The 72089-nt window shown below is 42.6% G+C and overlaps 1 protein-coding gene across 1 annotated transcript; it reads left to right on the top strand.

The window, feature by feature from the left end:
• Nucleotides 1-14567: 14567 nt before the first annotated feature.
• Nucleotides 14568-49311, top strand: LOC147459901 (uncharacterized protein At3g49140-like). Its single transcript, XM_086511079.1, has 12 exons — nucleotides 14568-14736; nucleotides 14917-15037; nucleotides 27196-27442; nucleotides 28016-28109; nucleotides 28195-28262; nucleotides 28346-28471; nucleotides 28652-28804; nucleotides 29206-29467; nucleotides 46666-46769; nucleotides 47421-47573; nucleotides 48102-48197; nucleotides 48612-49311. The coding sequence occupies exons 1-12, from the start codon at nucleotides 14685-14687 to the stop codon at nucleotides 48729-48731; spliced, it is 1596 nt and encodes a 531-aa protein (XP_086367205.1). The 5' UTR covers nucleotides 14568-14684; the 3' UTR covers nucleotides 48732-49311.
• The last annotated feature ends 22778 nt before the right edge of the window (nucleotides 49312-72089 follow it).

The following is a 72089-nucleotide window of genomic DNA, read 5'->3' as shown; positions in this document are numbered from 1 at the left end:
TTCCTTTGGAATTCAATGGTGTAAAAACCATGGCAATCCTTGACAGTGGAGCTGGTGTGGCCATTGCAACCAAAGAGGTTTGGAAAAAGTGGGGAAAACTTGCCTTGATATCCACACGAATGACCTTGAAGCTTGCAGACGGACACAAGGAAAAGCCCCTAGGATTGCTAGAAAAAGTACTTGTTACTTCTTGTGGCATTGAATATGAACACACTTTTGTTGTTGTTGACTTTGGCAAGAAGAACAACTATGACATCATTCTGGGAAGACCATTCATGCGACAATTGAAAATGGTCCAAGATTGGGGTTATGACCATATATACCTGAGACATATGGAAACCATAACAAAGGTAAACTTGAGGGACCATAGCTATAGGGATGTGACGAGAACACCGGTTGAGGAGTTTGATTCCGCCACAGTAGGAGGATCAGAACTTCCAGCTTGGTTAGGAAAGCCTAAAGAACTGTGGATGTATGGAGCTTCACAATGTGGTAGCTTGAAACGTGAGGAATGTATCCTAGAGCGGGTTATAGAGGATATGGACTATATCCCAGAACCATTTCCTGAAGAAGAGTTAGAGCCTTTTGGATGGGAACACATCTTGGCTACTTTGGACGTGTGCGCCGTGGAGGATGCTCCCACAACAAAGTTTTGTGATGAAAATGGCTATGATGTTGTTCCTTATTTTGCAGTGAGTGTAATCCAGGAAAACGAAGAGAACCAGACATCAACAAGCTCTCGAAATAAGGAGGAAACAAAGAAATGTGGAGAATCAAAAGATGAAGAAGACGACGAGTTCTATGACTGTGTAGAACACTTCGAGCTTCCAGAAGATCAACGACCTGGGAATCAATGTCATCGCTACACGAATAAAGTGCATCAAAAGTGGATTACAAGTCCTTGGTGAAGACACAGCCGCCACAAGCATCCTCATACATGGCTCCTAATAAGGAGGCAAAGACTCAGCTGGGAGGAAGACGACCAGAGCAACGAGCTAACAATGCTCTAATCAATGGGCTAGAAAAGTCCTCCAAGAAACTACCACCCATGAGCAAACAGACAGTAACTTTCCACTACCAGCCAAAAAATCAAGGGAAAGTACAAGAAGTCAACCTTGCTGAGGATAGTAGCGATATTGATGAATCTTACGACATCCCCTATCATCAACTTAGGCCATCACTATCACCAACCCCTTCAGCAACAACCATGACAGGTCAAAAGAACAGTACAACAAGTCAAAGCCAAAAAGCTCGACAAATCTGGATACCAAAATCCAGATCGACCAAAAACAGATATGGATCAAGAATACAAAGATCTCTAATGACAAATCACAAGATCCAACACCAAAACAAAAACAAGGAAAGCGTGCACGAACGGGTAAGAATATCACAAAGTCGCAAGCTTTCACAACTCGGGTTTGGGCTCCAAAGAAGTTGATTCAAGCACAAAAAAATCAGGAATTCATTTGGATTCCAAAACAACCACAGTATCAACTTTCAAATCCTGAATCTCGTCACCAACCAAGCGTACAAGGGCTGAAGCAAAGACCACTGTTGACTCAAACAACAAAAAGGTGGATCCCAAAGAAGTCTCTTCAAACACAAACGAAGCACGGGCAAGTATGGGTTCCCAAACGAGAGCCAGCAACAAAACAACCAATAATCGCAAAGAAATGGGTCCCAAAGAAGAACAACAAAACTGCTGTCATTGCATCGCCGCTTGAATTCTTACAATTCTTCCTACGATTACAGTACAGTTAGAAGAGAGCAAGTCGCTTCAATCAAGCAACGATACAGGAGCTTCAAAGACCATTACATTGCTTAGAATAGGAAGCCTCGCCAACAAATGCCAATAAGCAAATTGCTTATACCCAAATCTTGCACAACATAAATCTTTTCCATGCATTGACTGTGTATGCATAATAGGGCTACATTACAAGGCCTGCATAGGCACAACTTTTAATTGCCCAAGCACAACACATACCCTTTGCGATACCCTGTCGTAAAGGATGACTCCAAATAGGAAGGGGGGAGGCATTCTGAATGCGGACCTAACATTATGACTATTAGAGGGCAATGTTTTGTGAGATGCATTGAATTTTTGCGTTTTATTGTGATAAATTTTTGGACGAAATTTAGAGTATATGCCCTCATAGTAGTGTTACAGAGGAGTATGGGGACAAAATCCATATATGAGCCCCTAGGGACATGTGTATAGTGTACATAGCATTTAGATTTCTATTTGAATGATTTTTCTTTTGTTGAGTTTTTTTTAGATTTTCTTTGTTTATTATTAAGAAAAAATAAATAAAATCCATAATCCACATGAAGAAAAGACTGACGAGGCCTGAGCACTACAAAGAGAAGAAGGTACAGGAAAACGATGAAACTTCACGAAGTATGTCTCAGCAGCCACTACAACAGCCGAAGAACTTGTCACAAAGCAATGTCAACATGCAACCGACAAGTCATAAAAGTCAGAGTCGAGTAGCTAAGCCACAAAATGAGTGAGGTGTTAGTCCCAAAGCTTCAAGTAATATTCTCTGTGGTCTAAGCGTCTTAGCTATTCTAGGTACTGTTCAAGCTGGAAGAGTTGAGCATATTTAAGTTGTGTCTCTCATGCTGGTATAGGTGAGCAAAAGAGTCGAAGTCTAAGTACTTAAGTCTGGTGAAGTGAAGGAGAAGGTCCAAAAGACACTCACGTACTGAGCACAGTGAGATATGAGTGGAGAAACTTCTACATCGAAAACCCTTCTTGGAAAGGTGGAAGCTATTGAGACATCTTTTGATGTCACATGTGCTACATTTATTTCTCGAAACACCCATCATCTCCTTCTTTCACATTGCATGCTTTTGTTGACAAATTTCTCATATGCATATAGAGTGTCCCATAATTGGCACTTGCATCAGGCACTCTTTCCGTGTTTCACCCAAGCACTCACCTTTCATGAACATGTACTTCACATTCAACTGCTCAACTCCAATAAGAGAGTATACCAAAGGAATTTTTTTCCCACCGGGTTTTTTTCCCTTTGGTCATCCAGGTTTTAGACCCTAATCTAAAGACACCTATCACCATCCTCTTGTACATATTCCTTCTACATCAACAATAAGGAAATTCTACTCAAATCAATTGACAAATGAATTGGAGCACCAATTTCAGATCATAGCATACTTCTCCTCAATGGCGAGTCGAAGAATGGCCTACAATGAGCAAAGCTGCAGACAACACTAACAACAAAATAACTCAGTAACAAAGAAGTCCCCAATGAAGAAGAGCAGACATAAGTGTAATCAGAGGATCACAAATTCTACAGATTGTAGAAGTTGTTTCTGAGAATCACAAATACTCCGAATTCACAGATTTGCTGGAGCAAATGATGGATGGAGCTTTATCTATCCATGATGATAAGAGTCAAGTTAAACGACATTGGGTTCTTTTTGAATTTAGATCTGGCAGTAGACCTATAGTGACAGAAACAGATGCTACAGCTCGGAGCGTGGATGTGAAAGACATAAAGTTCGTCATCAATTATGATTTTCCTGAATCATGTGAAGACTATGTACATCGGATTGGACGAACAAGACAAGCTACTGCAAAGGCTATAGTCTATACTTTCTTTCCAACAACAAAACGACAGCAAAGACCACATCGCCATCGACAATCAGGTCATGTCGGGGATGACATGAACGCGGAAGGGGGGAATGTTGACCGTTGGGTCAACAACACAACATAACTCAAGTTTCGTACCAAAGTCTTATCTTTTGCGAGTTATGAAATGCTGCGGATTATGGCTATAAACGTCATTTGTAATGAGTAGTTATCCTAGTTTCAGAAGCCGGGGTGCAATGGCACTTCCAGATTGTAAATACAAATCCATTTGACCCTTTCAACCCCATTTTTGGTTAAACCTAAGGTAGCCTTAGTATATAAGGTACCTAGGTCATTTTTGTAAAAAGACTTTTATCATAATCAAACTTTAGCGCTACCGTCTACTGTGAGAGAGAGAAAGAGAGTGAGCGTGAGCTTCATCCTCTCGCTACGCCCGGCTCGCTCAACACATTGGAGATCTGACTACACCATTGATGTAGGCTCGAGGAGAGCTACGCGACAACGCCAAGCATTCCACGCGAGACGAAGCGCACACGCCGACACATCTACGAGCTATTTGTGGCCGTAAGTGTATCAAACGATGTCTGTTTTCTGCGTGCTAGTAGTCTATAGAATCGTGGCAACATAAGCTACACATAGGTACTCGTAAATTTTAGTTTCGGGCACTTTCAAAATTTTGTTCGTCATCCTACGCGTTTTCCGCATATGGGTTTAGAGTGAGGGTTTTGAGTGTAGAAGCTTAGGGACAGGTGTATCCTAGTGAGGGGATGGTGTTCCTTAAGTTTCATATGAATCTGGCATGATTAGGTGAGTTACCTTCCGTATGTGTGTATGTGGCTAGGTGGTGTAGTTGAGAGAAGTGAGGTTCTTGATTGTGGTTTAGTTGGCCTTCCTGAGTGTTGTATGTGTAGGATGGTCTCAGCCTGACAAGCTAAAGAGATTTCCTCCGTGTGCCTATCGTGCCATCTGTGTCCTCGATTGACATTATGTTGATCTAGGTTGTGTTTGCATGCACTTCATGGGTGTGTGAGTCGCTCCCGTCCAACACAAGCATGAGAGGGGGGGTATACTCTCCCCACACACACACACACACACACACACACACACACACACATTCTCTCATTGTGTGGAGTGCAAATGCAAGAGCTCCATCTTCTTCTCCAAGCTTGTTTAGAAGCAAAGAGCCTACACCAACACTCTTGGCTATGGAATGCAAGTCCAACCAAGATCCATGCTTCAATGCTTAAGCTTGCCATCTTCTTCATCTTCAGTACTATGCTATTATGCTATGCTAAGCAAGAAGAGTGATGATAAGTGAGGAACTATTTCTTTCTTGTATGGAATGTTTCTGTTAGACAAGGGGAACTAGAACCTAGGAGTCCACCACCCAACCACCCACTATATAGCATGGCCCCTGGCCCTTTGCCCTAGTTGGACTCCCTTTCCACACTGCGTAGCCCGGCTTTGCCCTTGTCTAGTCCGGCCTTGCCGGTGTCCTAACATTACTCCCCCCTTAAGAAGAGTTTTCGTCCTGGAAAACTAGTGGGAAACTTCTTCTTCAGAACACTAATGTTTTCCCAAGTGGCACCTTCCTCAGGTTGATCTTTCCACTTAATTAGGCTTGTTGACGTACATGATGACGCGTACGTAGCTCATGGTAATCGAGAACATGTTCAGGTTCATGCGGTAAGGTAGGAGGTTAAATGAAATCTACCAAAATCTGTTGGTCAATGACATTGTCGTCCCCATGTAAACCAGTTACATAAACGGCTTACATGAAACACCGGATGAATACGAGAATGTGTAGGTAGCACGAATTTGTAGGCACGATCACCTACTCGCTTGAGTGTTTTGAAAGGCCCACAATATCGGGGAGATAATTTAGGTGTTGGCCCAGTTTTCACACTTTCTGAATGTTCTGGCATACGTAAAAATACTTCCTCCCCTTCCTCGAAGGTAACTTGCAGACGTTTCTCATCAACATACTTCTTATATCGATCCTGCGCTTGTCAAACATTTTGAGGAGCAAGTTTCAGCATATCCATGTGGTCTTGGAGAAAATCCTTAACGTGTTGGAGCTTTTCGGTTGCTAACCCCACCGTAACAGGTGACCTAGGTTGAAACCCATACATGAGCATGAAAGGACTAAATCCAGTTGTGACGTGCTTAGCACTGTTGTAGGCAAACTCGAGAATAAGTAAGTATTCTTCACAGTCTGACTGTTTTTTGATGACGTATGCTCGTAGCATATCCTCTAGCACTTGGTTAACTCGTTCAGTCTGACCATCTGTTTTTGGATGATCGAATGTACTGAGGTTCAGCTGTCTATCCAATCGTTTAAACACAGCTCTCCAAAAGTGGCTGTTAAACTTGGGATCACGATCACTGACAATGTTACTTGGCAAACCATACAACTTGTATAGATGGTCCACAAATAACTTGGCTAATTCTGGTGTCTTAACCATTGATTTGGTTGGAATAAACTTACATAGTTTAGTCAACCGATCTACGACCACCCATACCGAGTCATGACCTCGTACAGTGGTTGGTAAACCCACAATAAAGTCCATAGAGATACTTTCCCATTTTCCATTGGGAATCTCCAAAGGATGTAAGAGTCCTCCTGCTTTTAGGCGCTCTGCTTTGTTAACTTGACATTTTTGGCAATGCAAGACATAAGCTTGAACAAAGCCATGTATACCTGGCCAGTAAAATTGTTGTCGTACGAGAGCATACATTTTTCTAATACCCGAGTGCCCTGCACTTGGACTATCGTGACATTCATAAAGAATTTGGCGCCGAATGTCTGTGTCCGCCGGTACACAAACTCTCCCCTTATGGAGTAGGTACCCATTGTCGATGGTGAAATGCTTCCATCAATGTAGTTCATCACTCGATAGAGGAGAACTAGGTGTGGAGGTCAACGTTATACTACCATCATTGGAGTGAGAAGGATCCCTCATTTGAACATGGCTCCACACTTTGGAATATGCTTCATCATGCTCATATTTGCCTTTGAGAGAATCCAAAAATTCACTACGAAGTTCCCTGAACAAGAGAGAATTGATCTCTGGCATACGACTTAGAGTGTCAGCCACCACATTGTATCGACCTTTACGATACTTGAGCTTGGCGTCATATTCCTGAAGAATCTCGGCCCACCTGGCTTTCTGACCCTTCAAATCCATTTGTTGTGTAAACCATTTGATTCTTTCATGGTCAAACACAATCTCAAATTGAGCACCATACAGATAATGCCGCCATGTTTTTAAGGTAGACACTATTGCATAGAGTTCGCGCTCATAAGCAGAGTAGTTTTGCTGAGTGGCACCAAGATTCTTGCTTTCAAATGCAATTGGCCGTCCGTCTTGTAACATGACTGCTCCAATAGCATGGTCACTGGCATCTGTTTCCAAAACGAATGGTTTCAAAGGATCTACAATAGCTAGTATGGGAGCTGTATCTAATGCATCCTTGAGCGTATCGAAACTGTGCTGTTGAGCGGGTCCCCACTGAAAATCTTTGCCTTTGCCTTTTAGTTGATCCGTCATGGGAACAACAATATTAGCATAGTTTTTAACGAGCCTTCGGTAAAAACCTGCAAATCCCAAAAAAATCTGTAACTATTCCAAATTTTTAGGAGAAGGCCATTTTCGGATGGTATCCACTTTGGAGTGATCCATATATAGCCCATTAGCTGAAATAACATGCCCTAGATAGTGAATTTCTTCTTTCAAAAAATCACACTTAGATTCCTTGGCATATAATTTATTTGTTTGTAACAATTCAAACACCTGCCTGAGATGTTGTAAGTGTTCTTCTTCAGAAGCACTGTAGACTAGAATGTCATCGAGGAAAACGATCAATTTGTCCAAGTACGGCTTCAAGACACTATCCATAAGTGTCATGAATGTTACGGGCACATTGGTTAACCCGAAGGGCATCACCAAAAACTCGTAGTGTCCAAACCTTGTTCGGAATGCAGTTTTTGGTATATCAGCAAGTCGAATACGGACTTGGCGATAACTTGACTGCAAGTCTATTTCCGTAAAAATGCGAGCATGAGTGAGTTTATCGAACAACTCATCCACTCGTGGCAATGGGTACTTGTTCTTAACCATAACCGCATTTAAGCCACGATAGCCTACGCACATGCGCATACTGCCGTCTTTTTTCTTCACTAATAGGATAGGAGAAGCCCATGGTGAAGAACTGGGTTGTATAAACCCTCTTCTAAGGTAGTCAGCAAGCTAACATTCCACCTCAGCAGCTTCAGAATAACTCATACGGTAGGGTGGTTTACTGACAGGTTTACAGCCTGTAGCCACATCGATGCTATGTTGCACCGATCGTGTTGGCGGTAATCCTGGTGGCAAATCATTAGGAAAAACATCTTGAAATTCCTTTAATAATTTCTGTAACTCACTATCAACGTTTGCTTGTTTGGAAGTAGAGATGAGAGAGAAGCATGCGGCATTGATGAATGTTCAACATATTCAATATTAGAGAGAAAATGAAACAGTGAGTAACACAAGAAAACTTGATCTATTTCATTATCAAAAACGAGCTACATAAGCTCAGCTGCACAAATCAATGGTGAAGAAGGTACATCCTTATCTCCTAACAACAACACATGTGCGCCATGGGATTCAAACATCAAGTTGTTGTGCTCATAGCTACGCTTCAGTGATGGTCCTAGGCTATGCAACCACTCCCTACCAAGGATCACGTCTGCCCTTTCCATGTTCATAACCTGAAAATCCAAGCATGTGGAGTAACCTTGTACTTCCAACTGAATAGCTCGGCATTGAGTATCTCAAATTTCGGTATCATGTCCATTCATCATTGCTACCTTGTAGCGGTGGGTACTCGGAGTTTGAGGCAATTTGGGTTTTTTCACCAATCCGTAATTGATGAAATTGTGAGTAGCACTGTCATCTACCAAGATGCGCACCTTGTGCGCTTGCAGAGATCCGTGCATACGTACTAACCCATGTGGTCCAAAGGTTTGTTGCCACATGGAAGTTGTGAGACAGCATTCATACACCACCTCGGTGTGAGACAGCAGTTGCACCGTGTGCACTGCTTTCTCCTTGCATGAGCAGCAGATTTCCCCTTGGGACAATCCTTTTTGCCATGACTTCTTCTTAAACATTGAAAACATAATTTCTCTTTCTTAGCTTTATCAAAGTCCTCAGGAGAGAGAGTACCTCTGGACCCCTTGGGTGTTTTAGATACTTCTGAATTGGCTACTATAAATTTTCTTTTATTGTGTCCATATTGTGTGCGTGTATTACCATGTGTATTAGCAAGTACGTGAATATTATGTGCTTTCTTTTCATCTGGATCATCGTGAATATGTGCTTTCACTATGGCTTCCTCAAGTGTTTTAGGGTCTTGGGTCTTGACGTACTTCTTAAGTTCTGGTGTCACACCCCGTATAAACCCCCGTACTTGTTGAAAGTTATCTAAGCCTTCCAACTTGAGGATAACATCCCGAAAGTGAGATATATATTCAAGCAATGATAGGTATTGGCGCATGGAACACACATGTCCCAAGCCGTCCAGTTCCGATTTGCCTCATTTGTAGGCAAAAATTCTTTGTGAAACATAGCTTCAAAAGCTACCCAACTCTGTCGTATGATATTCTTCTCCTTGAGAGACATCCACCATTGGTAGGCCTTGCCTTCTAGAGTTAAGCTCGTTTACAGAGCTCTGACTGCGTCCGAAGTACGCCGTAAGGCGTGAATTCCATCCCACTTGCTGAGAAAGATATTCACTGCATCATTATTGTGATCTCGGTCTTCTTCCTTAAAAGTCAGTGGCTTGGTGTTTTTCAACAGCTCATCCACCTCTTTTGCAGTTAGAGTGTGCAAAGTATCAACAGTTGGGCCTTGCCCTTGTGTAGCAATGTGCTCATGCATGTGTGTGTCAGCAGGACCCTTGGACTGCTGTTGCATTAATTGAATCGCTAATGTGGATAGCTTAGTGACATTTGCATTTAAAGCTTTAAAATTTTCATCCATGACTGACATGCGTGTTTGAAGTGCACGACATTATTGAATGTTGAGCAATTCATAAGTGTCATCACCTGCCGTAGCGTCACGGGTACTCTCCTTGAGAGGATCCGGCCGTGGGCCATCATGGGCAGGATCGGGCGTACTTTACTCAATATCAAAAGTCATATTGATATCTGAATCCATGGCGACACATGCGGTGCAAGGAATAGTCAGAAAAATACCTAAGATTGGGAGCACTTGCAAAGTTTAATTAGCCTTGCTAATTCTGTCAAAGTTGATAGTATCCAGGTGGAAATCGATCCGAAATGTCTGCCGTATAGGGAATTCCTTAATTCCTTGGTAGCCAAATCAATTATGCGTGCAACCGTTAATTGATTTTGGAAGATAATGTTACTTTGAACTCCCGCTGAGATGCTTTGATTAAAATTTTGAGTTTTTGTCGATAATACGTAGAAAATATGTATGTCGAAGTGATTGCCGGCCGTGTTGATATGCCGAGCCTTACCGAGTCTGCACAAGAGGGAGGGGGGGTACCCCACTGTGGGTACCGTCCCTTGTGTTTGAAAAAAAAGCTTTGGCCACTAACCCCCAAGGGGTTGGGTGCCCGTCGAGTGTGTAGAGAGACTAGCTCACCGTCTATGGCCGCTTGTTGCAGACAACCCGAGGGTCGAGCCAAGCTCCCCCCGCCTCGTGCGTTGCTCATCTCCACCTGCTACTACAGGCACGGGAAACGCTCCCCCCGCCGACGCGATGCCGTAGAGCCCGCAAGGGTGCCGTTTGGTGCAGGTTCACCTCGGCGGCTTCTCCTTGCAAGGGTAGTTGCCCACAGCTTCGGCCTGTCGTCCTCCTCACAAGAGGTGTGTTCCACGCTCCCTTGACCCCGACATGCAAAAAAGCATGCAAGTTTGTGTGGCTCCCCTGCTCCACGGCTGTGCCTTTCCCAAAAAAAGAACCAAGCTCTTGATACCAATGTTAGACAAGGGGAACTAGAACCTAGGAGTCCACCACCCAACCACCCACTATATAGCATGGCCCCTGGCCCTTTGCCCTAGTTGGACTCCCTTTCCACACTGCCTAGCCCGGCCTTGCCCTTGTCTAGTCCGGCCTTGCCGGTGTCCTAACAGTTTCTTCTTCCTCTTACCTACCCTCATTCCCCGCTAGCTCTCTCCACCTTCGAAGGTGTTTGATGCCTTGGGACTGAGGCTTGGGATAGTTAATGATTTTTGCAAAGTTTATGTTAAGCTCGTGATGCATGAAGCTTTCCATCTTCATAGCATCACCAAGGTCACAAGGAACACAAAAATTGTATTGTAACAAAGTCTCTCTTGATGGGAGAATCTATAATACAAACGCCTTTTCGAGGGGGACCGGCTCCAAGTAAATCCGGTCCTCAACTATTGTCATGTTCTCTAATACACCCTCTCTTGCAAAAGTATTGTTCATGCCAAGTTAATTAAGTACCATGTTTATGTTGCTACCATCAATTAAGTTCACCCTCCATGTTCTCAAAGTAATCTCACAAAAATGCCCACTCTAATTCTCTTAATTCTGCTATTCTCAAAGTTCATAGGCCATTTCCATTACATAGTCAGATAATCTTACCATGCCATAGCAGCTTGTCCTCATGCTGCCAAAGGATAGCTTCGGGTTGTAGCACCTTTCAATTTTTGGGGAGTCTTCAATAATTGGGTTTGTCGTGTGTATGACCCATGGTTGGGCAACTTGAGTTGATAAGCCATGTCATTGATTGGCTTCAAGATTTGAAAGGGACCATAGTATCTTTTTGCTAGTTTAGCATAATACTTTTGATGGCCCGTAGGATTTTTGCCCGTTGTTTGCCTCAATCGAGCCTTGGGAAACTCGAGTAAGACCCATCATTTTCTTTGAACATTAAGGCCCTTCTGTGCTTATCAAAAGCAGTTTTTTTGCCTTTGCTGAGAGATGGATATAGCCTCCTTAATCTTTTGGAAAGATTCTTGTAGGTCACGGCTATACTCATCGGGATCAAAGATCTCCCATGTACTTTAAGTAGAAAGGGACTTTTTGGTCTTCCCTCTATGATCTCAAAAGGTGCCTTTTCCTAGTAGTATGGACAATATTGTTGTACACATTACAAGGGGTAAGTAGTTCTCCCATTGAGAGCGTTGATCTACTTCTGTAACATAAGTCTTTAGTAGATCGAGAATCGTAAGATTGGCTATCTCACTTTGTCCATCGGTTTGTGGGTGATAGGCCGAAGAGAAATTCAATCTTGTACCTAGATTTTCAAAGAGACCCTTCCAGAAGTTATTGGTCATTCTAGGATCTAGATCTATCTGACATGATGAATGTTGGCAATCCATGGTGTTTGAAAATCTATGATATGAAGAGGGTGGCCATTTGGTGTGCCTTAATAGTCTTTTTGACACGAATAAAGTGTGCTTGCTTGCTAAACCTGTTGATTATTGTCCATATTCCCGTATTCCCATGGATAGACTTGGGTATCCAAATATAAAATCCATGGATGTACTTTCCTATGGTGAATTAGGGATGGGCAATGTGGCTGGAGTAATCTAGGTTGCTCCCCTCTATCATACTTGGTCTTTTGGCATACCACAAATCTTGAAACATACTCTTGTATGTCCACTTTCATGGTAGGCCAATAAAAGTACATTTCCACTCCTCGAAGATCGAAGAGTATGTTGAATCCCTCGATGCCCGGCGTAGGGAGGAGCATGGGATTCATACATGAATTTCTCACGAAGGGACTGAATAACACATAGTATGTTGCCATGGAGATGACAACCATCCTGCAAGGTGAATGGTTCCACTTTCTTCCCTAAGGCAAGGGCTGACATTATGTCTTTAAAATCAAGGTCAATAGCATACTCATCTATCATGGAAGATAGATGTCAATAGCATACTCATCTATCATGGAAGATAGATCATTGTGAGTGGCTATAGACACCGCATTTACCCTTGGTTGTTGTGATAATGCATCGGCCACTTGATTATACTTACCAGCAATGTGAGCGATATGAAAATTAAATTGCAAAAGAAAATTTTCCCACCTTATTTGTTTGTTGGAGAGCTTGGTTTGCGTCATGAAGTATTTGAGACTTTGGTGGTCCGTTCTCAAAAAATATGGAGTCCCCAATAGATAGTGCTTCCATGTAATAGCTAAAAGCTCTTTTTCATATATGCCCAAGACCCATTCATCGGTATTGAGCCTTCGATGCTCATATGCTATGGAATGCCCTTCTTGAAGCAAAACTGCTCCAAGCCAATCACCACAAGCATCACAGTGGACCTATGGTGCAAGTTTCACATCATTTGAACCTCGTTTGAATTTGGAATTATCATTTTCATAATCAAAGTTTTCACTCAAAAGAAATCACTTGTGTTGGGTAAAAGTTTTAACCATTTTATTAAGCTTTTGGCATCAAGTGAAAACTTATGATAAGGGTACATTGAATTTACCAGCTTGAGTCAACAAAGCTTACATTGCACCAACCACGAATTGAGCACCTTCATAGAACATAATTTGAGTCATTCTAAGCACTTTAAGATTTGACATCACATGTGCATTCCCATACATGTGTACATCATGCATTTCAAGCACTTGTAGATTTGATATCACAGATGCATTCCCATACATGTGTACATCATGCATGTGAAATTTCAGATTATTTGAGCATCAAAATTTAATCATCACCATCATTTGATCGATCAAAGTCCCTCAAAGCGCAAAGAGAACAAAGCATTCCACTTGTATTTTTAAGCCAATTGGCTTGAAATTGCACACAAGCACCATCAAGAGGATAAGGAACAACTTGGACTTGTCAACATTGTCGAAGACCTATAAAACACAAATTGTGACTTGAGCATGTCCCAAGTTTCAACTTAAACCATACTAGCAATTGGCATATTTGAGCATACCCACTCGCTGCCTATGACCTTGTAGATCATAACCACACTCTTGTTTTAGCATCGTCCTTGATAAGAAAGCTCACAAGAGGCTATATATACCAACAAAAGTGCATTTAATGACTCGAATCATATCAGAACTCAAGGGATAGACTCTAGACAACACCATCAACAAGACCATATCAAAACTTTGTGAAGGACCTTTATGGCATAACTTGAATTTGTGCCATACTAACATCTCAAACTGCGAAGCACACAAGCAATTTTTCCATCTTCTTTAGTAACAATCTAAGGTCTTATAACCGATACACTACTCTGGATGTTGTAGCATCTGTGTGGATCCTAATAAATTTATTAAAAAACTAGGGATATTGTTTGTTAAAAGCTAGCATGAGAAAACCATTCACCATTGGTTCCTTCAGGCTTCGAAGAACTCTTGTCATGGCCAAAAAGTGGTGTCTACATCTTAGCAAAAATCCATTATCCATGTAAATGTTGATCATATCAGCTTATAAATGCAGAAAGAAGATGTTTAACATAATCTTAAGGGTTTTTTCACATGGAGCATGAACCTCAAAAGTTAAAGACATGCTTCCATATGATGTCCTTATGCAGAAATCATGCAATACAAAGAGTTATTTGCTTTAGATGTAGACAACATGATGCAACAATGAGAGTGGTCATGCAAGCATACCAAGTGCTTCCAACTTTTAAAGTTGCATCATTCACATAAAATCAAAGTTGCAAGGCAACAAAAATAACATCAATAGGAACAACAACAACAACGTTAAGTGCATTTGTGAGATTGGCCTATGGAGCTTTAGTAACAACCTTGATGATTTTGCAGAGTTGGGGACTCGTGAGTATGACATACGTACTCAACATGGGAGACCCTCCTTGTAATAGTTGTTAAGAGGAGTTTGACCAAAAGAGGGGGGTAGGGGATAACGCGACCTCCAATAGGAGGCCAAAATTTAACATCACTGGGAATGATTTTTGTTGCCTAAAAGGCATATTCTGTATGTTGCGGATATGGCCCGGAAAATGTAAGGAGAGAGAAGTGCGCCGTTAAGGCTGACGGAAGGAGAATTTGTGATATCTTCGCCTCCTGCCGTCTCCTGTCGCCTCTCTCTGCGTCCCTGGCCATGGCGGCCTCTGCTCACTTCGACTGCTCCTCCGCCAGTGGTTTTTTTCCAGGTAATTCTTCTGACTCTCGTCCATTTTCTTTTATCGCCAGGCATCGCATCCTTGTTCCTCCCAAACTCTGTATTTTACCTCATTTTTCGACTGTTTTCTGCCGTGGTCTCACTGTGTCGAGTTTTTTTCTACGATGCATTAATCGTCCACCTTGCATTAAACTGTTTTCCACCTTCTCAGGGAAGAGAGTACAAGAGAGTGGAGTTCTAGCCTGCCAAGCTGTTGCAGGAAATGCTTCCTGGAGGAATGCTGAAGGTGTTTCTTCGTCATTGAAAAGCAATTGGGGTTCCTCGATGGTTAGGTGAGTCCATATGTGTCTAGCTACTAATAGTTTTAGATAGCCAGTATGTCCTATTCACATGCAAGCTACGATCTTGTTCTCCTGTACTTAGGTGAGCTCAATTGCAGGTTTTCTATGCCGGTCTGCAAGTTTCTGCTAGATATATCTTGTTGAATAGGTTCAGTTGTATGTTATCCTACTGTCCTCTTGTAGCTGGGCTGGTAAAACAATATTAACAGCTTCAACCAGAAGGATGAACCTTGGATGTAGTTGCATATCGTTCTCTTGTATGATGTATTTTAACTGATCAATTTTGGTTAAAGTTTAAAAAAATCCTGAAGATGTTTCCTTCGGTCTGTCTGTGATCGGTGGATGGCAATCATGACGAGAATCTTTTTGAAAATGGCTCTCTCCTTGAGTTGATAGTGGTAATTGTTAGTATTTATCTTTGCATTTATGGTATCAAATTTTGCGAAGCTTGTTGCCTTCATTCACCAGCGGGAGTTGTAACTCCATCACATGGGAGGAGATTGTTCCAATGCAGTTGGATTAGGAGCAGCAGCTTGCGATCATAGTCAAGCAGCAGCTTGCGATCACGACTATGAATATGGGAAAAAAATGCTTTGCCACGATGCTTCAGATGCTAGTGGGAGGATGACTAGTGCTCGAAGGGAAAAAATGTTTTGCCGCAAGGCCAACAACATCAGATGCTAATGGGAGGATGACCAGTGCTTGAAGGGAAACCATGTACCATGGCATTGACTGGCCAACAACATACGCCATATCCTTCACTTCCCCATGTGAAGGATTTCTTTTAGAAGAACTTGCATCTTGTGGATGTGTTTTATTGCAAGTACTCCAGCACAATCTGCTCAAACAAAGAGACCTGCTACATGGGCGAATTTTGATTGCCGAAGGACGCCAAGAGATCTTATATCTTTTGTGACTGTAGAGTCCCCTCTTTCACATGTGGTGTCGACCTATTTTCTGATGAAGCTGAGCTTTGAAAAATATAAAATGCTATCATAATCATCCGTCATGTCAGCGCTTAATTCTATGACTACATGTACCATGAAATCTTGATTGGTCTGTTAGCAATGTTTATGTGAAATTGGTCTCATGCCACAAAGTGGACGAAGATACCACTTCTCGCTGTCTTCCTTCGAAGAAACATTGCCTTAAGTTGCTTGTGGGAGGAGGCTTCAATTGGGAGATAAACGTCCGATCTCCAGAAGCAAATCAACGCCAAAATTTGAATTTCAGAGTCCTGCCACATCATCTACTGTCAGTGAAATTCGTGGAAATCAGTATAGTGCCACGTGGTAGCCAACGTGATTTGGGGAAGTGCTCCTACGTTTGCCGCATCAACAACCCAATGCAAATTACAGATTGCTATACAGTTTGCCACATCATCATACCAGCGCAAAATTAGGGTTTAGGCCCCTCGGCCGGAATTTGCAGATTGGCGCAGTTCTTTAGTGACTTGATACGTTAGTAGTTTGTGACACTTCAGTTATGTGCCTTTTTGAAAGCATACCGGTCCTTGTAAGAACAGATAGAGCACGATGGCATTTCTGGATCCCATAGAGTATCTGCAATTCCTCATTGCCGAACTCCGCGACATACTCCCGAGTCATCGTCAATAGAATCTCCCGGTTCTGTAGAGCTTTCAACAGTTTCTGAACTACATATTGCCACCTCTGTTGCCTTAGGCAATTCCTTCTCCTTCGTCATTAGAAAGCTCAAGGGCTTCTACCTGACAACGTACTCAGTCCTTTATTTTGATCGGGGGAGTCTTTAGAAATATGGTCCAACCATCTAATGTTTATCCGTGCAACCACCTCTTTGCCACCATCGTTGCCACCACCTTCCCCACTGACATGTGGATACAATGGTTGGAGTTTTTTGCCTATCCCTACTATCCATATCCTTGCTTTGCACCGCATTAGCCCAAGGACTTCAAAGATGGCGAATCCATATTAAAATTTTTCACCTTTTCAAGGGCAAAAGATAGAAAGAAAGCCTTACAGTTTCTGCAACAGTTTAACATCTATGCTATGGAGAGCTACACTGAAGAGTCAAGATCTCTCGAGCCATTGGAATTCTCAAAGATAATGCTATGCAGTGGTGGAGCTCTATAGCTACCAAGTTGCATGCTCCAAGGACTTGGCAAGCTGTCAAGAATATTTTACCTAGAGCTACATGACATCCTTCTTTGAAGTATAGCTGTCACAAGACAAGCACCACGTGCCAATAGAAAAGAACGGACTGAATAGACTTTTAGCACTTCAATAACAACCAAATTGAAAGAGAGAGAGAGCACGATATGAGACGGGGAGTTGCGAAGTTCCACCTCAAGAGAGCACTGGCCCCAAACGCTGGCGCGCTGATTCGCAAAGTACAACAGCCGGGGAGCACCTCCTCTACAATCTGCGCACTGAACTGAAGAGCGCCAGAGAGGGCCCCTGAGGCTCATATTTAAAGGCCCGAAGCCTAAAAGCATCAAGTATGAAAAGCTGACCCCAAAAAAACACTTTTCTAAAATTTCGGGATTTTCCTAAAAATCCGCCGCGAATTGCGGAAGGTCTGTACAAGTGCCACGTCATCATATCTTGCTGTGCAAAGTCTTTTGAGTGTGTTCTGCTTTATTTTTAATGCCTTTATGTCACTTGGGCCCCATCGTACGGGGTCCCGTATGTTGGTGGGAACTCTTCTTTAAAAATAGGCCACTCGTCAAGACTTTGTAAGTCTGTAAAACTTCTTCTTCTTCTTTTTCTGCTTCTTCTTCTTAGTTTTAGGTTCTCGGCCGTGATGTGAAGGTTGGCTCTGTTCTTCAGTGACTTGACAGGTTAGCAGTTTGTGACAATAGCTTCTAGCTGAATGGGGTAACTTGAAAATGCTTGCCACAGAAACTTGCTAATATCTTTCTTCAAACTAATATCCTTGGAGGATCAATGCAAATGCTATACCATTGGATTGCCATCACCTTTACAAGAATATTGCTTGTCTAAACAAGTTACTACCAAGCAAGAGCTTATGGACCACGCCGAGGTTGGTTACAAGCTTATGAAAGGAAGATTGGAATTTGCTACCAAAGATCATTCGATGAATACTCAAAATCCTTGACCACAATGCATAAATTCTAGAATTTTTGTGAAAACTCGAGTTAACCGGCAAGACCTTGTTTTTGTTACGTGCACATGGCTCCGTGTGCCACATGGACATGCTTCATCGACTTTCAGAGCCAATTTTGTACTAATCTCTAGATAGGAGCGTCTAGTATCCTAGGAGGATTGGCACTGACAATTTTGAGTGTGCTTGCAGCTGCTTGCTGGACTTGCATGTCCAGATGAATTCATTAGATTAGGTTTTTGAGTTTTGGAACCCTCTTGCATAAATGGTTTGTACACACATTTTGACAGACGTTATTACACTTCTGTGGGCATCTGACATGACGTGCATGTAGGTCTAGGCTAGAGAAACGTGTTGGTCAAGTTCTTTCGTCAAATGGTTCATAGATCAGTGAGTTATTGCGCGAAACTCACATGTGCACATTTTCTCGACCTTTGCACGTTTTCTTGACTTGTCACTCAAAAAGTCAGTATAAAAGGAGCACCTGGCCTAGCGTTTCTTCAGAAGTTTCTAGCGCTGGTTGCAAATTAGCTAGTGTTTTCAGCCTCATAGGGCCCCTTGCGTTTTTGATCCACATTGCAGGAATTAGCCCAGCAGCCAGCGTTTTGGTGTTTTGGCCTAGCTCCCCGCCGGAAAAGCCGCGCATCTACTAACGCAATTTCCATGTTGCAACCCGGACATTTCGACAGTCCATCGAGCCTCTTCCTGGCCATTCCCTTGCCACATCAAGTGCTCCCATCGGTGTCCATCTGCTGCTGCGTTTTCAGCCCTGCTAAGCGCGTCAAATCTGCTGCATTTTTGCAGCCAGCCATCAGCCCTCATCCCTCTCACATCGGGAGCGCAATTCAGCCCCAGTTCTACCCCTTGGTGGCCATATGCAACCCCACATCGAGGTGGATCCAAAGGTGCATCAGATCAGCCCCAAGGGTGCTTCATTTTGAAGAGTTACCGCGGCGACATTCCTTAATTGAGTCAGTAAAGTTTGCTTTTGAGGTATTGCATGTGTGTGCATTCCATTTACGCAATCAAAAGCAAATACCACATTGACAACGGTGTAAGGGCCCTTCGGGTGTCGTTTCTCTCTCTCTCTCTCTCTTTGCATCGGGATGTGCACCATGTGCCAATGGAAAAGAACCGATTGAGAGAGGCTATTATCACTTCAACCAAGTTAACAGAAAGACAAAGGGAATCTACACGAGACATGTAGTGGCAAAGTTCCACTCCCAGAGTGCAATGGCCCCAAACGATGGCGCCCCTTTGGGTATTTCTTTATATTACTTCAACAGGGTACAACTCTATGGCTTTGCTTTGCTTCTCCACGCGGTAGAATGCGAGAGAGTGATCCCAGAACATATATTTAATGGCCTTGGCCATCCAAAAGCAATTACATGAAAAGCGTCAGCTTCGAAAAGTATCTAGTCCAAAAACTGAGCCCCAGAAGCTATCAGCGAAAATCACGAAAATCTGTACATTTATCACAAATGGTTGACGTATCGAGCCACTGAAGACCCCACGGGTGGGGGTTTTTGAGACTCAACCCTAGCCAACTTGTAGATCCCGGCTGAGGGGCCTAAGAGAGAAGCAGCAACAGAAGAAGCAAAAGTCTTACCAACTTATAGGTCCTCGCCGATTGGGGTAATTTTTAAAGGAAGTTCCTACCAACTTATGGGAGGGGGGCTACAAATAAAGCAAGACTAGTGCGTACACACACACAAATCATTCGTAAAAGATTATGACGTGGCAACTGTACGGACGCCAGCAATTTGCGTTGACATTAGCTGACTTCCGCGAATGCGATGCAGAATGCTGACGTGGTAGGTGTACGAATTTCTACGATTTTAGCTGCTGCCAGCTTTTGGGATCATATGCTTTTAACTAGATGCATTTCATGTATGGCTTTTTAAGAGGGCAAGGGCCTTTAAATACAGGGGCTTGGCGCCTTATCTGGTGTAAGTTACAGTGTAAGTGAACGTTGAACTTTGCTCAAGATGAGTGCTCCGAACTGTGCTCAAGGGTTCCTTTTACTTACGGAAGGGAGAGCCTTCCATTCCTTTAGTGAGAGAGTGCAATGATTGCAAACAAAGTGAAAGACACTGTGAATGAAGGTGCTGAGACTGAGAGAGAGATAGAGAGAAAAATACGACACCAGACTGTTGTCAAACCCTCCTTCAAGGGCCCCTCGCTCGAATGCGAGAGAAGTCTATGCTATTGATTGCACAAATCTGGTACAGAGGTGTTGATGCAAGTTCTTGATGCTATGATGCAATGATGATCTAAGTCGGTGACAATGTCGACGACGTGGGCGGCGGTGACGAGGCTAACGATTGTTGGCTGAAAATGCTGCTATATCTGGCTGAAAACGCTACTGTGTCGGGTTGGAAACGGGCTGTTGAAAACGCTAATGCTGGCTGATACAGTCTGCTGAAAACGTTGCTGCAGGTTGACAGAAAACGCTGATCTGCAAACGCTGGTTGGCTGATCTGCAAACGCTGGTGTAGGCTGATCTGCAACCGCTGAATGCTGAAATTCCTGGCGCTAGGGCTGAAGGTGCTTGTTGAAAACGCTGGTCTTGCTGAGGAGAAACACTAGAGGGCCTGCTGTCTACAGAGTCTGCGTTTCTTCTGCTTCTACTGAGTGACTACCGGTTTTCTTTCATATTAACTTAGCAAATTTACCTTACCCAGTTTCCCAACAAAGTCACTTATTAATAATAAGTGAAAAATGGATAAAATAGGGAAAATGGGTTCTGTGCACTGTAAAATGCTCATGATGGGTACTGACTGTCATGCCGATGATCATGTTGTGTGCAACCAGAGGATATTCAACTACTCTAAGTGCCTGGACATGCACGGCCTGCGCACAGGCTCACAAAGGTGCAAGATGCAAGGATTCTAGGTGCTAATCCTTAATTAAGTACTTAAACTCATGATTAAGACTTAAGAAACTTGAACTGTACTTGAGACAAGACTTAGAAGACTCTGTGTTTGATTGATTAAATGTGTGATACAAGGGCTCCTTATATAGGAGACGAAGAGACATAAATGAAAAGACACGTCTCTTGGTGAAGAGACATGACTTTAGACGTAAAGACACATCCTTTGGGCGAAGAGCTGCAACCATTGGGCGAAGAGTCGCACCCGTAGAGCGAAGGGGTGTTACCAGTTGTCGAAGGAGTGTGGCTTTTGGCGAAGAGGCACGTCTCTTGGGTGAAGGGGTGTGACCATCCAATCGCAGGGTCCTCCTTGGTATGGCACTTCGCGTATCTGCAACTAGGAGTAGATGTATTGCTGTTAACATAGTCACAATCGTGACATTCCCTCCCATTTAAAATGAGAGCCCGTGTCAAAGAAATGACTTCTGATGTTGATAGAACTCTGGAAAAGCATTGAATCTTCGAAAATCTTCAATCTTTGTGTCATTGGAAACCTTTCTCTTGAACCTTTTTTTAGAGGAATCTGGCATAATGAGGTTGACTGCAACAAGAGGTTGATCTTCAAAATTCTTTATGCGATATAAGATTTCTGGTTCAAAATCTTCCAGTAACTGCGAAATATTTGGGGAAGAGGAAATCTTCTCAAGGTACTCTTCAAATGAGGTAACTTCATCTTTATGAATCACTGGAGAGGATTTTGGCTTGAGACTGTAATCATCTTCCAATAATGAATCCCAAAATTCTTCATAATCATCTTCAAGAACTGTCACTTCATGACGTGCAATTGGCATATCATCATCCAGTAAAGAATCAAAGAAAGCATAGTCGTCTTCAGACTCAGAATCTGCAACTATCTTCTTATCTTTGTTTGGTAACGAAGTATCACTTTGAAAGACTTCTTGCTTGAAATCATCTTTGTCTTCAGCAATTGATTCAGGAGAAGTTAATGAATTAAAAAATTCATCAATAATAATATCTGCATCTGCATCGGAAATCATATTCTCTTTATAATCCACTGTATCATGTCGCTTGACTAGTACATGTGAGGCTTGAATCACTCTTTCCGCATGAGAAAGCCCGTGTAAAGTCAATTCACGTCCATCTTTAAACAAATTGATAGTATGTCCTCGAAAGCTAATTGCTGGATCATATTGGAATAAACCAAGAATCATGTCGTAATAAGATAAAGGCATGACTTCAAAATCCAGTTGATCTGCATAAGTTTGAATCTCGAACTGCAACTGTCGAACTATCTGATCACAAGTCAAAATTGATCCATCTGCTAATTCCACATCATATAAGTGAGATGTCTTGTGAGTTGGTAAGCCAAGCTGGTGAACTATCGAGCATCCGCTGTCCACCAAAAATTGATGGAACGACCATTGATAGCTCCAAGTAGGCTCAAAACTTGCTTTGAGAGAGGCTCCAAACTGAAGAATTGCAATGAGCATGCTTCATAAGAATAGTCGTATCCTCTGAGACTCGAATCGTATTGACCACAGATTTTCCTTTATCCTTAGCAGAATCTGGTTGTTCAACTCTTGATGATGTTTCCGTGTTTGAATTTCTTTTCGAATTAGACGGATTTGGTTTCTTTGGACATTGATACCATCTATGGTCACCACCGCAAATTGTACATAATTATTCCTTCTTTGAAGTCGAAGATCCATTTGATGAAGAGTCTTGCTTAGTATTGGAATGCCGATCTTGAGAAAAATCACGTCCTTTACTATGATCAAGTGGAGGAACATGTGAAGAAGATTTGCTTTGAGATTGTCGATCTTGAGAATAGAACCTTGAAGCTGAACAAGGTCGTGTTGCTTGCTGTCTGAACTGAGACTGATGTTGCTGACTTTGGCTATAGCTGTCTCTGCGATCGCGCTGTGAAAAGCGAGCGTTGTTTGAAGATCTATCACCAGGAAAAAAATTCCGTGTAGGGCACCGATTATCGCCAAGACGCTCCACATAGGCAATTGCAGCATCCAAGGTGGTAGGGTTGTATTTGTGCACATCGTCCTCCAGGTTGGGTTCGAGGCCGTCGATAAAGCTGTGAAGTTTATCAGAGGGACTAAGGGTCTCTATCTCCAGAGTTTGCCTTTGGAACTCTGAGATGTACGCGGCCAAGGAACCTGTTTGGCTCAGGCGGCGAAGAGAGGACCGGGCATAAAAATCCGCATTGGCAGGTTCAAACGCCTTGCGAATAGCACGTCGGAATTTATCCCAAGAAGGTGTGTTTTTACCATCAGCAACCGATCGTTGCTAACAAAGAAATGCTGTCCTTGAGCAGAGAACTAGCAAGTGCAACTTTTTTACTCTCGATCAAATCTGTGTTTGATAAGTAAACCTCCATTTTGAACAGCCATTGGTCTAGCACGCGCTTGTCGCGGCGACCATTAGACGATTCCGGCAGTTTAACATCAAGCTTCTTCTTCTGTGCAGCATTAAAATTTTTATAAAGTAATTGAAGTTCGCGATTGTTTACCTCTTCAGTTGGATCTGGTTCGTTTGGTTCGTCCATTGAAGCTTCGGAAGAAGGTGTTGAAGACGCTGCATTAGTAGTCTGAAAAACAGCAGGACGACTTCGAGAAGTGTTTTGCGTCTGCATCTCATCAAGCGAGTGTGAAGTGATGCGAGGCTTATGGAAAGTGTGGCCATCTGCTCCTTGATAAGGGTAAGGGCATCATCAGATTGACCACCTCCGTCCTGAGAATTCGGCATGGTTACGTCTCAAAGGGAACTTGAGAAAGTGCAAGTTTGGGTTCGGGAACAGGTCTTGGGACGGGTGCTTCTTGAGCGGAAAATCTATGTGGAATAAGTTCGCCCTCTGGAGTCTGGGAATTTCGCAAGGTCCAAGAGTTCAGGAGAGTAGACCGGCGATGGAATTTCCCCGGTAAAGTCCGGAACAGGAATTGGTTCGGGAATAGGCACATGTACAGGTTTAGAGATTGTGCTGGTGGTCTTTTTTTTTTTTTTTGGTTTTTCAACGTGGCCTTTGGGTAAATAATGCCAAGTTACCCCCTTTTGGTTGGCCACCCAATTTGGGCGGACAACTTAATAACTTAAGCTATTGTACTTTAAAGTAAATCTCCAGTGATCGTAAAATTCCAGCCATGCTTACGTTATGTCACTTTTTTTTTTTTTAATAAGTCACCTCTTTTGGCCGTCACCCCAAATTTTGGGCGGGCTGGTCACTTATAAGAACTTATAAGGCTGCTAATGTTCAGCCAGCGTAAAAACAATACAACAGCGTAACTTTCAGCCAGCGTTAAGTGAAACGGCAGCCCAGCGTAAATTCAAAAAGCCCATCCAGCGCGTAGAAAATAAAGTCCAGCCAGTGTGGGTGTCGCTTGGAGAATTTGCTGCCGCTTGGAAGATGTACCACTTGGGAGAGGGTGCAAAGCAAATTAACTCCGGCGAAAGGGTGCAATTCGGCCAGCTTTTCAGAATTTCCGCCAAAGGGTGCTCACACGAAGGGGTACTCAGATGAACAGGTACACCTTGGAGCTTGAAAAGGCACAGTCTTTCGCATTGACCCATGTAGCATCACGAGCATGACCGGTACGCTTACACACAGCCATGCTGCTGCCTCTTATCTTATGTAGTATGTATAATACTAGAACATAAGTAAATTTGGGTTACCTTATGCCGAGATGTGTGTGTATCACCACCTTTCTTCTGCTTCCATGCAACTCTGGGAAGGGCGGGAGAGGGTAGCGGCGAGGGTGAGAGGCTCACAACCTTCGGGTCTCGGGAATTTTTTTTTGCTATGATACCGTTGTAAGGATTCTAGGTGCTAATCCTTAATTAAGTACTTAAACTCATGATTAAGACTTAAGAAACTTGAACTGTACTCGAGACAAGACTTAGAAGACTCTGTGTTTGATTGATTGAATGTGTGATACAAGGGCTCTTTATATAGGAGACGAAGAGACATAAATGAAAAGACACGTCTCTTGGTGAAGAGACATGACTTTAGACGTAAAGACACATCCTTTGGGCGAAGAGCTGCAACCATTGGGCAAAGAGTCGCACCCGTAGAGCGAAGGGGTGTGACCAGTTGTCGAAGGAGTGTGGCTTTTGGCGAAGAGGCACGTCTCTTGGGTGAAGGGGTGTGACCATCCAAGCGCAGGGGTCCTCCTTGGTATGGCACTTCGCGTATCTGCAACTAGGAGTAGATGTATTGCTGTTAACATAGTCACAATCGTGACACAAGAAGTTAGAACACTTCCCAAGTTGACTTGAACCCTAGACCTGAAGTAGCTTGTCCACATGCACATAGGGTTAGATGTGCAGGTGACATCTGGCATTCAACCGGGAGGTGAAACAGAGTCGAGTCTGAGAGTTTCTGCCATTGTACTGAGTTGAAGAAATATAAAGAAATACCGAAATGGGTGCCAGGGTTTGGGGCCAATGCTCTCTTGGGGTGGAACTCTGCCACTCCCCGTCTCTTGTGTCGTGCACTCTCTCTCAGTTCAGTTGTTTTGAAGTGTTTAAAGTTGTCTGGTCTGTTCTTTTTGGTTGGCACGTGATGCCCTCCCGTTACAGTGGTATCAGAGCTCCAGTTGTGTGCTTTTCTGAAAGCATACCAGTCCTTTCAAAGAGCAAATAAAATGGAAGCTATAGAGTTGGATGAAGAAGAAAAGACACCCAAGAAAGAACCTGATCTTTTATCAAAGAATGTTTGTGTCCTTGCCCCGGACTTAACTAGCCACTCCCACCCTTAGTCCATTGCACATCGAGCTGCGCTTTCGCCTTCACCCCTTTGTCTTAAGGGGCATACATAGGCTATGAAGAACCCAAGACCACTTGCAAGAGGAGGAGAAGATGGAGTTCGGCTCAACGAACCCTACACATTGACGTGAGTGGATATTGATTCCGAAAATTTTGAAAAAAGAATTAAGTTTCTGGCAGAGTGGGTTATTTTGAAATGCTTGCCATGGAAACCCTAGCAGATTACAACTTGAAATTTATCGACATCTCTCAACAGGTGGCGAGTGGCTCTTCTCGGCAATTGTAATCATGAAGAGCACTAATAAAGGAATTCCACGAGTCTATACCTTGCACTTTCCTTTAACTGGGCTTATCCTGGATTCATCTAGGTATACTAATAAAGGAATACTAGTTCAGGGGCAGATCTAGGAGTGGAACTTTGCCACTCCGTGTTTCGTCTCAAGTGTGAACTTCTCTTTCAGCTCGAGTGATTAAAGTGCGTGCAGGTTTGTTCAGTTGTGCCAAAGTCCATTTTGAGCTGTTATTTTCCGTGGGCACTTGGTATGCTGATGGTTTCATGGGGATTAAACTTTGATACCTAGTTCTGCACCATTTTGCTTTCAACATCTCAGCATGCTGGGCACTTGGTATGCTGATGGTTTCATGGGGATTAAACTTTGATACCTAGTTCTGCACCATTTTGCTTTCAACATCTCAGCATGCTGGGCACTCTTTTAATTGCATGCACATTTCTGTTACGGCCCACCGGGGGTGTAACATAACAGTCACATTGCTGTTCATCTGCTTTTTCATTAGTTTGTGGTCTTAATAGACATGAAGATCTCGCATTGTGCAGAATTCCTTGGAGTTATGGACTCAATATTGTCTGAGTGCTGTTGATGTCTTGGTGTGTATGGCTCTATTGACTAGTTGTTGTTGAAAAAAGGCTATATGTTTATCACCTGCTTGATTCTAGGCTTCTTTATGACTGTGTCTAGCTTGAAGCTTTGAAGCCATGACAAACTCTTCATGCAATGATTGTGTGCTTATCGTTCACGTGTATGTGTTGGCAGGGGGGAAGCATGGGAGCATATATATTGATACCTTGCTATCTGTGAGGTTTTTGAGTTAACCCACAGATTTAAAGGAGAGGGAGGGATTGGGTTGGAGAGGGGAAGGGGAATTAGTGGGTTTGGGGTGGTAAGGAGGGCCAAAAGAGAAGGAGCAGGATGAGGGAGGGAGGGGTGAATGGCGCAGAGTTTGAGGGAGGTGGGAAGAGAGGGGGGGGGGGGGGGGGCATTCGAAGTGATGTAGAGAAATTAGGGTTGTGGGAGGTTTTGTTGTTGAATTTCCCATTTTAATTGTCAGTTTTGGGAAACTCTATTTAATGTTGTGCTTTTATCAGTTTGAGTGACAGGCATACATTTGGAACCTCTTCAGAACATGTCTTAGCTGCCCACAAGAGACATCAGTACAGAATACAGGTACGGGTTGCTGCAGATTATCCAGACTCAAAGCCTGATGCATCCTCTTATTTAGGGGATCTTGGGTACCATCCCTTAGAGGAAATATCGAGTCTTGAGAAGAAAACAGGTGTTGACCTAACTGAACGACGGCTTCCAGATGCAGAGATTGCACGAACAATCGCAGAGGTCTGTTTTCATCCCCTCTCAAATTGCTAATATTAAGAAGAGGGCGTTTCTCTGTTAGCTTATGATTGCACTCTAGATAAGCACGTACCATTGACATTTTCATTTTTCTTCTTCTACTGAACTTTGCTAATATTTGCAAGGAAGCCGTTTTGGATATTTGCCTGTATCTTTTGTTGATATTCCTCTACTGAACTTTGCTGATATTTGCAAGGAAGCCTTTTCGGATATTTTTGTCTGTATTTTTTTTGTTTAAGTTGGTGTCCTTTAATAGTCGAGAAGCCTGTTTCAGTTTAAGAGGCAGGAATTTCTTCAACAGGATTTTTTTCTCCCTCTTAATTGTGTGTAGTGCGCAAGCGTTCTAGTCATTATGGACCCTTCTCTGTCCGTATGCTCATATCTTTCTGAACTTCTGATGTGTATAAAATCGAGTTTTTAACTTTGACGCTCATTGTTGAAGATTGCTGTGTAGGTTTACCCAGGAAACTTTGATGATTAATTCTGTAAAAATGTTATAAAGTGGATGGAGACTGCAAAAATCCTTTTGATGATTGAGTCTCTGAGATTGTTATGTAGGCAAATGAGACTGCAATCCTTTTTGCCTCGTTATGGGACGATCAAGATCATATCTTTGGAACAGAAGTTGAGTACATCATCGATGATCGAGGAGGTTGTTACCATTTGATTGTTTTGAGATTAGTTGCCAGACAAATTTCATCTGGAGTGACCGAGATCTCTTATCTTTGTTCTTTCAGACTTTTATTTTCAGATTGACGATGATAGTGAGTTTCTGTCAACTCTCAACAGTCCAAGGACAAAGATGGTAAGAAGGGCTTCATAATCATCTGGCAGATTTTGAAGTATAAGAGTTATTGTTGAAGTTGATGATTGGGAAATTTTCTTCAGAAAGTGGCAATAGGTTATGAAAGCATTGAAGAATGGATATTAGAACAGCAAGAAGCCCATGAAAATCCTGTATCAGAGCAACCTCAAAAAGTTGATTCGAATCATGATGAAGATGAAGAGGAGGAGGTGAGGTACAGAAGTTTGCACTTGCACCAAGTTTTTTACGCATTTCACACAATTTCCTTCTTATTTTTCATGCCCTGTTTTGTTTCCGTAGGCTTTGCTTGCATTTTGCATATGTCCATGAGTCGGTGGGGCTTGCAACAGATATTTCAAGTCACTCTTTCTACTTTATGCATGTTGCAGAGGTGGGCCATTATTGCTGCAGATGGTACCGAGTATGTTTTAGAGGAGATACTGGACGAGCAACAATCGCCTGAGGAAACTCTAGGAAACTGGAGCGGGCTTGACACCCTTGAGGGTGTTCATCCTCTTGACTTTGCAAATGCATTATCTACGGTATGTATTCAATTGCTGATTTTTTTTTCTTTGGTTTTAAGTTTGTGATGGTAAGAGCAAGTGAGCTGTAATTCAGAGTAGCTTTTGCACTCTCAACTGCCTTGTTTAGTCAATGCTCTAAATCAGTTAGTGATGAGAGCATTCAAGGATGAATATGCTACCTGTTACTGTAGGGTTTGATGTGTGCTCATTTTGGAATAATTGCCTTACTTAAGCACCAATCTATAAAGCTACCCTCTGCATCATTACACTGTGGTGTCTGATCTGTGCTCATTTTAAATTTACTGCCTTACTTAAGCACCAGCTTGTAAAGCTACCCCTCTGCATCAGTAGGAAGAGTTACAATTGCTGCAGTATGATCATCTGTACTAAAAGGATTTTGGTTTGTGTGCGCGCTTAAGGCTGCTTTGGCTGATGACAACGAGAAAGTTGATAAGCCGTCTCAGAGCCTGAGAATTGTGGGTGAAGTGCGGCGCTTGAGCGAGGAAGAAGAGGAGTATGTAAGCAAGCTTTGTGAGGACCGATTTACTGGTGAAGAGGAGGAGGACGAGGAAGAGGATGATGATGATGATGATGATGATGAGGAGGAGGAGGAGGAGGAGGAGGGGGAGGAGGAAGCAGGAGAAAGCATTGACATTTCAGCTGAGATATTGGAAGAAACAGGTATCTCGTTTTTTCTCTTATGCATATTTGCATTTTGTTATTACATTTTCCGATTTTCCTCTACAAAAGTCTACATGCTATGACCAAGAAGGTACATCAAAGAATGACAGTTTGAAACCTCGAGTAAAATGGTGATTTGGAAAACAGGTAGATGTGGCTTTAGCAAGGGAAGCTCTTGTGGCTTGTCCTCATTTTCCACTATTGGTAGATTTGTTTCCTGAGGCTATCATCTTTATCTTTACTGTAAATATCCTTTGCATCTCATTTTCAGTTAAGTAAACAACATTGTGTAGGAAACTGTTGAGTTTCCTGTATGGATGCCCTTCTCAAACTGGGAGAACCTGATTGTGCATTTGAATGAGTGCCTTCGGGTGGTGCTGTGTTGCTACTAGCAAGAGCACCCTAAAGTAATCATGTTTGAGCTTTAATAACGTCATCACTGGTGCAGCATGATAGCATTAGCCTTGCAAAATTAGAGCGAAGTGTGCTGACTCAAAGTCACATGTGGGCGAGAGAAACCAGAGTGATTGTTCTCAGGAGTGCATCTCTCCTGAGAGCAGGTTGTCTTAATTCCCTTCTGTCATAAAGTGATTACGTGGCATGCCCAACTGTAAGAGAAAAGGCCGAAGTGGACGAGAAACTGAAACTTGAAGAGCCTAAACAAAAGTGATTAGGGGTTTTAATAAAAACCTAACCCTACCCAACGTATGGAGCATAGGTTGAGGGGCCTAAAAACCTAAAAACATCTAAAGCTTGACCTCTGGCTGATTTCCGTAAATTGTGCTGACAATGATGATGTGTCAGTTGTATGGATTCTTGTGTTTTGCGTTAGCTGCAGTTAAAGCTGTTTTTCACATGCTTTTGGGTGTTTATGCTTTTGGATCAGATGTCTTTGGGGCTCTGCGTTTGGGCATTCCTTGTAAGTTTATAAGTGCCCTTAGGGCCTCTCTTTTGAGAGCATTTGGATGTAGAGTCTCGGAGAGAGTTGGACCCTTGGGAGTTGGTACTTTGCGAAGTGAAATAATAAAGAATTACCAAAAGGGTCGCCAGTGCGTCTTGGCTCGGGACTCCACCGTCCCTTGTCAACTCTCCTTCTCTCTCTATCTAAGTTCAGTGACTTTGCAGTTTCTGTTGTCGGTACTTAGAGTCAGTGTCTATTGAAGTGGTTTATGGCTTATGTTTGATTTTGCAGGCGTAGTTGAGGGCGATTACAATTCTTTCAAGAGGGGGGCATGTCACAAAATGATGACGTGGCAACACTGCATGGACACATACACAGTGACCCTGCGGCAGAAGTGCCACGTGGTAGCAATTTTGATCAACAAAGGCTTGATAGCACCCTTGCGTGCAAGAAGAGAGAATGCGTACACTAATGATGAGTGGGATGACTTGAATGAGCGTGCTATGGCGACCATTCGCCTACACCTTGGTGTATCCATTTACTTTACCATAATGGATAAGACCAATGCCAAAGATTGATGGGATGCTCTATGTCAGGCTTAGGATGGCAGTAACGCCTCGAACAAGGTTTTCTTGATGAACAAATTGATGCGCATGAATATGAAAGAGGGCACTAATGTTAGTTCTTAGTTGAACGAGTTCAACAATGTGTATTCACAACTTACATCAAAAGGTCTCAATTTTGATGATGAAATGAAGGCCATTTTCTTGCTATGTTCACTACCATTTTATGGGATACCTTCAACACAGCCATAAGCAATTCTGTGCCTAATGGCAAGCCGCGGTCGTCCTCAGGATCGCAGGCAAGGTCGTAGCAAGAGTCGTGGCAAAGACAAGAGAAATGTTGAGTGTTACTACTGCCATAAAAAGAGACACTTGAAGAAAAATTGCGGCACAATGCAGCGTGATAAAGGCAAAGAGAAAGCAAAGTCTGACAAACCTAAAAGCAGCGTGAAGATTGAAGAGCTTAATGTGGTTAAGTCTCCGGCCATTGAGACAGTTTCTGATGTGCCAAATGATGTGTTGATTTTCACGTGGAATCTGAGTCCTGATGCATTGTTAGCTCTTGACGAGTGTTATGCGCAGAATTGGATTGTGGACTCAGGTGCTAGCTTTCACGTGACTCCTCACAAGGAGTGGTTTTCTACATACACTGCCACACATGGCATGGTGAGGCTAGGCAATTCTTGTGAGCTTGATATATACGGTGTGGGCAACGTCAAGTTTTCTATGTGCAATGACACTGAGTTTATGGTGCATAATGTCAGATATGTACCCAAATTGACAAAGAGTTTGATGTCAGTTGGATAGCTAGATGATTTGGGTTACACTACCATATTTGCTCATGGTTCTTTGATTATCAAGAAGGGAAATCTGGTCATGCTTAATGTCAGAGGACGAGCACCACGTGTCAATAGAAAAGAACAGACTGAACATACTTTTAGCACTTCAATAACAATTGAACTGAAAGAGAGAGAGAGCACACGCGACACAGAGTGGCGAAATTCCACCCCAGAGAGTATTGGCGTCCCTTTCGGTGTTTCTTTATATTACTTGAACTCAATACAATGCCGGTACTCGCGCTCTGACATTCTCACTCAAGCGTGTCAGAGACTGAGCCCCCTGCACTTATTCAAAGGCCCTTGGCCTTGAAAAGCAGTTTACATGAAAAGCCTTGAAACTTAAAAGCAACTGGCGCAAAAGCAGATGCTCACAAGCTGCTTGCGCAAAAGCAGAATTCCGTAAAGCTTTGCCATGTCAGCAATCAACGCAAAATGCGAAAACCCGACTACAACTCTGCCACGTCAGCATGTCAACGTAAAATCCGAAAATCCGTACAGGCTGTGAGCGTGAATTCCGAGAATCCGTACAGGTTGTCACGTCATCTTCTCCGCGCGTTTGTGTGTATGGACTTTCTTTATTTTAATGTCTTTATGTCACTTGGGCCCCATCAGACGGGGTTCCATAAGCTGGTGGGACTTCAACTTCTTTTGCTTCTTAGGGTTTAGGCCCCGTGGTCGGGATCTGCAAGTTGGCTTAGGTCTTTAGTGGCTTGACATGTCAGCAGTTTGTGACATCCCCTCTTCTTGAAAGAGAGTAATCGTCCGCAGTTACAGCATATCTGCAAAATAACTCAAGTTAGCTAAAAAAATTTCCGAGGGACATTTTAAGGAACAATCAGTTTGCTCTTTTTCTTTGTTAAGGAGTTGGCTTCTTCTTTCGGCTCTTTTGTTAAGGAGTTGGCCTCTCCTTTCGTCCATATGGGAATTCTTAATATTTAAGCGTAGTAAAATTAGCCATCATACCCAGACTGATCTTCCATGGGTGTCTTGATCCACTAAAATTACATACCCAGGCAATCTCATCCAATTAGGAATATTCAGTGGTTGGCACATCACAATGCAACACAAATGCTCACATATGCATGTTACAAGACACAACGAACAACGCCGCCGAGTACTCCCTCGAGACGAATGATCTGCGGTATGAAGCTACTCAACAACTACCTCGTCACTCCCCCCGCAAATAACCTAAAAAGGTCCGAGCCCTGAGCTCAAAAGACTGTACAACCAAATAGTCCCCAGACCGCACTCTGCGTCGCTTGGAGGTTCAAGCATACAACCAAACGCTCCCAGACATTGCTCTACGTCATTCGGAGGTTTTCTAGCATACAACGGAACGCTCCCCAGACATCGGCTGCGTCGTTCCAAGGTTTTCAAACATACAACGAAACGGTCCCCAGACATCGGCCTGCGTCACGAGGACGTGGCAATTGCTAACTTGAGTTGTTGGTTTCTTTCCGATGATTTTTGTTTAATTTTTGAGACCCTCTTTTTGAAGTTGCAAATAACCGGACATTGTATGGCCAGTGTGAAACGGTCAACGACCGAGAGTTTCACCCGCAGTCGAGAAGGGCAGGTCACCATGAGTTGGTCGGGCTAATCGGCACTGGAATCCAAGCAATAAAAGGGTGTCTAGGCTCAGTTCAAAGTCATTTAGGCCCCTCGCGACACTTATAAGTTGGTGGGTACTAGGGAATTAACTCAAAAGAGGCAAATTGGACACATGGCGGCTCCAGATGCATCTGCTAGATCTGCATGAAGAGGGGGCGCCTTGCCCAAGAGAGAGAGGGCTGATTTTTGTACATTAAGTGTGTGCTACAATGTATGTGAGTAGTGGGTGCAGGTGCTCACAGCTTTAATGGAAAGCTTGCCTTCTCCCTTGCTCTATGTAGCGCGACGATTTGCTCTGGTGCATCTCTCTCTCCCCTTTGCACATATGGTAATGTCCCACTAGTTGGGCTTCTCAGATGACTATGTACAATTTTGGGGGTTTATGCGTGTTTGCCAAGGCAAGAGCCTTCTGTACAGGAACCGGATTAGCTAATCGTTAATCCCCTTCAAGTACACAATTCCATCGCGAAGGAATGCGAAAACGGAGAGTTTTCTTGCGTGAAAGCTCGTCTGATTTGAAAGGGAACTATCCCATTGAGTGCGGGAGCACCTAAGACACGCGTAGGGGTGCTTCTACGCGTGTTTGCTCCGCTCAAAACGGTCCAAAACAGAGAATTACAGCTTTTTGTGTTTTTCTGTAGGTTTAGGGTTTCGCACCTAAACTGCAAGGAATTGCCAAGGGAGCCTCGGAAAGGCCTTGGGATGCGTGTACAGGGTAGTAGGCACCTAACAGTGGCAAAACAGAAAATTACAGCATGCTGAAATTGACATGCAGCTCACTGGAAAGCTTCCATACCGCAAGGGAAAGGGTCCTGGACGTGTACTTTTGACCTACAGGGATTTTCGCGTCGTTATGTTGGCGAAATTGGGTCAAAAACCTGTAATTACAGCCATGGACAGGATTGGACAGCTTGGTGAGGGTTAGCTGGAAGCGTTCGGATCGTTTATTTGTCAGGGGAGCCTTGGGAAAGCATTGGGTGCTTGCAGAGGACTATTTAGAGAGATTTCCCGCGAGGAATTTCGTCTAATTCAAGGGGCAAGAGACCCTACAAGTGCGAGAGCTCGAGGGCTACCCAGAAAAGTGATCGGCACGCGGATCGGAGCGACAAACAGAGAATTCAGTGAGCTGCAATTTCTCGCCAGGTTTTGCAAAGGGCTCTAAAGTGCGTGGAAAGTCATTGTTTGCTTGGAATTTTGTCCGTGGAGACTTCTACTGTGGTTATGCCCGATAAAAGTGGGACAACTTATAGAAGTTTACAAGTTTTTCGCAAGTATAATAAGAATAAAGAAATACCGAAAGGGGCGCCAGTCTTTGGGGCCAACAAGGTGTCGTTGTCTGCTTGGTAGTGCGCTAGCTGTCAAGCCGTGGCTTGTCTTGAAGTGTTGAATTCCAGTCACAGGTTTATTCATGAAGTTCCTTCGTGTCATAGAGTAAAAGTAAAGAATTTCGGGTGAAAGCCAAAGTCCACCGCCCTACGAGCCGGTTTCATGGTTCCGTTGCCCTGGGACAAAATCACTTAGAAGTGAGCCTCGATTGGTTTGGTGAAGACACAAAGCACAGGAACTTGGAATTATACTATGGCTGACAGGACGGATGACACTAGGGAAGAGGGTTCCTCTTCACAGGACAGACAGGAAATTCCAAATGTTCGCCTTGCCAAAAAGTGGTCAAATTAGGGCTGATTTTCTGTCGCGTTTTTAGGGTTTGCAAGTATGAACCAAGATGAGATAGGGAGAGGTCTCACGGTGGTAGATTGGCCACTAGATCTCCTGCGGGAGTGATGTGGGTCTGCCAGGTGACACGTTGCTCGCTGATTCTCTGAGGCGATTGCTTGGATTCTTTGACGCATTGGTAAATCATCTTGAAATTTGAGTTTGCTTGGTCGTGGGTGGTACGTCACAGTATTGTGGAATTATGCTCGTTTGCAGAGGCAAGAGCCTCTTGCATAGGTAAAAGTTAAGGGACAAGCTGCTAGATGCTATTTGGTGAAGTTCAAGGACCATCCACCTATGGATGCAAAGTGGATGGAAGAGCATGAACTGTCAGAGTCACCAAATGTATTGCAGCTTTACCTTGAGGCCTTTGGGTTACTGTGTCACGTGACACATCCAACCCTCTGTGTTCGTGGACAAGCTACACCATAGCAAGGTTTCCGTCAAGTCCAGTCAAGTTAGATTAGAAGTGATCTGACACTTTTGTGAGTCTATTCGTAGACCCTGCATGCTCATTCACTTAGCTTAGATGCATATCCTCCGGTTGCACATAGCATGATCATCAGTATTCCCTTCAGAGTCCATCAGATTTAGTCAGGGGAATTTTCCAGTGCATTTAGCCTATTTTCCTATTTTTGGTTATTTTCACTTATTATTTTTTAATTAACTTTCCAACAAAAGTAGGTAGGGCAATTTTGCTAAGTTAATATATAAGCAAACCGAAGTTCACACTTTCTGGCAGAAGAGGCAACAGGAGCTTCCCGCTCAACAGGCAACTTCTCAGCAGTACCCCCCTCAGCAGTAGACCCTCGCCATCCACTCCTTCCCTTTGGCGTTTCCTCCCAGCAAGCCATCGTCTACAAGTCCTCTTGCCTGGCGTTTTCCAACCTCAGCAGATACATCCCAGGCAACGTTTTTCAGCCTTGACAACAACGCCAACATCACTTGCAGATTCAGCGTTTTTTCAGCCTTGTCAAAAACGCCAGCTCAGTAGTAGCAAAAACTCAGAATTCAGCAGTTGGATTCTCGCAGTTTTCAGCCTATGACACAGTAGCAGATCAGCCCATAGACGGTTGCAGATGTTCCCCCCATTTTCAGCCATAAAAACGCAGCAAAACAGTCATTTTCAGCCACCGAAACAGTCCCCGAATTCAGCAATTAGAAGATCCCAGATTTCAGCCACCAAGTCGTCGTCGTCATCACCGTCGTCGTCATCGGCATAGTCCCATTGCATTGCATACGCATTATACACCTTTGTGCAATCAAGTTAGACCACTCTCGCCGACGAGAGTGGGGCCTTCGGAGGAGGGTTTTACAACCTCTCGGGTGTCGTATCTCTTCTCTCTCCTTCTCTCAGTCTCATTCACTTGCACGCACAATATCCACTCACTTTGTTCGTGACCACAACACTCTACAAGACGGAAAGCTCTCTCTCTCCCTAAGAACTAAAAGGAACCTTGAGCAATAAAGATCACTAATCTTGAGAAAATACAACATTCATTCCGCTGCACCTTACATACAGCCTACATATGCCCCAATCCAATGTCTGCAAAGGAGGGGTAATGATAGAGCAAGCATATCAAATGTACTTATGGATTCAGTGCAGTAGACAAAAGTATGAAGGTCTCATTAAGTCATATGTACACATGTTTTGACAGTCTTTCTTGCGGATACATGCAATGATAAAGGGTGCTTACCACACAAGATCATCTACGGCATATATATATATGTCACGCAATCGAGGACGTTTGCGATTTTAAGAGGGCACTATGTCACGAGGACGTGGCAATTGCTAACTTGAGTTGTTGGTTTCTTTCCGATGATTTTTGTTTAATTTTTGGGACCCTCTTTTTGAAGTTGCAAATGACCGGACATTGTATGGCCAGTGTGAAACGGCCAAGGGTCGAGAGTTTCACCCGCAGTCGAGAAGGGCAGGTCACCACGAGTTGGTCGGGCTAATTGACACTGGAATCCAAGCAGTAAAAGGGTGTCTAGGCTCAGTTCAAAGTCATTTAGGCCCCTCGCGACACTTATAAGTTGGTGGGTACTAGGGAATTAACTCAAAAGAGGCAAATTGTTGGACACATGGCGGCTCCAGATGCATCGGCTAGATCTGCATGAAGAGGGGGCGTCCAAGAGAGAGAGGATTGATTTTTGTACATTAAGTGTGTGCTACAGTGTGTGAGTAGTGGGTGTAGGTGCTCACAGCTTTAATGGAAAGCTTGCCTTCTCCCTTGCTCTATGTAGCGCGATGATTTGCTCTCGCGCATCTCTCCCTCCCCTTTGCACATATGGTAATGCCCCACTAGTTGGGCTTCTCAGATGACCATGTACAGTTTTGGGGGTTTATGCGTGTTTGCCAAGGCAAGAGCCTTCTGTACAGGAACCAAATTAGCTAATCGTTAATCCCCTTCAAGTACACAATTCCATCGCGAAGGAATGCGAAAACGAAGAGTTTTCTTGCGTGAAAGCTCGTCCGATTTGAAAGGGAACTATCCCATTGAGTGCGGGAGCACCTAAGACACGCGCAGGCGTGCTTCTACGCGTGTTTGCTCCGCTCAAAACGGTCCAAAACAGAGAATTACAGCTTTTTGTGTTTTTCTGTAGGTTTAGGGTTTCGCACCTAAACTGCAAGGAATTGCCAAGGGAGCCTCGGAAAGGCCTTGGGATGCGTGTACAGGGTAGTAGGCACCTAACAGTGGCAAAAGAGAAAATTACAACATGCTGAAATTGACATGCAGCTCACTGGAAAGCTTCCATACCGCAAGGGAAAGGGTCCTTGACGTGTACTTTTGACCTACAGGGATGTTCGCGTCGCTATGTTGGCGAAATTGGGTCAAAAACCTGTAATTACAGCCATGGACAGGATTGGACAGCTTGGTGAGGGTTCGGTGGAAGCGTTCGGATCGTTTATTTGTCAGGGGAGCCTTGGGAAAGCATTGGGTGCTTGCAGAGGACAATTAAGAGAGATTTCCCGCGAGGAATTTCGTCTAATTCAAGGGGCAAGAGACCCTACAAGTGCGAGAGCTCGAGGGCTACCCAGAAAAGTGATCGGCACGCGGATCGGAGCGCAAAACAGAGAATTCAGCGAGCTGCAATTTCTCGCCAGGTTTTGCAAAGGGCTCTAAAGTGCGTGGAAAGTCAATGTTTGCTTGGGATTTTGTCCTTGGAGACTTCTACTGTGGTTATGTTGCCAAAATCGGGTTAGAGGAATTTCAGCCTGATAAAAATGGGACAGCTTGTAGAAGTTTACAGGTTTTTCTCAAGTATAATAAGAATAAAGAAATACCGAAAGGGGCGCCAGTCTTTAGGGCCAACAGGGTGTCGTTGTCTGCTTGGTAGCGCTCTAGCTGCTAGGCCGTGGCTTGTCTTAAAGTGTTGAATTCAAGTCACAAGTTTATTCATGAAGTTCCTTTGTGTCGTAGAGTTAAAGTAAAGAATTTCGGGTGAAGCCAGTCCACCGTCCTACCGACGGTTTCAGCGTGCGTCGTTCCGAGGTTTAAACAATACTAAAGCAATATTTCTCACATCTCTACTCGGGAGTAAAATCACCAATCAACGATACCAATATTAAACCCAGAGTGAAACAATTCAAATCGGCACCAAGACAGGTTTAAAACGGATAGCATCCATTTCAAACAATACTTTCTGAAACAATGTTAAAAGTATGTAACTAAAACAACTAGAGAGTTCATTCAAGGCTTTGTTCGGACAATCAAACTTTGAGGATGAGTGGCTTGCTCTTCTGTATCACGGTGATGGTTCGGTTCCGAACCTAGAGAGTCGCATCATTCTTGTCGTGCCAAGGCATGCCCAAGAGAACGTCGCAATTGCCCAACTTCACAATGTGGAAATTGGCTTTTCCATGATAATCTTGGATAGTCACTGGAAGAGCACCAATGAGCCGTACCGCTTTCTGAGTTTTCCCCGTGGCTAGCTCAACTTCAATTTCTTCACCCTCTGTATCATAATCAAAGTGCATCTACTTCAAGATTTCTGGATGGATGAAGTTCTCTATAGCTCCGGGGTCAAAGAAAATAAGGGCTTTGAAGTCGTTGACTTTTCCATATGCTCGACACAATTCATTTGTATTTTCAAGGCGTATGCCATAGATATCAGGGACTAGTCCAATAGCGGGTCTAGCTCTCTGGCTGGAGGTGGCTGTGAGGATCGTTCTGTCGTGGGAGCAGAAGGTTGCTCTGAAGACATCGAGGCTCGCTCAGGACATGTAGTAAATGTATGTCCTGTTTGGAAACATCGAAAGCATCGGCCTTCTTGTAAAAGGGTTTCTCGTTGACGACATGTCAGACAGGCCTTTGAGGTTGGGTGTCACAAGACTCCCGCTCCCTAGAATTTGTTCGTTGAGAGTTGTGGTTAGTGGCCGGAGGTTCTTTTGTGGTAAACTCCAACTTCCCCTTCATCAATTTGTAGCCGACCGCGGCATGGTCCATAAGCTCTTGCATGGTGGAGATTTGCTTGGAGACAATATTCCTGCAATGGTGATGGTAGTCCAATGGTGTATCGCTCGCATTGGGCCTCCAAGGGAACGATCCTAAAGAAGGACACCGGAAGGTACATGTCGAGAAACCTTTGGTTATAGTTGTCCATGGTGTCGGTGGCAAGCATTTTCAAGTTGCCCCACTCTGCCAAAATCCGGACTTCAAACATAGAAGTCATGTAACTACATGTAAAAAGTGTCTTAAAAGCTTGCGAGGTCCTTGGAGCATGCGGTTGTGTCGCGATTGAACTCCACCATTGCATAGCATTATCTTTAAGAAATCCCGCTGCTTGAGAAATTTTGGATTCTTCTGTATAGCATAGATGTTGTCGAATTTGCTGTAGAAATTGCAATGCTTTCTTGCGATATTTCACCTCAGAAAAAGTGAAAAATTTGATTGTCGTGCCGCCATCCTTGAAATCTTTGGGTTGGTTAGGTGCGTATCCCGGGTATGGATAATAAGGGTATCCATATGGGCTCCAACCATTGTAGCCCGGTGGTGGTGGAGGTGGGGGCAATGGCGGTGGCAAAGGCGGTTGCACTGGATCAGGGTCAGATGGTTGAACCATATTCTTGAAGATTCCCCCGATCGGAACAGATGGCTAAGAAGGTTGCCGGCTAGAAGCTCTCGTACTTTCTGGTCCCGGAGGAGGAGGTACCACTTGGGGCATTAGAGGGGGTAACATGTAGTTCAAAAATTGTTGAAAAACTTTGCAGCATCTTAAGATTCTGCTGAGGATGCCGTGAAAGAATGTCGTGAAGCTCGTCGAGAAGAAATTGCAAATATTTTGCTGAATCCATGAACGCCATATCTTGGGTTCTTTATGGCTTATGCCCTGTAAGATAGAGCGGTGAAGATGGGAGCGCGCCCGATGCGCGATGAAGTAAGGGTGAAAGTGAATATCAAGTCCGGGGTTAGGACCCGAAGATACTTCAAATAGAATTCCAGTAGTCTTTGGTTTGCTCTGTCTGCTCTTTTGTAGGATCGGTATGCTTTCAGAAAAGCATACGCCTGATGCTCTGATACCACTGTCAGAGGACGGGCACCACGTGCCAACAGAAATGAACAGATTGAATAGACTTTTAGCACTTCAATAACATCTGAACTAAAAGAGAGAGAGAGAGAGAGAGAGCACACGTCACACGGAGTGGCGGAATTCCATATATTACTTGAACTCAGTACAATGCCGGTACTCGCGCTCTGCACCTTCTCACTGAAGCGTGCTAGAGACTGAGCCCTCTGCACTTATTTAAAGGCCCATGGCCTTGAAAAGCAGTTTACATAAAAAGCCTTCAAACCTGAAAGCAATTGGCCCAAAAGCAGAATTCCATACAGCTCTGCCACGTCAGCAGTCAATGTAAAATGCGGAAATCCGTACAACTTTGCCTTGTAAGCATGTCAACGTAAACTCCGAAAATCCGTACAGGTTGTGAGCGTGAATTTTGGGAATCCGTACAGACTGCCACGTCATCTTCTCCGTGCGCGTATGTTTGTGTGGGCTTTTTTTATTTTAATGTCTTTATGTCACTTGGGCCCCATCGGACGGGGTCCCATAAGTTGGTGGGAACTTCAACCTCTTGTGCTTCTTAGGGTTTAGGCCCCTCGTCCGAGATCTGCAAGTTGGCTTAGGTCTTCAGTGGCTTGACACGTCAGCAGTTTGTGATACTTAAAGGCCAAAAGTCTGGCTTATTGTACTCACTTTATGTCTCTTCTGTGAAAGAGAATTCTATTTCAAGCTGCCGCCTGCAGAGTTGTGGCATAGCTGGCTAGGACATATGAGTCAAAAGGGAACGAAAGTCTTGCAGCGTTCTGGTTATATTTCTGTGTTAGTTTACTCTTAACTTCTCTTTATGTGAGCATTGTATCTATGGCAAACAGACTAGGTTGACATCAACGCCTTTGGACAAGAAGTTATGGAGTCCTCTAGATCTCGTTCATAGCGACTTGTGCGGACCTATGCCAGTCAAGTCTGTAGGGGGAGTGTTATACTTCTTAACATTCATAGACGACTCTACTATAAAGGTGTGGATTTATCTTGTGAAGCAGAAGAGCAACGTCTTTAGTGTCTTTCTGAAGTTCTTAGTATTGGTAGAGAACCAATCGGACAGAAAGCTTAAAGCTTTGCGCAGTGACAATGAAGGCGAGTACATCTCCTCCGAGTTCAAGATCTTTTGCAATAAACGAGGCATTAGAAGACAGTTTACCACGCCTTACACACCCGTTCAAAATGGTGTGGTTGAGAGGATGAATAGAACCATTCAGGAACGGGTCACTTGAGGCCATTCAAATGGATGATAGCGTGAAGTGGGAGGAGGCTATGCAATGTGAGTATAACTCGATTTTAGCCAAGGAAACTTGGGATTTGACAGAGTTACAGCAAGTAAACATACATTGCCATGCAAATGGGTGTACAAGAAGTACATCATAGATGATCTCGAGCCTAAGTATAAGGCTAGATTGGTTGCTACAGGTTCAAGCAAACAAAAGGTGTAGATTTCGATGAAATCTTTTCTCCAGTGGTCAAGATGACTACATTACGTCTTATGCTTGGTCTAGTAGCCATCGAGGACATGGAATTGGTCCAAATGGATGTGAAGGCAGTGTTTCTTCATGGGATCCTTGAAGAGGACATCTATATGAAATAGCTAGAGGGTTTTGCGATAAAGTCTGAGAAGCCAACACGGGCAGAATTGGTGTGTAGACTCGAGAAAGCTTTGTATGGATTAAAGCAAGGCTCACTACAATGGTACACTAAGTTTGATAAGTACATTCAGTCCCAGGGTTATGTACGGAGCCAAGAGGATCACTGCTTGTACACAAAGAGGTTGAACGATATTCCCTCGTCATTTTGATTTTGTATGTGGATGATATACTCATAGCTGGGAAGTCAAAAGATGAGATTGCACTTGTCAAGGATGCCTTAAGCAAGCAGTTTGCTATGAAAGATTTGGGCGATGTATATCACTTTCTTGGTATGCGTATCAAGAGAGATCGCATACGTGGTATACGTGAACTTTCGCAGGAAGAGTATATTCACAAGGTATTGCAACGTCTCAATATGCAAGGGGGTAAAGCATTGAGTACCTCAATGGCTGCATACGGAAAATTTAGCAAGCATGATTGTCCCAAATCGGATGCTGAAAAGGCAGAGATGGCAAAGGTGTCGTATTCTACGTAGTTGGCAGTCTTATGTTTGCCATGGTTAGCACATGGGCAGACATTGCATATGCAAGTGGCAGATCGAGGCAGAAAGCATTGGGAAACAGTGAAGCACATCTTGAGATACATCAAGGGCTCAGCTAGCAAGTGCTTACGCTTTGGGAACAATGATGCATCCATAGTTGGATACACTGATTCGGATCATGCGAGTTGTGTGGACACTAGGCGATCCACATCTGGTTATGTTTTCTTGTTCGCTGGAGCGGCAGTTTCTTGGAGATCATGTATCCAAAATTGCACTTCGTTTTTCACCACTGAGGCAGAGTATGTTGCAATTTTCAGTTCCAATAAGGAAGTGGTGTGGTTATCTCGTCTAGCAGGAGACCTTGGTATACACCACACCCCAGTGCTACATTGCGATAGTCAGAGTGCGATTGCGTTAGCAAAGAACCTCGTGTTTCACTCCAAGTCGAAACACCTAGAGGTCAGGTATCATGTGGTACGGGATATTTTAGCTAGCAAACGCATTGAGCTAGTCAAAGTTCCCACGGATAAAAACCCAGCGGATGCTCTAACCAAGAGCTTAGCCCCAGAGCGGTTCGCACATTGCATAGAGATGATGGGCGTAGGGTGAAGCTATGGTCATGCTTCACGTTTTGTACAGTTGTACATAATAGTCTCTACATTCTTTAGCCACTTGGACCACGTTGGCCTTCAAGTGGGAGATTGTAAGGGTTTTAGGCCAAGTGACCGCCTAAAGGCAATGGCCGGCCGCCCATCTATTCTTATTGGTTATTATGAAGAATAAGGAGTGAGAGGGTTTCTTCCTCTCAGCTCCACCAAAGATGTGTGTATGCTCATCTCCTTCCCCTTCTCTCCATCCCTCTCTTGCACTCCATAGCCATTTCCTAGAACATGCACATTGGATTAGATGCGCACATGACACTGGATGAGATGACTAGATACTATTGTGAATGCATCAAGATTTTTCGGAAGGATAAGATGGCTATACAATGATCTAGGTGCATCAAGAGTTCGGATGGATTGATATGGCTAGATTGGATAATTGAAACACGGTGTTCAGTGTGAACTGCATGCTATGTAGATGTACTATTTGGTGGGGATGGTCATGGGCATGGTTTGCTTGAATGGATTGCGAAAGAAAGGATATGGATTTGATAGTAACAAGATTTAGTAGATCAAGACATCCGTGAAAAGATTATTGTGGTCTGGATGTGATTACTAAATGATTACAATGATCATGATTTGTTTCCGAGACCCTTGACAGAAATGTGATTCATCCAGTGATTGATGTTTTGTAGACGTGCTAGATTGGTGGAGTCTGGTGCATGGGTACATAGAGTCAGAGTCTAATGAAGAAAGTTTCTATCCTTTGGTTGTTTTGCAGGTGTAATCCAGGGTGATTACTATTCTTTCAAGAGGGGGGAATGTCACAAAGTGATGACGTGGCGCGTCCAAGTGTAAGAGAAATGGCCAGGTGGACAAGAGAAACTGAAACTTGAAGAATTGAACCCAAATGTGTGGTCGAGGGCCTAAATAGAAGGGGTTAGGGGTTTTAGTGAAAACCTAACCCTACCCAGCTTATGGAGGCCCTAAAACCCTAAAAACATCAAAAGTTTGACCTCTGGCTGATTTTCGTAAATTGCATTGACAATGATGATGTGGCCACTGTACGGATTTTTGCGTTTTGTTGGTGGAGTTTAAGCTTCAAAAGATAAATCCAAGATGCTTGTGAAAACACAAGCATTCAAAGCATTGAGCCCACATTTGCACAATGAGCAATTTTTCATGACCATGCTATCTTATTGATTGTAACTGTCAATTTTGGCAGATCTATTTCACACTCCAAGGCATCAATCCTTTCTATGTGCAAGTATGACCCCTATATGCATAAGCTACATGTCACAGGTGTCCTTTCAAATTATCTCGGTGAGTGCATTATCAAATATTTTTAACCCACTCCATGGATCCATCTTAACTTGTGACTACTCATCAGTGGCCATCCTAAATGCACTATTCTACATATCTTGAATTCAAAGAGGAAAACAATTTTGAGACTAAAAATTATAAAGAACACTTAAGAAAAGATGCACATTCTATTTCAATCAAGTTGTGACAGTCCACGGGCTCTTATTCAGCTGTCCTCAGTTGAAAAGCTTCTTCATATTGTCAAAGGATGTCAAGATATTCCTTCATAGACTCCTTATCCACCCACTTTGTATGTATTGGGGGTCGACCTTTGAATTTGAGCAAAGACTTTTGCACTACAAGACTTCTTCTTTTAGTTCGATCCTTATGAAATAGAATCTGTTCATTTTCAATAATTTGCTATGTTTCTTCGATTTCTGAAGGATCTTCGATGATGGGTTCTTTTGATACTTGTCCCACATAAGGCATTAACAAGCTTACATGAAATGTATCATGTATTCTCTAATGAGTAGGAAACTGAAGCCTGCAGGTCACTTCATTGATTTTCTTGATCACTCTGAAGGGTATCTTTTAGAAATCTTTGATAGAACCTTTGCGTCAACTTGTTTTTATCAAACTTTAGTAGGACGTAGTTACCTTCTTTAAAGACTAAACGTCTTCGTCACTTGTTTGCTTGCTTCTTTTGTTGTTCTTAAGCTGCCTTGATAGTAGCTTTTACTTGATTTATGGCTGTCTTCAAGTTTGTGATAATTTATCAGCTGCAAAAATTTTATTCTTTGTGCGGATGACAAGTGGAGGTATTACCCTTCTTTGTATGACTTCATATGGGGCTTTCCCTGTCGACGAGTGTATGGTGTTGTTGTAGGCTAAATCCAGTAAAGGTAGTTACTTTTTCTATTGTGACTGATGTTCACTAACATAAGCTTTCAACATGTCAAGAAGAGTGAGATTGATGACCTTTGTTTGACCATCTCTTTGTGGATGAAAAGATGAGGAGAACTTTAAAGTTGCCCCCAAATTCTCAAATAGAGCACACCAAAAACTACTACTTAACATGGAGTCTCTATCAAAATGATCTCTGAAGGCTTGCCATTTAACCTAAAGATATGTTGAATAAAGAGCCGTGCAGCTTGTGTAGACTTTAGTGTTTTGCGACAAGGAATGAAATGAGCTTGCTTATTGAATTTGTCTATGATTACCCAAATCATGCCATGTCCTCCTGGTGTCCTTGGAATTCCTGTGATGAAACTCATGGTGATAGACTCCCAAAGTTTGTTTGGTCTTGGCAAAGGTTGTAATCATCTTGACTTTCAAACTTTGATTCTGACAAACCAAACATATATCGATGTAGTAGTGTATATCCTTTCGAAGTGCCAGCCAATAGAAAAAGAGCTCTAAAGCACTAAAGGTGGTTGCCCTTGCTCTATGTCTTGCATATGGCGGTTCATGACTTTTTGTAAGCACCTTTTGGCGAAGAGGGAGAGTGATGCATAGCCGATTATCCATCATGAGATATGCATCTTTGATGCGATAATTTGGATGGGACTCCCATTCTTGTAGCTTTAGCCATACTTATTTAAAATAAGTATCTTGGCCATATGTATTCTTCATACCTTGAAAGTCTTCATGATGAGCCACTGTAATTGTAGAGATTTCAGGTACTTTAAAAAGTGTGTCTAGGATGTCTCTGCTTACTCCCGCTTGAATCTCAACTTCTTGCCTCTGTGGGTAAACTCCACTTTCTAATTTTAAAAATGGATGGTTGAAGAGTAGATACAGGATAGGATGTATTAGGGTTGAGGCAGTGAGATCTGGAGTACCAGCTGGTTGTCTCTTCTGACTGATTAACTTCAACGACTTATAAAATTTGAAGCATGTTATAAATCTAATGGGTATGTTCATAGTTTTGATTGTACTAGATATAATGAGCTAACCCCAGTCAAATCCATTCTGTTAAATGCAGGTGCCAGTGGAAATGGGGAAGAAGGAGAGTCTAATGAAGCAGGGACCTCTATTTATAAACTCGACGTAGAGAGCTTACATTTGATCTCTTATTTTAGGATGGAGGTATTTATGAAAGGGAGAACAATCAAAGATTTTGAGTGTGAACTTAATGGAAGATGCATGTGCAGTAATAATTGTACATACTCTGTTCATTTTAAAGACCTGCATTTTTTTTTGCAACATTCTCAATATTGTAGATATATACCCAAGCCTTCCTAATAAAAAAACGATCAGTTGGTTAATTGCTGTTCAGTTGACTAGTTCTGTAGGAGAGTTTCTCTGGTTGAGAATTCTTTTGGGTCTTTGCTAGGGGTTAGAAATTTTAGGGCAGTGAAGAGTACTTAAGCTTTAGACTGCAAATACCCTTGTGCGTAATTGACCCTACTCTTCCATGTTGACAAACATCAATGTATCACATTTATGTCTTGAGCCTGTCTGGAACATGTTTTCAGAGGTGCTAGTTGATTCTCCTTGGCATGTGTGATGCTTAGATCCGTACGTACAAATATGCCCCCACATCTGAATAACTAGAAGTTTTGTGTTCAGGGTATATCATCCACGTGCATCTAATACATCACAAGTTCTGTTGTTCTACTTTCCATTTTACAGTTCGAATCTTGTTGGATTGTGTGTTATCGTTTCGCTTGCAGTAATTTTTACTTAGTGTGTCTGGATGCAATTGTAGGACTCTTAGCTCTCTCTGGTTTCCTGCAGTCAATTGTGGAGAATACAGAGTTTCAGGCAGCCAAACCAGATATCCTGGCACGTGCAGGTCCGGAGATTGTTGATCGGCTAAATTCTCGCGGAAAAGTTCTTGAAGATGCTTTGAAGTTAGTGTGTCTGCATCGGAAAGGCATTGAAGTAGAGGTAAGCTTGATGTTGCTCTCAATGTTAGGATGAGAGTGTGGACCGTAATGGAGGTTTGGCCTCAGATCCTATGATTAGTCAGATCCCCATGGTGGCCGCCAGTCCCATGATAGGCCAGATTTCCCTTTTACTTGTTGAAGTTTTCAGTGCTGAGTCGTTTTTCAAAGAAACATTTTGACTTGCTGATTATGTACTTAATGCCTTCCTTAATTTTGAAGCCCATTTGGATGTCCGGAGCCATTTTAAGCATCAAGGAAGCCTCCCAATGATAGGTCAGGCTTCATAGTGAAGCCCAAGCTTTCTGGTAAAGCGTCAAAAAAAATCGGAACATATAGCCTGGAGTCTCAAGTATATACACACAAACAAATGCGTGTATTTGTATCAAAGAAAATGTGTCTTTGCTGAAATGTTCTGGAGTCCCTGAGGTTCTAGGCCATGTTGCGGAGTGTGTCCACTTTTTGTATGCAGGCAGTTGTTGACTCATTGTTCACTGGTTGATTTATTTTTCCAATTTTGTACCCTGTGCAGCAAGCAGCGTTGCTGCACATTGATAGTGTTGGCATGGACCTACGAGTACACAGTGGACGGGAAATACAGACACTAAGAGTTTCGTTTAGTCAAAGGGTATGTATGGCTTTTATCTTCAAAAAAGGATTATCTGCATTTTCGCTGTGAAATTCGCCAAATTACCTTCGTATTTTATGGAAACTCCCCATATACCCCTGAAATTTTAAAAATTCCCAAAATACCCTTGAACCAATTTTGCGGGGATAGCTTCAATTTTCACGTAGTTTATTCGTTTTGATAGACAATAAACCGTCTCTTTGTAATTTCTCCAAGGTTTTTCTTGTAATGTTAGCATATAAATGCAGTGATATGCCACATCAGTTTAAACGCAACATCTAGGTTTTGCTGGTCTATAATTACTTTTCCAAGTCATATTTAAATTTAGTTGCTTTTTAAATGTGTGTTTTTCTGTTATTTTGTGTACATATTGAGAAGAGTTGTAGCACAGATTGGCTTGGTGTGGTTGTGCAGGCAACTAGTGTAGAGCATGCGGAGCAGCTCTTGAACCAGTTGCTATTCCCACAAGTTCCTCTTAGAGGGCCCAAGAAACGCAGGTCATGGCCCCGAGGAAAATCAACAGACCGGACCTAAAGCCCTCTCCAAAAAAAGAAGCGGAAAGATTCTGTTTGTTGAAATGAAGCAGGTAAGGAGAGAATTCGGCCTTTGCCAACTGCAGCTGTACTTTATATTTATGAGGACTTTCATGGAATCACAAGATTCAGAGACATGCTAGAGGGCCGAGTTCGACAATTCAAGATGGCTCTGGTGGGTGGAAGGAATGCTTGTATATCTGCCCATGCTCGTCCAGCTTCTGAGTTTTCATCTTGAATAGCGATACGGAATCTGGCTATGGAGGCGTATCTCAAGTCTCACGATGTACGTTCATAGCACAACAAATCTTCTGAATGGAGGAGCAGAAATTTGTGAGGGTCGCTGAAGTATCTGAAGCCTCGCTATTGGTCATTGCTGAAAACAGCATATTGTAAATACTCTGCAATTTTTGGGTCTTTTTTCACAGTGGTCTTCTAGTTGTAAAAAAAACCATTAAGACAGTATGACATGCTATCTTCAATTATTGGTTGTCTGAAACGAGGTGAGTTATGATTTAAAAGCAGTTGTCATAGATGTACATTGTATGACTTCATACTCTCAAGAAAGTTTCATGTGGGTATTGATGGCGTTATGAGAATTTGTGAAGATAAAACTACTTGCGTTCCTTTTCTTAGTGTTTGTGGTATATAGTATGCGGTTGTTCCGTTGCCTGAAGAATATTGGGGTGCCTCCTTACTTTGGGACCTGAGTAATGTATGCTTGCTTGTAGAAATGGCAACATCAGTCTACTGTGTATGACTAGATTTGCTTGAAATCAAGGCTTTGAAGTATTTATCATAGTTACATATTCATGTTTCCAATGATTCAATGATGAGGTTGGTGGATGTGCAGCTTATTTTTACTGGGGACTGACATAGTAGCATTGTGAATGCTTAAGGTACTAAGTGCGGTAGTTCTTGCGGCCTCTTCTTAGGAATCTAGATTCTTCAGGAAGGGATGTGATGCGATCGATGGTTCTGGGTCTGGAAAATTGTAGGCACCAATTTTCCTTGGTTTATGTTGCAAAATGGGTGTGAATGGATATTGGTAATTTAGTATCATATACCCAACAGTACTACTACTAACCCCCCCCCCCCCCCCCCCCCCCCCCCCCCCTTTTCTGAACACACACACAAACCCATCCCATGGACACAGATTGTCTTGCATTCCCCTGGGTGGGATGATCTCTACATGCAATTGGAGGGTCCCCACCCAATTGTTCTTCTCTTTTACCGGTGGACGGCCATTATGATTTGTGGCCGAATGTGACCAAGTGTGGGAGTAGAGCCCATGCTTCATTGGGTAGATTGGAGAGGATGTGTTTGCAGTGTCAGTTTCAGGAGCCTCGGATGAAGCTCTGGCTCTTTGACACTTTGTTGGCTTCTGCATTGCTCCATGGAGCTGAGATATGGGGACCTTCATTGGGTCATCACGAGAGGTCGGGTCGCACAGATGGATGGGGGGGCATGGAGAAACCTATGGTCTCTATGATCTCGCGGCTCATTAGAGCCAAGGCTTCAATACCACGTGCCATTATTCGTGCCTAGCTAGCGCCCCCCCCCCCCCCCCCCCCCCCCCCCCCCAAAACTAGTGGTTGAGGCGCTCACCAGATCAGTCTCCTTTAATACACCGTATGTGGGAACTTCCCAGAGACACTTATGCCCTCCTTGCACTCGAGTCCTCTCTACAGTTAGCCATGCAGGGAGTTACAACATGTTGGTATGGGGAGATGACATCATGGTTTCAGTCGCATGGGTTCAGCATAGACAGATTGCCACCCTTCCAGTACTCAATGGATGCACCATCTCTCACTCTTACACAGTCCGAGGTCACCGGGATCATCCGCCAGGACTTGACTCAGCTAGACACCAGGAGGACATGGATACAGCCAGCACATGACCTGGGCACGAAGATGGCTTTCTATAGAGAGTATCTTCTCCAGCCTACGGAGGATGGTTTTGTGACGAGAACCAGATACATGGACACCCACCACCCACCAGTCTCATGGGACACAATGTGCTATTGGCCATATACGCGCATCAGAAGGCACCAATTTTCCTTGGTTTATGTTGCAAAATGGGTGTGAATGGATAATGGTAATTTAGTGTCATATTCCCAACAGTACTACTACTAACCCCCCCCCCCCCCCCCCCCCCCCCCCCCCGCCCCCCCCCTTTTCTGAACACACACACACACACACACACACACACACACACACACACAAACCCATCCCGTGGACATAGATTGTCTTGCATTCCCCTGGGTGGGATGATCTCTACATGCAATTGGAGGGTCCCCACCCAACTATTCTTTTCTTTTACCGGAGGATGGCCATTATGATTTGTGGCCGAATGTGACCAAGTGTGGGAGTAGAGCCCATGCTTCATTGGGTAGATTGGAGAGGATGTGTTCGCAGCTTCAGTTTCAGGAGCCTCTGGCTCGTTGACACTTTGTTGGCTTCTGCATTGCTCCATGGAGCTAAGATATGGGGACCTTCATTGGGTCATCACGAGAGGTTGGGTCGCACTGATGGATGGGGGGACATGGAGAAACCTATGGTCTCTATGATCTCGCGTCTCATTAGAGCCAAGGCTTCAATAACACGTGCCATTATCCGTGCAGAGCTAGCCCCCCCCCCCCCCCCCCAACAAACTAGTGGTTGAGGCGCTCACTAGATCGGTCTCCTTCATACACCGTATGTGGGAACTTCCTAGAGACACATATGCCCGCCTTGCACTTGAGTCCTCTCGACAGCTAGCCATGCAAGGAGTTACAACATGCTGGTATGGGGAGATGACATCATGGTTTCAGTCGCATGGGTTCAGCATAGACAAATTGCCACCCTTCCAGTACTCACTGGATGCACCATCTCTCATTCTTACACAGTCCGAGGTCACCAGGATCATCCGCAAGACTTGACTCAGCTAGACACCAGGAGAACATGGATACAACCAGCACATAACCTGGGCACGAAGATGGCTTTCTACAGAGAGTATCTTCTCCAGCTTACGGAGGACGGTTTTGTGATGAGACCTAGATACATGGACACCCACCAGTCTCATGGGATACAATGTGCTATTGGACAGATATGTGCATCTTCACACCAGCTGCGGATTGAGACTGGGAGATAGCGGAGTACCAGCAGAGGCCAGGACATGCCCCTTGTGTGACATGGAGCCTGAGATAGAGTTGCACTACACAGGCCACTGCCCGTCTACTACAAGATACGAGGTCGCTTCCATTGCTTGTTCATAGAGGGTTTTGGACCACTCTCCAGAGTCATGAGGTACGAAGATCAGAGATGCCTGGGTCTGTTTTTTCTCGAGCTGCGTAGACACAGGGAGAGCGTGATGAGAGGAGAGGCTAGCCAATCTCAGAGACGGATCGCAGATTTCTTTAGAACAAACACTGGACAGCCGGAGGAGTTACTACCACAATAGAGCTCATATTTGTCTCACACTAAAGGCACACCTCTCTCTCTCTCTCTTCTTCTCTCTCCACATTTGGTGCAAGACCATCACCCTCTTTTTTAACAACCTGGTACGTGCCGCCCAAAATTCTGTTGCCTTTTTCCATTCAAATTGAGCACTCCCTAAAAAATGACCCATCGACATCATTCCAACGTCAATTCTATCTCAAAAGAAAAAAGAAAACAAGGGGTCACTGAGCAGCGTTAGCAAAAATCCGGTCTTTAATGTAATCTTGGTGCAACATGTCTACATGCATGAGGAGCTACATCTTGATCTTGGGAAATTCATTCTTCATTTTCATAGAGCAAATTTTAACTGACTCATTTTCGTCGATACTAAAGCGTTTCATTGTTTTTTCTTTGTTTTTTCTTTGTAGTAAAACCATGGTTTACACAAACGTATATCCCCCAAGCATAGAGAAGTTTGGTGTACTTCATGGCTATGTTGATGAAGAACTCTACAAGGAGAGGATGAAGGTCTCACTTGCAAAAAATGGGGTCTTGTTTTTAGGACAAAGAAATGTTCATAAGAACTTGCCCTTCCAAGTTTAAGGATTGGAGAGTCGCCTTTTCCAAGCTCAGTTACAAGTGAGAGCTACGGGTGCAACTTATTTAGTGAGACCAAAATCAGCTTTTGGATCTCAGTGTTAGGTGCTTTGACACAGATGGTTGGAACTCGAAGACAGTAAATGTGCTTATTTACAATGTGCAAACTAAGTCCAACTTGAAAATACATGATCCCTATCCAAAACTTCATAATGAGCTTCTTTTACACTGATATCTTGTTAATGAACTTGTGGCAATTGTGAAGATAAGAGCCATGTGCACACTACCAATAGAGGTTTGACCTACACTTTGAGGACATTTATTTGCCTAACTGACTCTACTTTCAAGTGTATGGGAAAAAGGGGTGTGAAGCATTTACTTTGCTCTTTATTACCTTGCTTATTGGCATAAAATTTCATGCTCTTTATGTTACATTTTGGCTTGTTTATTGTAAGTCTCAAGAAGGAATGAAAAGAGATTTATTTTCAAAGCTGTACCAAAAAGTATCGTGCATTTGATCCGAAGTTGAATGGCCATTTGCATTTGGTCTTTTTGTGAAAATTCCCTATGCCTGAGGACTAGACACATTGCTAAGGTTGGGTTCAGACTAAACCGGCGGAAGAAACAAGGTTTCCTAATGTGCCACCGCCTAGTGTGAACAATGTGGAGGAGGAAAAGTGAAAAAGTGAAGGGGGCTGAGAGAGGCCATCAACTCTTTCGAGGGCGGCGGGGGGTCGGAAGAAAAATGGAGGGCCCAACGGAAGAGTGCCTCAACTCCAACCAATTAAATTTTGCCATGGAGGAAGGACGTCCCTTTGCTTTTTTCTTCCGTCGCCTAGTCTGAACCCACCCTAAGGCGCCATTAGGGAGACAACGTGAATAAGTGCATCTCTCTTTCTAGCCTTTTTCTAATTCTCTTCAAGGTAAGCCCGTTAGCTAAGAAGCCTAGAAATTATATTTAGAGTCCTCTTTTCTCTCTCTACCTTTTTAGCTTGAAGGTGGATAGAACATAACTACCCAATTGCCACCAAAACAAAAACATGGGTGATGTGAGTCCAAAATATGATTTTTTTGAAAACTTTCTAAAATGCTATTGTTTCCCTCTAAAAAGGGGCCCCACTACACACACACACACACACATACACACACACACACAAGCCAATCAATGCTCTCTTTTTAAAAAAAACATACACTTCAGATTTCCCTCCCAAAAAAGATTCACCAGTTGCCACATAAACAAAAACGTGGGTGAGGGCTTGCCAAAAATGGTCATTCACTTTGGAGTCTCCTCTCTGTCTACCCTCTCTCTTTTACCTCATTTGTTTGCTGTCTCTCTCTCTACCCTTTATCTCTTCCCTCTTCTTCCTACTGCTATGTCCACCTCCCTCTCTCTACCCTCTCTCTCTCTCTCTCTCTCTCTCTCACACACACACACACACACACACACCCACCTCCATTTCCCTCTTGATGCTTCAAAATGCATGTAATGAAGCATTGCACCCTTATAAAGCTCACAATGGATGCATTAAGAAGATTAAAAACATGTGGAACCACGGGGCAACCACTTCATGTAGGATATTCTCCTTTGATACCATTCTGATCATGTTGTTGCAAGGTTTGAACTACCATTTTAAAAAGCTAGGTCTCCACATAAAGCAGATTTTTGACTTAGTAGTACCCTTTATTTATTGTACAAATTATGTCAGCTAATGGGAGGAATTTGGATGCTTTGCAGAATGAAGGGGAATGAAAAAAAAAGTAAATTGTTTTGTCTCAGTGTCTTGTTGAAAAGAGCTTAACAACATGCTTTGTTTTTTACACAGATAATGAGACTTAGGATGCCTCACAACATGGACAAGAGTGGTCAATACAAGGTGAAACTTTGTTTATTAAAAGCAGGTACTCAGATAAACTAACGCTTGAACTTATCAATATGCTTTGATTATTGTACATTGTGTCAATCCAATGGAAAGAATTTGCATAGAAAAGGAGTAGCAAAGAAAGTAAGATTTTCTTTTTTGTGCCGCTTCAAAAAATCGTTCGAACGACATACTAAGGCCATTGCAAGGTGAAACATTTTTGTTAAGCAATGCTATTGACATATAAACTAGAGTTTGAACTTACTAGTATGTTTTTTCCCCCCCCCTTGTATAGATTATGTGAATTCAATGGGACACTTTAGATGCCTTGTAGCATGAAGTGGAGTAGCCAACAGAGTGTGCTTGAGTCTCAAGAATCCTCATGATGAAATCATGTTCCCTTGTGAAATTTTTCTCTAGATGGAGATTGCTATTGATCCTTAGCAACATATGGCTCTATGGCACCTTCGACAACAGTTGTTTCTTCAATTTATATCATTGTACATAGATTTTGGAATGGAAAATCATAGTTACTCATTTTAACACAGTGTATCTTCAAAGTATGCTATTATTGTGTATAACAAGTCACTATAGTGTGCCTTCTGCAGCATCAGATTTTAGTCTCTTTTCACCTTTCAATATTGTTAATGTTGAAAGTCTCTGGAAATGGTGAGTTTGAGGTTCAAAATAAATGAAGGTATCTAAAAGTTAAAAATAGAGGTATTGTATGAAATAAATATATACATGCATATGTATGTAATAAATATATACATGCATGCATAAATATATACTAGACAAAACTCTAAATCCAAGCCCCCTCTATGGCAAGATTGATTGCAAGGCAACAAAGAACATCAAAACATGTGAATTTGCCCCAAACATCGAGGGCTAAGGTAGAATACAAGACCGGATACCTAGATGAATCTAGGAAAAGCCTAGAGGCTAATTTATACAGACAAGGGCAAGGTATAGACTCATGGTACTTGTAATGGAAGTGGTCTATGAACTTTGAGAATAGCGGAATTAAGAGAATTAGAGTGAGCATTTTCATGAGACTACTTTGAGAACATAGAGGGTGAACTTATTTAGCGGTAGCAACATAACCAGTATACTTAATTAACTTGGCATGAACAATACTTTTGCAAGAGAGAGAATTAGAGAACTTGAAAACAGTTGAGGACCTGATTTATGTGGAGCCGGTCCCCCCTCCAATAGGCTTTTAGATTATAGATTCTCCCATCAAGAGAGACTTGGTACAATACAATCCTTGTGTTCCTTGTGACCTAGGTGATGAAATGAAGATGGAAAGCTTCATGCATCACGGGCATAACATAAACTATGTTAAAGCATTAACCATCCCAAGCCTCAGTCCCAAGGCCTCAAACACCTTAAAAGGTGGATAGAGCTAGCGGGGAATGAGGGTAGGAAAGAGGAAGAAGAAGCATTCATAGGAGAAAGAAATAGTTCCTCACTATCATCACTCTTCTTGCTTAGCATAGCATAATAGCATACTAAATGGAGATGAAGAAGATGGAAAGCTTAAGCATTGAAGCATGGATCTTGGTTAGATTTGCATTCCATAGCCAAGAGTGTTGGTGTAGGCTCTCAACTTCTCAACAAGCTTGGAGAAGGAGATGGAGCTCTTGCACTTTGCACTTCACACAATGAGAGAGAGAGAGAGAGAGAGAGAGAGAGAGAGAGAGAGAGAGAGAGAGAGTGTAGGAGAGTATACCCCCCAAGCTAGCCCTCTACTTGCATGGTCGACCCCCTCTTCTAACTTGTACTTGTGTCTCATTGGCTCTCTCAAGCCTAGCCAATCACAAGCCCTGGTCACAACTAGCAATAGAGGTAGCCTTTGGACAAGTATCCTCCTTCCCCCTTTGAGAGAGAGGACTTGAACAATTAATTTAATTAGCTAAATTATCAGTGGAACCCTCTAGGAATCAACCAATAGGCTTTAGGCACACTATGAGGGCAACCTAGCTAGGGGCTTGACATGTGTCCCATTTGCCTCTTTGAGCAAGGGGTGTCCTTTGGGTGAAGAAGAAGTTAGTCAACACAACCCCTACTCTTGGGCCTCACCCCCCTCCTTTGTAGGCTCATGCTTCACTTTTTGAAACACTTTTATCCCCTCTAGCACCTTAGTCATGAAGCACCTCAAGCACCTTACTCAGCAAGCACAACAAGCATCTCAATCTTGGGCTGGGTTCCCACCTCAAGCACAACCCTAGCTTGCCTAAGGTCTAAGGACTTTTAACACTAACCTTTGGAGGTATTTAATGAAGCTAACCCAAAGGTCTTTAAGCTCCATTAGCTAGCCTTTCTCTTTAACATACAATCTCTCATTTGGACCCCTTTAACCTTGGCCCCGTGTTGAGATAGATCCATTAGCACATGTCTATATTCTTACCCTTGTTCTTGTTTATTCTCCCACATTAAATGATCAGTTTTATATGAGAAAATCATTTGGGTTGGTTAGATATTAGATTTGATGAAATTACCTCTATCTTGAAATCATAGTCCTCCTCGACTATGAGGTAGAAGAGATAAAGCCTTAGTCATTAGTTGATGTTTCTTAGGGGGTAGAGGATCTCGTTTTACCCTACGACATCATTTCAAGATGGATGACTAATCCTTTTTGAGCTTGGGAGACTTAGCTATCGCAAGCATGTCTAGTCTTTTATCCATATCATAATACGACAATTTCTACTTGGTGTTTGAGAGACATCGTCATCACAAACATGATTCTAAGCATGCATACTACTTAATTTGTGCAAAAGAAAAAGAGAATTAGTCTTATAAGACAAAAACGTTGATCATTTAAAAGAAACATGTACATTTGCTTACTCTAATGTAGCATTGTAAGTGTTGACAAGGTTCATACTATCCTTAAGTTGTACTCCTTGCATCCATCTAGCATCTTCAAAAGGATAATTTTTGAACTTAATAGATACCGTCGAATAATCTTACTATTTCATAGTACCTTGTCTTCATGCCAAAGGATAGCTTCTGGTTGTAGCACCTCTTCTTGGTCTTTGATTTCTGGAGGGTTCAATAATTGGTTCTCTTGGTGACTCTCTTTGTAGGCCTTAAGTAGGCTCACATGAAAAGCAATATGTATAAGCCAATGGTTGGGAAACTTGAGTTGATAAGCCATCTAATTGATTGGCTTGAAGATTTGAAAAGGACCATAGTATCTTTTTGCTAGTTTAGCATAATACTTTTGATGGAATAGTGCCCGTTGTTTGCCTCAATCAAGCCTTAGAAAACTTGAGCAAGACCCAATCATTTTCTTTGAATGTTAAGACCCTTTTGTGCTTGTCATAAACATCTTTTTGCTTTTGTTGAGAGATGGATATAGCCTCCTTAATATTTTGGAAAGATACTTGTAGGTCAAGGCTATACTCATCGGCATCGAAGATCTTCCCGTGTACTTTAAGTACCAAGGGACTTTTAGTTAGGTCTTCCCTCTATGATCTCAAAAGATGCCTTTCTCGTAGTAGTATGGACAATATTATTGTATGCATACTCTACAAGGGGTAAGTACTTTTTCCATTGTGAGCGTTGATCTACTTCTGTAACATAAGTCTTTAGTAGATAGAGAATCGTAAGATTGGCTATTTTACTTTGGCCATCCGTTTGTGGGTGAAAGGCTAAAGCAAAATTCAATCTTGTACCTAGATTTTTAGAGAGACCTTTCCAGAAATTACTGGTCATTCTAGGATCTCTATCTGACACGATGGATGTTGGCAATCCATGATGTTGGAAAATATGAGGTTAGCTCATGTAGATTCTTTGGATTAGGCCATGCTTTTATTACCTCCAACTTTGATGGATCCATACTGATACCATCTTGAATTTTAATTTGATCTAAGTATTGAATCTCTTGAAGAAAAAAATCGCTTTTCTTTTGATTGATAAAAAGCTTGTTCTCCCTCAAAGCTTGAAAAATCACCTAGAGATGTTGCTTGTGCTCCTCCAAGGATTTGGAGTAGATGATGATATCATCAAAGAACACTCCACTGAACTTGCGGTAGGATCTAAAGATTTTCTCCATTAAACGACTGAATGTGGCCAGTGCATTAGTCAAGACAAAAGACATGATTAGATATTCATAAAGACCAAACTTTGTATGGAACGCGATCTTTAGGATATCTTCATTCACTATCGTTATTTGATGATAGCTACTTTTAAGGTCAAACCTATTGAAGTAGGTCAAACCTTATAGCTTATCAAATAGATCTTCTATGCGTGGTACAAAAAATTTGTTTTTGATAGTAATATGGTTTAACGCTCGATAGTCCACACACATGCAATATGTACCATCTTTATTTTGCACTAAAAGGGATGTAGAACAAAAGGGAGAGGAGCTAGGCCTCACCACCCCTTTGTCTACCAATTCTTGTACTTGCCTCATGATCTCCTCTTGTTGAGCTTGGGAAACTCGATAAGGAGGCTTGTTAGGCGGTGAGCTTCTTGGTAGGAGCTCAATTTGATGGTCATCACCCCTCGGTATATCATCGATAAACACATCTTGGAATCTATTTAGAAAATTAGACAAGTCTAATTATTCTTGATTCCTACCACTTTGTTTTGTTAAAACATTAGCATCCATTAAAGACTCTTTGACTTCTCAAAAGCAGGTGAATTTACAAGTGGTATAGTACGACCAGACTCATTAGCATCTATATACATGCTCTTTTCCCTATAGGTGAAGTAGATTCTCCTTTCAGGGAACTTCATGTTGGCAACCATGCGGTTGAACCATGTGCCCCTAGGATAACATTCTCATGTCGGAGAGGAGAGATGAAAAAGTCTTCTTTGTCGATGTAGCTTTGGACATGAAGCCTCAACTTCCCAGTCAAGGGAATAATGGAGGCTTGCTATCCCTTGGAAGCTCCATCGGCAGTTACAGTATCTCCCATCTCAAAAGCTTGAATGCCCAACTTAGTGGCCAATTCCGTTGATATGAAGTTGTGAGTAGAGCCAAGGTCAAACAAGATAAACGCATCATGCTCTCATACCTTTCCCCAAGCATAGGAGAGAGGTGATCCTTGGCAATGAGCATCCTCTTTTGGAGCTTTGACCGTGGAAGCTCTAGGAATCTAATTGCGGGTATTTATTTTGGGACAAGAACAGTAGCCATGTCCTTGCTTCCCACACTTAAAACATTTGTGATCGTTACGAAAAGCTTCAAGCTCTTCAAGATGAAGTTCATTTTTACCTTTATAAACTCCCTTCTCCTTGGACCGATTGTTTTTGTTGTTGGAATTGCCTTGGGAAAAATTTTGGGCATTATTTTTTCCCTTTTCATCACTTTTGTCTTTGTTTTCCATGGGCTTGGCATTCCTTCTAGCCCCTTGTTGGAAAGTGATGCACGAAGCAACCATAGTGTGGTGGATTACTTCGTGATAGAACCAGGCCGTTTTGAGAGTTGATGTACTTGGCCATTTCTTCAGGTAATCCTGCACAGGAATTGTTGCTTTTTCTCGGTGAAGTCTATCTTTTGAAAGACAGTAGCCTTGAGATGTAAATCCCAAAACGTGTCCACGTATTTGTGGATAGACTCGTTGGAGAGTAGCTTCAAACTCCACCATTCGGTAAGCACTTTGTCCTTTGCATCGCTTGCAAGGAATTGCTTCATGATGGAAACTCGTAGAGTTTTCCATGTCTTTGGGGCTTCGCCGTTGCCATGAAGGCTAGCCCACCATTGACGAGCAAATTTCTCGAAGTGCATAGCTACATGGTGTAACTTGGAGGACTCCGTGAAGCCCTTGTCTCCGAAGGCTGCATCAAATTGCTGGATGAAGGCCAATACTTTGTCGATAGCACCAAAGGTGCCTCATAGGTGAGAAAAGATACTCTTTCCTCCCTCTTTGAACTTCTTGAGCGTTTGGGACCTTTGCCATGCAGGGTAAGATTTGCGGTGTTCTCTCCTTTTGTATTCTCTAGGAGAATAGCGGTTGCTTTCGTCGGAAGAGGAGGAAGGTGAAGAAGAAAGAGAAGAGGGTGACCTCTTTCTTGCATTTTTCTTCCTTTGTTTCCTCTCTTCCCTTTTGGAGTGAGGAAGAGAAGGACTATGGAATGACCGTTTCCTCTTCGGAGGAGTTGGCAACCGTCTAGACCGCCGTCTTCGTGGAGCCACATCTTCAGAGGAACTTAGGGATTCGCTTCTTTCTTGTTCTTTGGATTAATCCTCTCTTATGGGATAAAGTCTTCTTTTGGGAGTCTCATCAAGAGGCCTCCTAAGCTCTCTCTCCTCTCGGAGAGGACGGGACATCCCATAAGCACGAAGTTGTTGAGTAACTTTGGCTTGCAAAGCAGCATTGCCCATAGCTTGCTACAACCTTGTAACAAGGTACTTAACAAACATGTGGGCATCATCATTATCACCTTCATGTGAAGAATCAAAGTTATCAATTTTCATTCTAGTCTCTTGGTTATTGTCAGCCATGCTAATTAAACTTATATATAGATTACTTTGTGCTTTGGTACCCTCAAAAACCTTAGTCGCTACTCTTCTTTACCTTTGAAAATTAGTTCTCAAGCAGCCACACCCATGGTTTAGACACTGTTGATTGCAAAGACTAGTGGAGAGGGTCTAACATTTCTCATTTCATTATGGTTCTTGTTGAGCTTGCTCGTAGCTTAATAGTGGTTAAGCCAAAGGCAAGCCTCGAGAGACTCCATCCCAACTGTGTACCTCAAACTAAGTCCTTCTCAACCAAGATAATAGATCCCTATCCCACTTACCCTATTCCAATGAACAGGTCCAACCTTTCATGGACAACTTAAGGACCTATCTTATTAAGCAAGAAAAGAGAAACCAATAGGTCTGATACCAATGTAATGGAAATGGCCTATGAACTTTGAGGATAGCAAAATTAAGAGAATTAAAGTGAGCACTTTCATGAGACTACTTTGAGAACATAAAGGGTGAACTTATTTAGCACTAACAACATAACATTATACTTAATTAAATTGGCACGAACAATACTTTTGCAAGAGAGAGAATTAGAGAACTTGACAACAATTGAGGACCTGATTTATGTGGAGCCGGTCCCCCTTCCAATAGGCTTTGTATTATAGACTTGGTACAATACAATCTTTGTGTTTCTTGTGACCTAAGTGATGCAGTGAAGATGGAAAGCTTCATGCATCATGGGAATAACATAAACTTTGTAAAAGCATTAACCATTCCCGGCCTCAGTCCCAAGGCCTCAAACACCTTCAAAGGTGGAGAGAGCTAGCGGGGAATGAGGATAGGAAAGAGGAAGAAGAAGCAATGAAGATTAAGAAGATGGAAAGCTTAAGCATTGAAGCATGGCTCTTCGTTGGATTTACATTCCATAGCCAAGAGTGTTGGTCCAGGCTCTCAACTTCTCAACAAGCTTGGAGAAGGAGATAGAGCTCTTGCACTTCACACAATACAAGCGTGTGTGTAAGTGTGTGTGTGTGTGTGGGGGGGGGGGGGGGGTATACACCCCAAGATATCCCTCTACTTGCATGATCGACCCCCTCTTCTAGCTCATGCTTATGGCTCATTGGCTCTCTCGAGCCTAGCCAATCACAAGCCCTGGTTTCAACTAGCAATAGAGGTAGCCTTTGGACAAGTGTCCTCCTTTCCCCTTTGAGAGAGAGGACTTGATAAATGCTTAAACAATTAATTTAAGCAGCTAAACTATCATTGAACCCCTCTAGGGATCATCCAATAGGCTTTAGGCACACTATGAGGGCAACCTAGCTAGGGGCTTGACATGTGTCCCATTTGCCTCTTTGAGCAATGGGTGTCCTTTGGGTGAAGAAGGAATTAGTCAACACACCCCCCTACTCTTGGGGCTTGCACCCTCCTTTCTAGGCTCATGCTTGACTTTTTGGAACACTTAAATCCCCTCTAGCACCTTAGTCATGAAGCACCTCAAGCACCTTAGTCAGCAAGCACGACAAGCATCTCAAGCTTGGGCTGGGTTCCCACCTCAAGCACAACCCTAGATTGCCTAAGGTCTAAGGACTTTTAACACTAACCTTTGGAGGTCTTTAATGAAGCTAACCCGAAGCTATTTAAGCTCCATTAGCTAGCCTTTCTCTTTAACAGACCATCTCTCATTTGGACCCCTTTAACCTTGGCCCCGTGTTGAGATAGATCCATAAACACATGTCTATATTCTAATCCTTGTTCTTGTTTATTCTCCCACATTAGATGATTATTTAATATGAGAAAATCATTTGGGTTGGTTAGATATTAGATTTGATGACATTACCTCTCTCTCTCTCTCTCTCTCTCTCTCTCTCTCTCTCTCTCTCTCTTGAAATCATAGTCGTCCTCGACTATGAGGTAGAAGAGATAAAGCCTGAGTCATTAGTCGATGTTTCTTAGCGGATAGAGGATCCCTTTTTACCCTACGATATCATTCCAAGATAGATGACTAATCCATTGGGGCTTGGGAGACTTAGCTGCCACAATCATGTCTGCTCTTTAGTCCATATCATAATTCCAAAGTAGAGTGACAATTTCTACTTGGTGTGTGAGAGACGTCGTCATCACAAACATGATTCTAAGCATGCATACTACTTAATTTGTGCAGAAGAAAAAGAGAATTAGTCTTATAAGACAAAAATGTTGATCATTTAAAAGAAACATGTACATTTGCTTACTCTAATGTAGCATTGTAAGCGTTGACAAGGTTCATACTATCCTTAAGTTGTACTCCTTGCATCCATCTAGCATCTTCAAAAGGATAATTTTTGAACTTAATAGATACCGTCGAATAATCTTACTATTTCATAGTACCTTGTCTTCATGCCAAAGGATAGCTTCTGGTTGTAGCACCTCTTCTTGCTCTTTGATTTCTGGAGGGTTCAATAATTGGTTCTCTTGGTGACTCTCTTTGTAGGCCTTGAGTAGGCTCACATGAAAAGCAATATGTATGAGCCAACGGTTGGGAAACTTGAATTGATAATCCATATCATTGATTGGATTCAAGATTTGAAAAGGACCATAGTATCTTTTTACTAATTTAGCATAATACTTTTGATGGCCCTTAGCAATTTTGCCCGTCGTTTGCCTTAAGCGAGCCGACTTGAGTAAGACCCAATATTTTTTTTGAACGTTAAGGCCCTTTTGTGCTTGTAAGTAGCGTCTTTTTTCCTTTATTGAGAGATGGATATAGCCTCCTTAATCTTTTGAAAATATTCTTGGAGGTCACGGCTATACTCATCAGCATCGAAGATCTTCCCATGTACTTTAAGTAGCAAGGGACTTTTAGGTCTTCCCTCTATGATCTCAAAAGGTGTCTTTCCCGTAGTAGTATGGACAATATTATTGTACGCATACTTTACAAGGGGTAAGTACTTTTTCCATTGTGAGCGTTGATCTAGTTCTGTAAGATAATTCTTTAGTAGATCAAGAATCGTAAGATTGGCTATCTCTCTTTGGCCATCCGTTTGTGGGTAATAGGCCGAAGCAAAATTCAATCTTGTACCTAGATTTTCAAAGAGGCATTTTCAAAGAGGCCTTTCCAAAAATTACTGGTCATTCTAGGATCTCTATCTTACACGATGGATGTTGGCAATCCATGATGTTTGAAAATCTGAGATTTGAAGAGAGTTGCCATTTGGTGTGCCTTACTAGTCTTTTTGACAAGAATAAAGTGTGCTTGCTTGCTAAACATGTCGACTATTGTCCATATTCTCATATTCCCATGGATAGACTTGGGTAATCCAAAAATAAAATCCATGGATATACTCTCCCATGGTGAATCAAGGATTGGCAATGGTTGGAGTAACCCAAGTCGCTTCCCTCTATCATATTTGAGCTTTTGTAATACCGCACATTTTGAAACATACTCTTGTATGTCCACTTTCATGGTAGGCCAATAGAAGTATGTCTCTACTCCTCACATAGTAGGTTGAGTACCTCTACGCTCCGCATAGGGAGCAACATGGGATTCATACATGACTTTGTCACGAAGGGAGAGGGTAACACATAACCTATTGCCATGGAGAAGATAACCATCCTGTAAGGTGAATGGTTCTTCTTTCTTCCCCAATGCAAGGGCTAACATTATGTCTTTAAAGTCAGGGTCAGTAGCATACTCATCTATCATAGAAGATAGATCATTGTGAGTTGCTATAGACACCACATTAACTCTTGGTCATCGTGAAAGTGCATTGGCCACTTGATTATGCTTACCAACAATGTGAGCAATATAAAAATAAAATTGCAAAAGAAAATTTTCCCACCTCATTTGTTTGTTGGAACGCTTGGTTTGCGTCATGAAGTACTTGAGACTTTGGTGGTCCGTTCACAAAATAAATGGAGTCCCCAATAGATAGTGCTTCCATGTGTCTAGGGCATGTAGAAGAGCTAAAATCTCTTTTTCATATATGTCCAAGACTCGTTCATCAGCATTGAGCCTTCGACTCTCATATGCTATGGCATGCCCTTCTTGAAGCAAGGCTGCTCCAAGGAAATCACCACAAGCATCACATTGGACCTCAAATGGCTTTGAGATATCCAGAAGTATAAGGATTGCTTGGGAGGTAAGATTCTCTTTGAGCTTGTCAAAAGTATTTTTCTACTTAGCAGTCCATGAGTAGGCTTAAGCTATGAAGCATCTATAGTATGCACACATACCAACAAAGCTTTTTAGGTCATGTAGATTCCTTGGTAAGAGAAATCTATTTTTGATAGTGATATGGTTTAGCGCACGATAGTCCACACACATGCGATATGTATCGTATTTCTTTTGCACTAAAAGGGCTGGAGAACAAAAGGGAGAGGAGCTAGGCCTCACCATCCCTTTGTCTACCAAATTCTTGTACTTACCTCATGATCTCCTCTTGTTGAGCTTGGGAAACTCGATAAGGAGGCTTGTTAGGCAGTGATCTTCTTGGTAGGAGCTCAATTTGATGGTCATCCTCCCCTCGTTATATCATCAATAAACACATCTTGGAATCTATTTAGAAAGCTAGACAAGCCTAATTCTGTTTTATTTCTACCACTTTGTATTGTTAAAACATTAGCATCCATTAGAGACACTTTGACAAAATTCATGTACAAGGAAACTAAGCTTTTCATTGACTTATCAAAAGCAGGTGAATTTACAAGTGGTATAGTACGACCAGACTCATTAGCATATATATACATGCTCTTTTACCTGTAGTAGGTGAAGTAGATTCTCCTTTCATGGAACTTCATGTTGGCAACCATGCGGTTGAACCATGGCGCCCTTAGGATAACATCCTCATGTTGGAGAGGAGAGATGAAAAAGTCTTCTTTGTCGACGTAGCTTTGGACATGAAGCCTCAACTTCCCAATCAAGGGAGTAACGGAGGCTTGCTGTCCCTTGAAAGCTCCACTTGCAGTTACAATATCTTCCATCTTGAAGCTCGAATGCCCAACTTAGTGGCCAACTCCGTTGATATGAAGTTGTGAGTAGAGTTAGCGTCAAACAAGATGAAGGCATCATGCTCCTTTACCTTTTCCCAAGCATAGGAGAGAGGTGATCCTTGGCAATGAGCATCCTCTTTTGGAGCTTCGATCGTGGAAGCTCTAGGAATCTCATTGCGGACATTTTTGTTGGGGCAAGAACAGTAGCCATGTCCTTGCTCCCCACACTTAATACATTTGTGGTCCTTACAAAAAGCTTCAAGCTCTTCACGATAAAGTTCATTTTTACCTTTGTAAACTCCCTTCTCCTTGGACCGATTTTTGTTGTTTTTGTTGTTGTTGGAATTGCCTTGGGAAGAATTTTGGCCATTGTTTTCCCCCTTTGCATCACTTTTGTCTTTGTTTTCCATGGGCTTGGCAATCCTTCTAGCCCCTTGTTGGAAATTGATGTGCAAAGAAGCCATAGTGGTGGCGGATTACTTCGGTGATAGAACCAAGCCATTGAGAGTTGACTTACTTGGCCATTTCTTCAGGTAATCCCGCACAAAAATTTTACTTTTGCTCGGCAAAGTCTATCTTTTGAAATACACTAGCCTTGAGATGTAAATCCCCAAACTTGTCCACATATTTGTGGATAGACTCGTTGAAGAGTAGCTTCAAACTCCGCCATTCGGTAACTACTTTGTCCTTTGCATCGCTTGCAAGGAATTTCTTTGGGGCTTCGTCGTTGCCACGAGGGCTAGCCCACCATTGACAGGCCAATTTCTCGAAGTGCATAACTACATGGTGTAGCTTGGAGGATTCCGTAAAGCCCTCGTCTCGAAAGGCCGCATCAAATTGTTGGATGAACCCCAATACTTTTTTGGTAGCAGCAAAGGTGCCTCATAGGTAATAAAAGGAATACTCTTTCCTCCCTCTTTGAACTTCTTGAGATTTTGGGACCTTTGCCATGCAGGTAAGGTTTGCAATGTCCTCTCCTTTTGTATTCTCTAGGAGAATAGTTGTTGCTTTCGTCAGAAGAGGAGGAAGGTGAAGAAGGAAGAGGGTGACCTCTTTCTTGCATTTTTCTTCCTTTGTTTCCTCTCTTCCCTTTTGGAGTGAGGAGGAGAAGGACTATGGAATGACCGTTTCCTCTTGGGAGGAGTTGGCGACCGTCTAGACCATTGTCTTCGTGGAGCCACATCTTTAGAGGAACTAAGGGATTTGCTTCTTTCTTGTTCTTTGGATTCCTCGTCTCTTATGGGATAAAGTCTTCTTTTGAGAGTCTCATCAAGAGGCCTTCTAAGCTCTCTCTCCTCTTGGAGAGGAAGGGAAATCCCATAAGCTCGAAGTTGTTGAGTAACTTTGGCTTGCAAAGCAGGGTTGCCCATAGCTTGCTACAACCTTGTAACAACGTAATTAACAAACATGTGGGCATCATCATTAGCACCTTCATGTGAAAAATCAAAGTTATCAATGTTCATTCTACTCTCTTGGTTATTGTCAAGCATGCTAATTAAACTTATGTATAGATTACTTTGTGCTTTGGTACCCTCAAAAACCTTAGTCACTACTCTTCTTTACCTTCGAAATATAGTTCTCAAGCAGTCACACCCGTGGTTTAGACATTGTTGATTGCAAAGACTAGTTGAGAGGGTTTAACATTGCTTGGTTGATTATGGTTCTTGTTTAGCTTGCTCGTAGCTCAATATTGGTTAAGCAGAAGGCAACCTCCGAGAGACTCCATTATTAAGATTATGTTTCCCAATGGTGTACCTCAAACTAAGTCCTTCTGAACTAAGATAATAGATCCCTGTGCCACTTACCCTATTGCAATGAACATGTCCAAACTTTCATGGACAACTTAAAGACCTTTTCGTAAGCAAGAAAAGAGAAACCAATAGCTGTGATGCCAAAGTAATGGAAATGGTCTATGAACTTTGAGAATAGCGGAATTAAGAGAATTAGAGTGAGCATTTTCATGAGACTACTTTGAGAACATAGAGGGTGAACTTATTTAGTGGTAGCAACTAACTTGGCATGAACAATAACTTTGCAAGAGAGAGAATTAGAGAACTTGACAACAGTTGAGGACTTAATTTATGTGGAGCTAATTTCCCCTCCAATAGGCTTTAGTATTATAGATTATCCCATCAAGAGAGACTTGGTACAATACAATCTTTGTGTTTCTTATGACCTAGGTGATGCAATGAAGATGGAAAGCTCCATGCATTGCTGGCATAACATAAACTTTGTAAATGCATGAACCATCCCCAGCCTCAATCCCAAGGCCTCAAACACCTTCAAAGGTGGAGAGAGCTAGTGGGGAATGAGGGTAGGAAAGAGAATAAGAAGCATTCATAGGAGAAAGAAATATTTCCTCACTTATCATCACTCTTCTTTCTTAGCTTAGTATAATAGCATAGTAATGAAGATGAAGAAGATGGAAAGCTTAAGCATTGAAGCATGGCTCTTGGTTGGATTTGCATTCCATAGCCAAGAGTGTTGGTGTAGGCTCTCAACTTCTCAGCAAGCTTGGAGAAGGAGATGGAGCTATTGCACTTTGCACTTCACACAATGCGTGTGTGTGTGGGGGGGGGGGGGGGGGGGGGGGGGGGGGGGGGGAGGGGTTGACCCCATCTTCTAGCTCATCCTTGTGGCTCATAGGCTATCTCAAGGCTAGCCAATCACAAGACCTGATCACAACTAGCAATAGAGTTAGCCTTTGGACAAGTGTCCTCCTTTCCCCTTTGAGAGAGAGGACTTAATAAATGCTTAAACAATTAATTTAATTAGCTAAATTATCATTAAACCTCTCTAGGGATCAGCCAATAGGCTTTAGGCACACTATGAGGGCAACCTAGCTGGGGGCTTGACATGTGTCCCATTTGCCTCTTTGAGCAAGGGGTGTCTTTTAGGTGAAGAAGGAGTTAGTCAACACACCCCTTACTCTTATGGCTCGCCCCGTCCTTTGTAGGCTCATGGTTGACTTTTTAGAACACTTTAATCCCCTCTAGCACCTTGGTCATGAAGCACCTCAAGCACCTTAGTCAGCAAGGACGACGAGCACATCAAGCTTGGGCCGGGTTCCCACCTCGAGCACAGCCCTGGCTTGCCTAAGGTGTAAGGACTTTTAACATTAACCTTTGGAGGTCTTTAATGAAGCTAACCCAAAGTTCTTTAAACTACATTAGATAGCCTTGCTCTTTGAAAGACCGTCTCTCATTTGGACCCCTTTAACGGTTGGCTACGTGTTGAGCTAGATCCATAAACACATGTCTATATTCTAATGCGGATTCGCGTTTATTCTCCCACATTAAATGATCAATTTAATATGAGAAAACATTTGGGTTGGTTAGATATTAGATTTTATGACAATACTCAACTACAAGAAAATATAACCATCATCTCCATCATGGATGGTATTGAATAAAAAGTAACATCCCCACTAGCTTCATTAGTGCCAAACATTAAAATGCTACACACACCAATCAAGGCCATAATTTAAAAAAGTTTCCCCATGGCCATTCTAAGGCCCTTGGAGCCCTCAACAAGAGATACGCCTCTTTGGGCGTGTAGGATAAGGCCCTTCACCCTACACCCTATTTGCATTCAAGTGGAGGATTGTGTCTCTATACCCTTTGTGTTAGGGGAGACGTGTGCACAACCTTTGTGTGTTTTGAGGGCAGAATTATGTATGAGTGTTATATGCAACAAAATCCATAAGGGGAGGATTCAATAGGAAGTGAATGTAGTCAAGGAGGCCCCTTTATTTGGCAGTTTAAGGAAATGCTTAAGATTCAAGCATGCTTTGACCAAGCCTAGAGTGGTGGGGCAAAGGTCTAGGTTGGGCCTCAGGAAAAAGCATTTCTCTATTTTTTGCTTTTAGAATTGATACATTCTTCCAAAAAGTGAGGTGAAGGACTTCAAAAAAAATTTAATGTTGTGATTTTTGTATTTTCCTTTCTTATCTCTCTCCTCTCTCTTGAAACTAGTCTCTCACATAGAGCTTATTAAGGGAAGCACTTTTCATCCCTTTACCTCCCACAAAAGGAGTTTTTAAAATTTCTCTAACTACAATTTCTCTTTAAAATGTGATCTCTCTCTCTCTCTCTCTCTCTCTCTCTCTCTCTCTCTCTCTCTCTCTCTCTCTCTATATATATATATATATATATATATATATATATATATATATATATATATATATATATATATATATATATTCAAAGAATTGAAATCCCTTTGGGCATATTGATTCTTATTTTAATAAGCATAAAAAAGGGTACTCAAGACTATAGTCCATGCCCTTTAGGTAGGCCAAAACTCTTTGAACGTAGAGAGGAGGCCAATGTTACTATTCACAACCACCAAACGTTCGCAAAGGTGGGGAACTCGAACGCTGAGAATACCCTCATAGCACACGCCTTTGTTGCTCTCCAATTGCTCAAGTACAAGTTCATCCAAAATCAAAGCACTTCATTGAACATAACTTTTCTTCGAGAAGCCTTGCATCAAAAGATAGGGGATAGTAGAGGGAAATTCAAACTTAGGTAATTCAATCTTCCACTTCAAGTAATGCCTTTGAGTGACATGGCTATGAAAAGAAATCCCTTGTCAAAATCTCCTCATCTCCTATGTAACCCCATCTTGAGACTTGGTTTTTTTTAAAAAAAGTAGATTCAAACAAAAGTTGTCCTTGCTTTGGGGCATGCCCTCTTATTGGGACCTTTACCCTAGCTAATGTTGGAGCATATTGCATACCATAACAAACAAAAGAGATCTAATTGGTGAAGCATAAGGCACATGCTTCACAAAATTGAAGAGCCATAATGCAAATTGAGTATGACAGGATTATCAAGAATGGCTCCTGGCCTTTATGCCATATGTAAAACACGTGAAGTATACTTCATGTACGTCTATTCCCACCACCATATCCTTATATTGCCATGCACAATCTTGTGGAAGTGTTTTGAGGGGTGGTAGCTCAAAAGAAAAATTGCAAAACAATCTATCTACTTTCACATATTTTGGCCCAAAATTGCATATCCATTGAGTTATAGATGGGAATTTGGGGATCTGAATTTTATTGGGTATGGCTAACTTAATATGTACAAGAACAATAATATTGTTGAGGAGCAAGTTTCCTTGTAGATGTGACCAAAATTGGGTGAACCATATTGGATGTGTGTTGCTCTCTCTCTCTCTCTCTCTCTCTCTCTCTCTCTCTCTCTCTCTCTCTCGTGTGTTCTGAAACTAGGGTGTTTTGGGTTTCATTGAATACATTGAATGTCTAGCCTTCGTGTATTTCCAAATGTGTAGTGGGAAATGTTTTGACCTACACAAAATCTTGTAAATAGAAATTCTATCAATATTCCTCACCAAATGCACTAACTTCTTATATTCTTCACCAAACATGTTGGTTCATTACAGAACTTGACTTGTATTGTTTGTGATATTCCGTCATTAGAAGGGCAAAATGAAATTATGTCATTCCATAGGAAAGGGTACTACTTCCCGGCACCTATCTCTTGAGCCCTTCAAATCCTAACGCTGTTTATGAGGAAGGATTTTATATTCGAGAGGATTTTCTAGCTTTGACAATTTTGGAGTGTCTATCTTACTTCTAGTGTTGCTCTACATGCATTAACTCACATTTTCACTACCAACCTATGAATGGATTCAACAAGGGATTCACTAGTAGTACTAGGGAGATGTCGCTTCCTTGCACCAAAACTACCTTGTTTACCCCTATATACAAGACTAATTTACCTTTTTCCCTTACCAAACCCCCTTATTGTAACTCACGTGACACCATACGATAACCCCTAGTGAATACCTCGAGAGTAATCATGATTATAATTGAACATATGATTATTCATAGCAAGTGAAAAAGAAATTGATATGGACATAAGCAAGCTACATGGCTACATTTACTATGCAAATGTTAGCACCAAGACATTGGTAGGACAAAACGGTGTACACCGGTAGAGTGGAGCAAAAAGGGATGCCTAAGAGACTCAACAACACAACAATCATTGTGGTGAGAAAGGTTCATTATTGGCAAAAGTGTCCTCAATGGTTAAACGAGTCCTCAATCAACAATAGCAAAAGCC

The sequence above is a fragment of the Adiantum capillus-veneris genome, chromosome 4, assembly GCF_014529385.1.
Source record: "Adiantum capillus-veneris isolate H3 chromosome 4, ASM1452938v2, whole genome shotgun sequence".
Taxonomy (NCBI): domain Eukaryota; kingdom Viridiplantae; phylum Streptophyta; class Polypodiopsida; order Polypodiales; family Pteridaceae; genus Adiantum; species Adiantum capillus-veneris.
The sequence above is the reverse complement of the archived record's forward strand: the minus strand, read 5'-3'. Positions and strand labels throughout refer to the sequence as shown.

What these genes read in the sequence shown, in the direction of transcription:
- LOC147459901 (XM_086511079.1), top strand. Translation starts at nt 14,685, where the DNA reads ATGGCGGCCTCTGCTCACTTCGACTGCTCCTCCGCCAGTGGTTTTTTT. An exon ending in ACAGTCCAAGGACAAAGATG is followed by an intron (nt 28,263 to 28,345) that starts GTAAGAAGGGCT and finishes AATTTTCTTCAG; the next exon opens with AAAGTGGCAATAGGTTATGA. An exon ending in TGAGATATTGGAAGAAACAG is followed by an intron (nt 29,468 to 46,665) that starts GTATCTCGTTTT and finishes TGTTAAATGCAG; the next exon opens with GTGCCAGTGGAAATGGGGAA.